General features: G+C 38.8%; 2 protein-coding genes across 2 annotated transcripts in view; one reads left to right on the forward strand and one right to left on the reverse strand.

Annotated features, from left to right (window-relative positions):
• Positions 1-2,612, forward strand: part of LOC103531448 (5-hydroxytryptamine receptor 5A) — a 7,430-nt gene extending 4,818 nt beyond the window's left edge. The window contains exon 2 of the mRNA XM_008497092.2: positions 2,280-2,612. Coding sequence (XP_008495314.1) covers positions 2,280-2,612 — 333 coding nt within the window. The remainder of the gene's footprint in view (positions 1-2,279) is intronic.
• Positions 2,613-9,693: 7,081 nt separating this feature from the next.
• Positions 9,694-50,099, reverse strand: CCDC93 (coiled-coil domain containing 93). The gene is made up of 23 exons (XM_030454191.1): positions 49,985-50,099; positions 48,740-48,853; positions 47,013-47,107; positions 44,404-44,515; positions 39,977-40,075; positions 38,815-38,871; positions 35,802-35,902; positions 34,415-34,454; positions 32,936-33,028; positions 32,440-32,490; positions 31,417-31,503; positions 28,788-28,904; positions 25,226-25,288; positions 24,954-25,027; positions 24,297-24,378; positions 24,010-24,081; positions 23,593-23,664; positions 23,224-23,332; positions 19,659-19,741; positions 15,963-16,000; positions 14,586-14,670; positions 12,096-12,209; positions 9,694-10,868 (listed from the first exon to the last, which is right to left on the reverse strand). Exons 1-23 carry the CDS (start codon positions 50,024-50,026, stop codon positions 10,815-10,817), a joined length of 1,854 nt encoding a protein of 617 aa, XP_030310051.1. The 5' UTR covers positions 50,027-50,099; the 3' UTR covers positions 9,694-10,814.
• Between the last annotated feature and the right edge of the window lie 21,990 nt (positions 50,100-72,089).

Below are 72,089 nucleotides of genomic sequence, written 5' to 3' on the forward strand. Positions count from 1 at the left end.
CTGGAAAGGAAGACAGGGCTGAGTATGAGAAAGTGATGCTCAGGGAAAGCTGAGCTTCCAAACAGCTTCCAAGGTTTAAGTGCCCCTAAATGTCCTGTTGAAGGCACAGGCTGAAGAACCTTGGGATACCTAGGTAACATTTTTAAGAACATTTTGTGTATTCTTTTCAAAGGATTTTTAAATGGAAAATTGAAACAAAATGCCTCCAGTCTGCCAGGGGTATTTACACAGTTTACTTCATGGAAGGTTCCATGAGGTATCCCATTATTTTTCCTAAAGCAGCAGACTGCTATTTGTACGTTTATTATTAGTAGTATTATTACAACATTATTCAGAAGACCCAGGCAAAACTAGTAAAAAAATAACTAAAAATCCCAGTTATGATAACAGAAAAAGGAGAAATTATGTAGATACAAAGACAACTGCTGTCCTATAATTTCCAAAAAATACCATGATCTATTTCTACTTGCTGTTTAGTATTCAGAGGACTGATGTAACAACCAGTGAAATTTGTGGAAACTCCTCTGATTTCAGTAGGAGCTTGACCAGGCTGTAAATGTGTGATTCATTAGGGAAAATGCTTGAGGACTGTGGTATCTTCTATCAAAATAAATAACTTTTTTTCACACGATATAAAAATTAAATAATAAAAGAGCCACTATTATTAACTTCTGCAGCTCAGTCACAAGCTTTCTAAAACCTGAAATACCATAAAAGAAAAAAGGCTGTAATTGGATGATGGCACACTGCAAGCTCAATCTTTTGAGTAAGAGTTGAAGGTTCAGTATAATACCAAACTATGCCCCATGCTAGTGACAGAGCCCTTTGTATGGCTCTCCCTAAGAGACTTATTTCTGTAGCTATTCCTCAGGGCTATGGCACAATCTTTCAGGGTTGCTTGTCACAAATTTGTCCTCATGTCACACATTCATCCCTTTTTGCAGAGTGTGATGAAGGATGTGTAGAGCAAGTCCTTCTGCAGACAAATAGTGTGATCTTGCTATGGGAGGAGTGTCCCATTTTAATTGTCAAGACAGATGTGATTTTCATTTTCCTCCCTTATTTGCCTGTGTGCCTAATCTGCTGCTCTTACATTCTGCAGCCACATCTCATGTCTGAGGGTGAAGACAGGACAATCCATCTTGAAGAGTGATTGTCTGGCCATTGCCTCTGCTTCCCTCATATTAAATAGCAGCCCTCCATCTATTATAAAGGTTGCACACAGGTGCCACGCACACGTGGGAAATGTACCTCCTTTAACGAGCCATCTCTGGAGTGATGTTAAAGCCTTGCAGTGCCTGTGAGTTATCACTTAGGCAAATTTTAGAGCCTGAGGTTCCATCCTTAAGCTGTTTATTTTATTGCACTGTCTTCATAACTGTAGTGCCTAGAAGACTTTTAAACTCGCAGCTACTTTCATCTTCAGATTAAGACCACAAGGGACTATATATTCATAGTTAGACTCTAAACATATTAATAATTTGTGTCCATAGCCTCTTTGCCAGAGTCTTGCTGCCACCTGGAGCTCTGTGCTGTACTCACTGCACAGATCACTGTCTGGCTCTTGGCAAGAGAGAAGGAGGCAATGAGCACTGTCAGCAGCCTGGAGGAGCTGATCTTTTCCCCTCTCTTGTGTAACTTCTGGTGAAGTCAAAGTTTGAACTGAATGCTAATTGAAAAGGTGTTTTGCTGGCTGTAGAGTGCTTTTTGGGAGAATACCAAGTAGGTCTGTAGGAGACCAAATAGAGCAGGATAGGGGTTTGAGCTTTGCATCCAGGCAGCTAGGCTGAAGAAATCAGCTCTACCTTGTAGTCAGTGGGTCCCTCCCTCTTACCTGGGAGAAATGACCCAAAGGGCCTGCAATGGAATTAAATAAAATTATAGCTCAGGCCCAAGAACCCCTAAAGGTCATGAAGCAGTGCAGGAGGGCCTGGTTTAGGGATAAGCAGAAGGAATGTGGCTTTATTATCCTTCCTCAACAACCTGATTTCCCACTGAAGACCAAGGCATCCAATAAAATAAACAGAAAAAGAATGCCCTCCACTCACATGGCATCAGTTGCTCTTTATTTAGCTTTGTTTGTCAGTCATACTCAGCAGCTTTTCCAATGTAAGCCTGGTAATTTTATCACACTGAGGCATTTTCTTTCTCTTAGCATGGAAGGAATGGAGTTGGGGCCTTTTGTGGTAGGTGCCCAGATGTTGTGCTGCTATTTAAAAGTAATACTTCACTCAAACAAATTGTCTTGGTTAAGAATCCATGTTTGCTTTTGTTTTGAGGTGAAGGAAGCTTCGCATGAGTCACAGATGGTGTTTACAGCTCGTCATGCAGCTATCACTTTCCAGACAGATGGAGAAACATGGAGAGAACAGAAAGAGAAAAAGGCAGCTCTGATGGTTGGCATCTTAATTGGAGTTTTTGTACTGTGCTGGATCCCTTTCTTCATCACAGAATTAATAAGCCCCCTCTGTTCCTGCAACATCCCACCCGTCTGGAAAAGCATCTTTCTCTGGCTTGGCTACTCCAATTCTTTCTTTAATCCTCTCATTTATACAGCATTTAACAAAAATTACAACAATGCCTTCAAGAACCTTTTTGTAAAGCAGAGATAAAAGGGGACACAGAGATGATCCCTTTATTGCAGAACACAGAGATTTCTTGAGGGACACATGCCTGCAATACCTACAGTGTTCATCCATGAGAGCTATTCAAGGGGATTTAGGAACAATGAAAAAGGAGATAGAAGATGTTTGGATATAAACCTACTGACAGTTCACAGTTCCCCCTTGAAAAAAACATATATGCTACTCCAGGGTTTGGCAAAGAAGATAGAAGCAGTGAACACTTCCCATCTGCTCTGTGAATCAACGTGTGGAGGTCCTCAAGCAAAGCACTCTATGTGTCTAACACCGTGTCCTGTCAGATCTGAGTGGCCTGAGTGCATCTGAACATGCAGAGGTGCCATTCTGGAGCTCTCTTATCATTACTGAAGGCACTGCTGGGAACTGCTAATTGAGCAATACTGAAATGTTTGTAATATGGGCAGGATGCTGGCTTTGTTTTTGAAATTTATTTGGAAGGAAATAAAAATGTTGTATTTAATCAGTTGGACTGATGTGAAATTAAAATTACAAATGCAGCTCAAGAACAAGCCCTAGTGTGACTGAAGGGCTGTGTGTTCTCTAGCAAGCAGCAGTCTTTGATGAGAGTCTTGGTGAAATACAGGTCAGTTAGGTCCTGTGGGGTTAAGTAAAATTTTAAAGTGTAAATTTATTCAGAGATACTGGGAATGTGCTTGCACCTGCTTGCACAGGAGGAAGATCTGTCTCAGAGTTTTCACCTGAATGGTACCCTTTCACCCCACAGGGCTCAGACTCTGCCTGTTTTCTGAAAGCCAGGTGAGCTCAAGACAGGCACCTGACACCACCAAGTTCAGGGGGCTGCATGCATTGTTATCTTGTGCTACTGTGAAAGTAAACATGTAGTTGTGTTACGAACACCAAACAGTAGCCAAACACCAGGTGTGCTGGCAGCAACATGTGGCTGCTTGTCAGGGGTAGGTGAGTATCTGTCTGGGTTCCTTGCATGACAGATGTTATGCCCATCACCCTACCTGACTGCAGTCCACAATTTATCAGCTGATGTCAACTTCCTTCTACTGTAAGAAAGGTATTGATGCCATCAAGGTGAGTCCAGAAACTCCAAAGTGACTCAAGCCTTAAATTACTTCTCCAAGATCTAACAAACACCCCTGTCCCAACAGTATAGACAAATGAATTAAAATACAACTATTTCCATGCATACTGCCCATTCTCTCTTTGTATTTACTCCTGTAGGAGGTTTTACTTTGTCCCCTTCCCTCAAGTGAGATGCTGACAGCAGCTCTGAATATTTCTGATGTTGCAGGTTTACACTGATAGAGTCCCCACACCCTCACCCATCTCTGAAAGCTTCTTTGGGCACTGGAAGGGAAATGCTGTAGGTCTGACTGAGCTGGGCAACATCACAACTGCTTTTGAAGCTCAGGTTTAACCTTTTATGTTGCCTTTCTCTGCCAATTTTGTTGCCTTGTAGCCTAAGGAAACCTTTGATTCAAAGTGCAACCTCAGGCAAACACCACAAAGCTGCACAGTGCCTAAAAGTCACGAATTTCAGCTCCTGCAATACTCCACCCCTGGCATTTTGACCTCACTGCAGTGCATCACACTCAGCCTCATCACTGACACTTACCAAGCTAACAGGTATTACAGTAACAGAAGTGCTGACCACACAGCTCCTACCAAAGTCGTGGTACCCTGGCAGCCTCACAGGCAGTGGTGACAAGGTGTATTTCTGTCACCTGGGGACTGACGTACAGAACACAGAGGTATTATCAAGCAGCTGGTGTATTCTGAAAAAAAAAATAAAAAACCAAACCAAACCACACCGCAGCCTTTAGCTGTTAAACTTTATAGCAGAATTTACTGTAGTATAGATTAAAATGATTCATGTACCCAGTGATGTCAGTCTGAGCTTAATGTCAGGTGTATGAGCAACTCTGGTGGAGCCACGTTCCAGCTCCATTCTAAATAAGCAATTCACACAGTTGCTGTGGAGGCACAAACCCCTCCAGGTCCTGAAGGAACTGCCTGCCCTCAGCACACCAGGGGAGAGGTACTACATCTAAGACAGTAACTGCACTAAAAAAAAAAAAAAACAAACCACCTTAAATCTAAGCAGAGGTGGAGGGAGAAATGAAGAGGTCACCTTCAGGTGGTTGTTAAAAATCTCCTGTATTTAGCAACTCCTGCAAGTTTCCAAAAAACATGCTCCAGCCAAATTTTTGTGCCTGTAAGACACACCATGACTATCATGCAGCTGTAACAGCAGCCCTACTGATCACATTTTGGGGTATGTTTTCCCATGGCTTAGCATCTGGAACTTGAGGAAACACAATAAATCCAGCAGTGCAGTGCAGGGCAGCAGGTGACTGCACCAGTCCCATGGCAGCAAAGGCTGCAGATGCAGCAGGGCTCCTGTCAGTGAGCTTGAGACGTGGTGGCACAGCTCCTGATGAAGCTCTCCACCTCCTCAAAGATGAATTTAGCTTCCTTAGGAAGTGAATCTGAGTCTCTGCAATTTTACTGTGAGAAATTCTCAAGACAAGGATTGGTGCTCTGCCCACCCAAGCATCTGTGACAGCAGTGAATTGCTGCAGGATGCTTTGGAGCAGCCTGCCTTGGTACAACAAGAGGCAAACTGAAGGAAGCAGAGCTCCCATTTCACTGCAGCTCTGTATGAAACCAGCTTCCCACGCTGGATCTCTGCATGCCTGTGCTCAGAGGAGCAGCAGCACCTACTCAGGATTTAAAGTCCTGGATCTGAATCATTCAGCATCTGAGTTTAGCGTGGGGGGAAAGCGTTATCCAGGGTTATGCCTATCCTGCCAGATGCTGCTTCCTGCTTAAAGCCAGAACCAGCCTGACCATCCCCTGGCCCTCTGCACAGCCCTGCACCCATGGAGCTGTGTGCCAAAGCCAGGGACTTGGTGCAAAGGGAGTGTAACTGTTGGATAATCAACCTTGATTAAAAAAAAAGAACTTGGAAGGGTTGATAATTTTCTCCCTCCCTTGGTACTTTATTTCTGTGATTAATTACTCTCATTATTAAAACTTGCAACTTTATTTTAATTGAAAAAAGAGGCACGAGTAAAATCAAGCATGCAGGAATTCCTCTTTCTTGGCATCCCAAGACTGAAAGCTTAAATCTTGTGCTACTGCTGTGTTGTTGCCCATGGCTTCAAGACAGACCAAAGAAAATATGGAAAATACAGTTCCCATGTGAACAAAGGTAAATTCCACAGTATTGGGAATATCCAAGTAGAAAAAATAAATACCAGCTATTCTAAAAAAATCCCACAAACATTATTTGGCAGCACTTAGATGTATGATCATTTATTTCCCCAAATACAAGTTGCCAGTTTGGAGTACCCCCATCACCTCTGCTTGTACACAATCAAATACAAGTTTTATTTCTTGATACTGAAACTGCTCCTATAAAACACCACTGGGGACCCACTGCTCAGCAGGGAGGCATTGCTGTATCCTGCAGCAAGATTCCAAGAACCCTGCAGCTATAATGAAATTAAGGCCTGAGTTTGTTGTGCTGTTGAGGTCAGCACAATCTGTGGATTCCAAAGAGCTCTGGAAGATGAATGCAAACAGAACACACTAGGGAATTGCTATGCTCCTCTCAAGCTACGAAACCCACATCCATGCTACAGCTTCCCCAACAAAAGCTCTTCAGCAATTTACTATCAGACCCAGGAGCTGATCTTTTAACCATAGTTCAGCCTCCACTTCTGAATAGCTGTTTCACATGAGAATTTCCAAGCAATTCCTACACAAAGATTGATGAAAGGAGAAATGAAGGGTTTGGCCCAGAGAATGTGTGTTCACAGGCTCCTCCCAGCAGCAATTCATAAAGAAATCTATAGCACAGTTACCAAGACACCAGGTATCAGGAGATGCTGCTGGGTGCCAAGTGGCCACCAATCCTGTCTGAAGAGCTGGGTGACGAGGAAGCTCTCGCCTTGAGCTCCAGAGCTGGAGCAGCTCTGATGGCAGCTGAGTTGGCAGAGGCAGCATCTGTGGCTGGGTAGACACTGCAAGAATAAACAGGCTTGTCTTGAATATTTTTAGATAAAATACTATCCTAAGAATATGTCACCCACCACCCAAATGAGTAAGATCTGTATATCACCTTATACATGTGCCCTACTTACACACCTCATTTAGCAAAGCTGGTGCTGAGGGGGTGGGTTGGGTGCACCAGCAGAGCACAGACCTCATCTGTTTTGTGAGAGTATCAGCAAAGTGTGACCTAAAAGAAATAATAATAATAGTCCTTTCGTTCATGCAACTAGTTTTGTTTCCAAATAAGTTTCAGCAATGTTTTGCTGTCTCCTGTGTGGCTGGATACATCTGTACCACAGCATCTCTGGAGACTAAAAGAGTGCAACAGGCTCCTTTGTCACACAGAAAAATGCCTTTTCATGCCATGCATTTCCTGTCCCCAAATACTGCTATACACATCAAATAAAAACATGTTCAGGAATCTGCACACTGAGATCATACTGCGGGAAGCAGATTTTTCATGAAATAAAGATGAAGAAGGGAATAAATCTTAAAAGTAAATACTGCTGACATTTTAGCTTGCCTTTCAAGATTTTTTTTTATTCAAATCAATAGTGACTCAGGGCAGTACTGCATTCATTTTCATGTACTGTTACAAAAAGATTGTCTGGATTTTGTCATGCTTGGATTAGGTGTGTCACTGATTACACCCCCAAGAGATATTTTACAAGTGCACTTGTGGAACTGCACATAAAGCTGTTGTGGTTGTAAGGTAAATGTATGCCTTGAATTCAGAGACTGTCTCAGCTTCTGAAACAAAGAGCAGACTTAGTTTGCAGCAGTTAATTCATCAGCATATCAAAATAATTAAACCAAAATAATTAAATCTATTGAAATGCAAATTAAGGCTCTGAGCAAGCTCTATAAAAGGAAAAAAGAAAAGGGGTTTTGCTACAAGTACCCTTATTTTACAAGCTTGGTAACTCCAAATGAATTCAGGGGGAGATTGTTCTCTTTAAACAGTCAAAGACCTCAAGCCATATTCAGTTAAAATGCTGAGAAACTTCAGCTTTTCCTTTGCAACCAGATGATATAGAGAATTAAGACAGATTCTGCTTACTACAGGTTTGTACAGTCTCTTGCACACATTCATCTACACACTCAAAATTTTGTGCCTTAGCTGCACAGCTCCAATAAAACTATGGGCATTGAAAATACTTCTAATTGTGCAGATCAAAAAACTAATGTAATCATTTTATGCCAAAATACCTTAAATCTCAAGAGACATGCTACACATTGAAGCTTACTGACTTAAAGGAAAACCACTTCAAAGCACTACCCTCCCTTCTTTGAAAACTCCACTTAGAAGTTTCTTCTTGGCACTGCCCTTCATTTTGACACAGAGCTGTCATCATTTCACTGGAAACCAAAATTAACTCAGTTGTTTCGGGTCAGCAGGATTGTCATGTTTATATTTTAAAAACATCTTCGATAACGTTCCCAAAAATCACCTTCCCACGAGTAGCCCCAGCATGATGTGTACTTGCTCCCCCACACTAAATCTGACAGCTTGATCTGATGGTTAAGCTTGACAGTCACCATCTTATCTGGGAGGAGGAATCAGGCTGCCTGGTGGTCCAAGTGTTTCTTTTGTGATTCATCCCAGGCTATGAGAAGAAATGGCATCCACAACATACACATCATATGCAGAAAGCAAGGAATGGCAACTGTGACTTGTCCATACCTCTCCAGCTTCTTTCACACTGAGATCTGAAAGCAAAGATAGTGCTTAAATGCCCCAGATGCCAATCTTCTACAGTAAGACATTGACACAGTGAGTCAATCGCAGTAAGTTGTGAGCTGGACTTTATTTTCCATGAGGAATAACAGGATCTTCATAAACCCCAGACTTGCATCTTAGCCAAAATCACTAGCATCTAGCCAGAGCAGTGGATTCAATGTTTTTATATTTCATGGTGAAGTTTCCAGGTTACTGTATCTGTAACAGGTAAGTGCAAGTTGAATGTTACACTGAACAAATAATCACATCACTTATTGTACATATAAGTTCATTACTGGCCCTACCAATGAAATTCTGCTTGAAACTAAAGCAATTTTGATGAAAATCATAAAACTCAAAGTGAAATGTTCATTCAAGTTTTTTTTTTTTTAGAAGTGCATAGTATGCAAATACAAAGCTTAAATTCACAAATGGGTTATCTCAATGCTAAAGTTAAAATATTTAATTTATGAATTAGAAAGAGAATTACTAATTTTGTAGAGGGCAAAGTCTGAAGACACAGATGATGTCTCCTAATATCAAAGCTGACTATGCAAAGTCTGCAAGGAGCACTCAATGCAATTTTCCTCATTTGAAATAACTCTGAATGTAATTTTGTATTCATTATGTCACTCGCTCTAGGAAGGCAGACTTTGAATGCCTACAAGAGGAGCAGCCTGTACATGTTAATTCAGTAACTAGTGGGGGGAGTAAGTGCCAGCTGGCTCAGTAAAATGACTTTCTTTCTTTGTAGTGAAGGAACAGGAAAAGGGTTTCAGGTTGTCACAAAAACACAGAAGACACATCACATTGAATCTAGTCTGTCACATTTCTGGTAGTTCACTGCATTTTACCTAGGCAGGAGGTTAACAGACTCCTTACACAAGGCTTAACAAATGCCTACTTTCCTCCATTTTCACTGCTACAGAGTTTGCATAAATGCACATGCTAATACCAAACCTTTCCTTGTGTTCAAAACCAGTAGAATTGGGTTCTGCAGTCTGATGAACTTGCACTGTCTCCAATGAGAAATCTGCATTTTAAGCAGGTGCCTGTGGGAGATAAATCCAACCCTCCACGGGCCTTCTTTGCATGTACCAGGTTTGATCATTTGTGCAAATACCAGAAAACCAAGGTTACCAAAAGCAGGAAAACAAAATGCTACTGATTGCTATGTGACACATGAAAACATCCTTATGAGTGAATACTGGCACAATTAATCTTTTCATGCCCTCACAATTCAAATTAAGGCTTCAAAAATTTAAGTATCACCTTAAAAACATAATAGCAGAAGGTCAATGGATTCCAAACATTCTTTATTTTATATCCAGTGCCACAGAAAGCAATTGAACAGCACTGTCATCAGGGCTACTGGAAAAAAAATAATGTGTTTTTTGTTCTCCCCAGGGTGTGATTTACATTAAGAATTCAGTCCAAAATCCTGTTAAGTACAAAAAGCAACTGTTTAAATTATAAAATCCTGTATACACAGATAGAAAAATGCTTCAGAAAGTGTTCCACAAAGTTCCTAAACTTTCAAGGGAAAATCTTCAGCAGGGTAAATAGGTTCTTGTCTTCCAAGTTGAGCATCAGTTCACTTGAGCAGAATGTCTGAATCTTTTATCTTCTTATAATACAGGTGACATAGACTTTGCTTTCCATCCCAGTCAGGGATAACATGAAGGCCCTAGTGATTAAGGTTTGTTTTTTCTTGGAGCTATTAATTTAACAAGCACACTGCCTATATATAAAAATGAAACTTCAAAGAAATTTATACAACATCTAGACTTTATAAAAATATAAATCTGTAATTTTACACCAGGGATTATCCAAGGTAAGTTTATGTCTTAACCATCAGAAATTAATTTCTCTCCTTTGGGTTCCTATCTATGGCTAGAGTGTAAATTAAAATAAAGTGATGTTATTAGCTGGTGAAGAAAGTTTCCAGAATCTCATGTTGTGAGTTTGTTTGGCCAAAATTAACCAACCACTGTATTGCACAGTGCTCATCTTGTGGTACTTGACATATTACACAGTACATATCTCTTATTCTAGAATATTGACCTAATTAAATGCTAACCCCCCAAAACAAACAAACAAACAAAACCTAAACAAAAAAACCCCAACATTGTAATGTAGAAAAACCCCCCAAATAAATAAAATTAGACAATATTTCTATTTCACTGTACTGTGTTAACTCTTTACTGTGTAGTGGAGGCAATAATGAATAATACAGCCATGTGATGAAGGAATGTAAAACTGAATACATACTGGAAAAAAAAAAGGCTTTTACAGATGAGTGTATATATTTTATATATATATATATCTATATATATCTACATTACAGTTTTAACTGTCACCTCACAAAAGAGATTCAATGGACTGAACAATCATCTGTGAACTTCACCAGCTGGAATTCTTCAGGAAGAGGCAGCTTTCAGCTTGGACAGCAGCATTTCATTCCTACGGCATTCCTGGTAACAGAAAGCAAACACAAAGTGGTGGTTGCTCTTAATTCCACCAGTTATAATCTTCCCACCTGCAAAATTAAACCCTTTATTTTGAAATATCTCCAAAATCCAAAGTAGTCTGGAGTGAGTGATGAGCTGAAGGTAATTCTGAATCATCAATCATGTTATTCCTGTGGAAATATTCATTAAACTATGACATTTAAGCCCAAAGGCATGCTGCTTGACCACTCCTTTAGAGTTATTACAAGAACTTACAGAAAATCTACATTCTTATAGACTGAATAAATCTGATTACTTCTAGGTGATCTGGAACTTCACAGGGCTTTTTACAAAAAAAGTCAGTGTTCAGGGAACAACTCTATAAGAACACAACACCTGATTTCAACACCACAACAACCATAGCTTCAATTGCAAGATTAAGTAGAAGTTCCCTCACAAGGCAATGTAACACAAATTGCTTATTTATGCTTCCACCAAAAAAAACCAAAAAACCAACCCCCCCCCCCAAAAAAAACCCCCAAAAAACACAACCCAAAAAAACCCCCAAAACAAACCAACCAAAAAACCACCATGAAACTTATGCAGCTGGGACATAAAATCATGCATGTCAGAAAAGCTGAACAGTTTCAAAGCACATTGTCCAAAATAGAAAGGAACTGTCCTGAAACAAAGCAGGACAAATTACACAAAGATGTTTTTCCTCAAACATCTGAAGCCAAATGTCAATTTTGCCTGGCAGCACTACTTTGTCATTCATTGTCATGGAGACAATAACTAACAAAGGCACATTATAATAAAAAGCTTGGGAGAGGCTAAAGCAATGAAGTGTTAAGCAGTGCTTTCACAGTGGTTAGGAAACAAGGCTGGTTCCTAGAGGTATTTGTAACTACTAAGACTCTGGATTCCCCCTCTTATTCACACCTCTCTCTCCTCCCAACCTTACTGCTCCTAGATCTTCAAGAGATTCCATCTGGAAACCTAAATATTCAGCTTGTTTTGTAACAAATTAGTGCTTTCCTTGTAACATGGAGGTAGTGCTAGTCTATCAGTGAAGAAAAACATTTCCAGATTCAAATACAGAGTCCAAAATCATATGCCTCATCAAGAGGCATCATGAATGTGATGTAATAAACATAATATTAGAAATTTTTGTGCATTTTATTGATGCATAAGTCAGGCCAAAATGGCTTACTAAACACCTGCCAGTTTAATTAGCAAAAATGTTCTTACCTCTTTAAATTCTTTCACTGTTTTAAAGTAAAGCCTCTGTTTCTCTAGGAGCTCTAAGTATTCATCATTCAACTGGTCTCGTCGCATTTTGTTTTCTTGCTTCTTCTTTTCCATCTGTTAGAGCAGAAGGTTAAGAGATTACACACTGTCTGAGGGACACACACAAACTTCTGTAAGGGAACAGTTCTCTAAAATAGACAGTTGTAAACTTTGGACTACAATAGACCATGGGAGACAGATGCTTCCTAAGTGATATCTCTTGTGCTTTAAATGCAATGAACACTTAGGCTCTTAAAAAGAACATTAAAAACCTCTTGCTGAAGTCTCATCACCAGTGGCACTATAGGGAGTACTGAGAATGAAATTGAGGCTCAAAGCTCTGCTACCCAGGAATCTTACCTCAACCTTACCTACAAACCTAGCTCAATGATGGCACATTTAAATTTATTAACAAAAAAAGAAAAGTTTTTGAGGCCACAGAGAGATACTGATTTGGTTGATTTTGTTACATTTAACAAACAGGGAGACATCTCTGCATTCCTGTGCAACGCTGTACTTGCTCAGGACCCACACACAGAAGTTCTCTTTTCTTTTCATGACAAAGTTGTGACAAACATAACTTCAGTTCCTAAATGTGAAGGCAATTGGCTCTTACTGTAGAAAGACTGCCTTCCTCTCAGAGGTGGTTCTAATAAAGTTCTTCCATCACACCACCACAGACAAATTTGCTGCTAGTCTAGAGAGCAAATTTTTCTGTTCTCTGTTTGGTACTGGGGCACAACCATACTATAAAAGTCCTGTTGTACTCCTCTCCCCCCAGATTATTTTTGCCTGCTCTCCTAAATTTGGACAGGGGAAAAATGCAGTCCCAAGAACTGCAAGACAACCAGGTCATTCCAAAGCAGCAGATCCTGCTGCATTTCTAGACTTATGTCAACACCGATCCTTCTGAGTTCCAACAGAAATGAGCAGACCTCAAACTCTCCCTGACTACAAACACTACTAACAAGATATGTCTCCTTTACAGAATCAAAGAGAGTCTCTCCTAACATAACTTGTTTTTCAAACCAGTAGTTTTTTTTAAAGTTATGCACAAGGAAGAAAAAACATCAAAGGTGTTAATGCAGAAAAAAGCATTACCACATGTATCCAATTCCTTTAGGATGAGACTAAACCCAGCATTGCTAAAACATCTAAGAACTAGCTACTTGTCAAGAGATAAGGCCCTATTTATCCTCTGATATCCTTTTATCCTACAGAGAGATGATTTACCCTTAGATACACTGATGCCTTTATGGACGACCATGACAAATCTCTCAACATGCTCCTCTCAGTAGAAACTTGCTTACTCTGTCCTCAGAAAGCCTCATCAGTATCTGCTCTCACAGAAATGCTTGCTTGCAAGTTACTCACTCTCACTGACAAGCATGTCTGACTTCTCCTTAGGCCTCTTCTGCAATGCAGTTACAATATGATGGGCTTCCAAAACTGAAATTTCTCTTCAGGGATAAACTATAAGGTCTTCAGAGCTGTACAAAACCCAGTTAAAGTGGATGTACTTTAAGAGTGAATGGTGAAACTGTGGGTGCTGTGAGCACTTCTGATGCACTGCAGAGGAATAGGCAAGACTGAACCATCACAGGGATGAATAACCCTTAGAGCATACAGCTAGCCTGTCTGTTGAAAAAGTCATCCAACAGACATTTCCTAGGCAAAGAATAAAAAAAGCCTTCCCTTTTGCTGCAGAGCTCTTCCCCAAGGAACCATATGAGCTGTTAAAACTTTCTTAACATCCATTTGTTGTCTGTATTCTCACCAGTATTAGGAAATCAATCAAATTATTATCTACTCTATCATGAGCAATATTTTTGTTTTCTCTCAACTGAGAGAAACTGAATTCCAATTAAACTCAAATAAAGAACAGCTATAAACCACTAGCAAGAAGTTTCTGGCTCCATATGGAAAATAATCTCAGAGTCCCTTTATGGGACTTGTGAAAATATTAATATGTTTTCATTTGAAAATAAAAGAGTGAAACAATTCAATAGCTGCAAGTTAGCAGCTGCTTTATCAGGAAGTACTTAAGCCTATCCACCATATGCAAATTTGCCTGTGGAGAGCTTCACTTGGAGCTGCTGTTGGACTTAATGCTAGCATTGCCTCAAGCCCACTTAACACAAGCCCACTGAGGCTGTGCTTTTACAAAAGAGCCCCAAGTGTTACCAGAAACAGTTTTATCTTCTCTGAATGGCCACTGGGGCTCTGCTCACCCACAAAGCCCTTTCATTTGCTATGTGGACACAACACACTCATCAGCAACGGAGTCTTTTCTATATCAGGTTAAAAACATCAATAATAAACTAATACTTGTTAGTTGCCTGCTTAATTTGCACCTCACAGAATGGATTTCTCAGTGCACACTTATTGGCCAAGAGGCTTTTCTGAAGTATTTGTTAGGTTCTAGCAAAGAAAGTGAGAAGAGTGTGTAACCTTCATTCGATTCTGTTTAATGCCTTCTACAATCTGCTCCATTTGCCTTAAGAACTGCTCACGAGACCCAGAAGATTCCATGGCTCTGAAAAGACAGACAGATAACAACTGAGAAGGATATGGGACAGCTTGTCTCATCTATAGTTGTCTAGCATATTACCTGTGACCAAGAATCTCCCTGCTTAGTGTTCTGTGTAAAAATTCATCTTTTGAATCACTGATTTCAGGAACAGAGACTACAGAACTCATCACAAGGGTTCTCATGGTCAGTTCACATCTGTCCCTTTCTTTCATCTGTTATACAGAACTAAATTGCTATTAACTAACCAAAAGCACAAACTTCAGAAAAGCAGCTGTTGCAAATATTAAGAAGGCAAGTAGAGGACTAGGAGATGAGTTAATATTCTAAAAGATAAATTAATTCCCTAATAGCCAACATCCAGAAGTCATTTTAAACTTATAGCTCATCTTAAATAGATTAAGAAATATAATCCAAAGAAAATAAGGTCTTCCCCACCCAACAAAAATCCCAATCCAGTTGTCCATTACACCATTTGTTTCTACTTACTGGACAGAATCAAAAGGATCTCATCACTGAGCAAAAACCTACATATAATCCCTGCTGCACAAGAAAACATCTGAACTACTTAATTCCTGGTTTAGGTTGTAATTTAAAGTTTTGGATGTCACAAAAAAATCCAAACAAAACACATTAAAATAATAAATTAAAACTTCTGGCCTGAAATGGAAGACATATGTCTAGAAGTAAGTAAAGAGAGTGAATTACTCTTAAAAAAATAAAAATATTGTAATTTTACAACAGCATTACAAAAAGATACAGTAGGAAGAATTACTTAAATCTATTAAGCTATATTGAACTGCACTGCTATGACAAAAATTTATACTGGACATTTTTTTTTTAAGCAAAACAACCCAAAAAAACAAAACAAAAAGCCAGCTACATTACAGACTGATATTTGACCTCAAACTTCCAAGGGATGTACAATTTTATCTAAAGACTTCATATTTCACTAGTACTATTAAATAGAGTTTGTCTATCATAAATATGTCCAAAATATATCCTGGTCTAATGCTTTGTACATAATGTAATACCCACAGCTACACAAAATGGTGAAAAACATTTAAATTAATGCCAGGAAAAGTATGACTGAATGATTTTTTTCCACAACTGCAGCTGAAAAGCCAGATTAAAAACATGTTTGCTACAGAAGTCAGGTAATTCCACAGTCTTTTACTCTCCAAATATTGGCTTAAGCATAATTAAACTCTTACAAAACAGTTTAAGTTCATAAAAAATTCCAATAAATTTTTAGACTCTGTCTCTCAATTATCAAGAGAAAAATGACCATTACTTACTGCTGAAAGTTGTCATGAATAGAATTCAATAAGTTAACCTGTGAATCAGGAAAGAAGAAAAAAACTTAGCACCTAAGCAGAGCATTGCACCAGAAAAAAGAAAAAAAATTTCCAATGACATGGAATGGCATTTGACATTTGTGGCTTCTTTTATAAGACACTTATTGCAGTGAATTGAGACAGAAATAGAAATTTCTAACAGCATCAAAGGAAAATTTCCTTGCTCTCTGGTAACGTCCCCCAACTGATTAAACTATATACTGAATGTTTTCTTTGTAATCACCATTGATGTTTTTTTTTTTTTCCTTTCTACTTACTGCTATGGCCACTAGAATTTACCAAGAAGCAATTAATGAGATTATTTCTCTTTGGACAAACACTTGAAAGTGTTCTGCACTAAACAAAGCTATGTATTGCCAAGAGAATCACTTGCTTCACTGCTATGGAAAGCTGAACTGATCTTTAAAACCTTTCATCTAAATGAGACAGCAGTAAGCACAGGCATGGCACACCCTGCAGTTATTCCTAATCTTACTATGAAAAACCTCACTATGAAAAAATTCAGATCCTGAATAGGCTTCAAAGTTGCTAATATGCTTAAGAATTCCTGTTACTTAAGGGAAAGAAATTACTGCATGACTCATCAATATTTGCCAAGTCCACCTCTCTCCCTCAATGTATTTCCCATCAGCATGTGCTTAAGAATGTAATTACAGTTTACATTACAAAACATTTAAGTCATGGAAGTAATACTTCACAACCACTGCACAGTAAGAATGCTGGTATGTAACACTGCAAACAGGAAAATCAGTGTTTAAACCCCCAAAAGTCAAAGACATAATGAAAAAATGAGCTTAAAAGTATTTTAAAAAAAATCAGTGTTTCACCAAATGTAATTAAAATAATAATTAGATTCACAAAACCCTTTCCTGACAGAACTATGACCTTTGTAGCCAAAATTCCACTGTATAACAATTCCTGGTATTACTATTTTAAAGCAATTAAGCTCAGCATATATAATGAAAGGGTTGGTTTTGCTGGAAGGGAAAAAATAAAAATTAAAAAAAAAGAGAAAAAAATTGCAAGAAAATGCACAAATGTATTCCAGAAATCTTTGAGGTTCAGATGCCAGAGGCATCTTTTGTACTTTACTAGACAATGTTTACTTGCTGAAACCTTGGTTCTAATATTAAAAGCAACACATGGAAATCTCATATTATACATTTAACAACGACCGCATCAAAAGCCATTCAGACCTCTCTCTCTTGTGATTGACAGCAAGCTAAGAGAAACCCTTGATCAATTTATTTGCCTTTTGAAATTATATCCATGTAAGTGAAGCTTGAAATTGAAAAAAGAAAACCACCAAAAAAACCCTAACCCAACCAAAACCCCCAAAGAGGCACTGAATTATACTGGCAACAGTACTCTCAATTTATACAACAATGAAACACATCTGCTCTGTATTCTGTCACCTGGTTTTTATGTGTTCATTTCAAAAACAATCTCTATATGCTTTTTAAATTCACAGAGTTGCCCACAAAAGAAAACAAAAGTGTATTAAATCCTAACCTAAGGGAGAACTTAAAGCAATGTGAATTCTATAGCTGCTGCTTAAGGCAGCATTTCAAATCTGGTATATTATAAAACAACAGGTTGCAGATAACATGCTAGGAATACATTTCAACATTTCAAATAAAATGAAAGCAATGAAAGACCACAGACACAAAAAACATGTGATAATCTTCTTACAGACTTAGGGAAGGCATTTGCCAGGACCTCTGGGCAGCCATTATACTCAACACCCATTCTTGCCCTGGGATGCAAGTTGGACAGGCAGGGTTCCTGAATGTTCAGTAGGTAACTGATACTCTGTGGTGTTACTGCAGGTTTTTGATACTAGAAAAACTTTCTAGGAAAATTCTTAGTGGGATTTTCAGGAGATGAAAAGGTAACTGACACCACTAATTCCAAAGTAATTCATCTGAGGATCTTTGGGACCATCAGGTAGAGTGAGTTTTAGAAACAGCATTTTCTCATGCGAAACTGAAATCTCTCCCAGAAATTAGGTATTTCTAGGGGACATGACAATCACCACTGCAGGTTATTGGTAAGATCCTGAATTGTACTGACCATTGACCTAACTCAAAATACAGGTATGCACATGAGAAAAAAAGCTGTGAGGCTCAATTCAACACAGAACTTGAGATGGTTTTACATTTACTGATTTGCACATGTAAAATCACCTGGTCAGTAGAAGTTTCTTTCATATTTACTGTCATGCAGCTTGAATTCTGACATTAATTGAGCAGTACAAAGCTTTTCTGAAACAGAAGGGGTCAGATCTACTCTGCCACTGCAGTCATGCCTTCAAGGATTTGGACCAGGACAAACTGGGGAAAGTTTTTAGCACGGTAGAATGACAACAGTACATAGGGAAGTAAGGAAACTCAGACTTCTGTGTTAACAAAAGGAAAAAGATTTCATTTCTGAGAATATCTGTAGGTTCTGCACAGAAGCAGAATGTCAGGGAGATTTCCAGCAGACTCCCATGGAGCACTATTCAAGGCTATCAGTACCAAAGCAAGTAAACCACACCCTGTTACTAGAGAACTAAATAGAAGAATCAGGAAGGGATGAAGTTATTTTTTCCCCTCCACAATCAATGTGCTCTTGGACATGCCTAATATGATTCTAGCCTGAAGGGCCAAAGTTTCTCCTGCTCTCCAACTAAAGACTATTAAAGACTTATTCTGTATTTAAACATATTCCTTCAATTGGGTTGTATCAAGCTGTGGTCAGGATCACATGCCCCTAGAAAAGCTACACAAACTACTGACTTTTCTGAATTGAAAATCTGAAAACTATCTAGCACATGGATCAAAGCAGCTGCTTGAGGGGAGGAAATGGCTGCTCACCATCTTCAAAAGCAGGAGATAGTGCCTTTATACAGTCAGAGATTTCACTGCTGCTTGTCTCAAAAATTAAGCAATTATATCTAACTAATGCAAAACTATCTGTTCTTATTTTATTAGAATAAACAGAGAAGCATGAAGCAGCAAAGCATGCATTTTTAAAATACTGTCATCATTTTCATCAAGCCTTGATTGCTCCTATTTCTCCATCTTTGCTCAAGTCACATGCTTGCCATGGTAAAAAACAAGAAAATGGAAATCACCCAATTAAGTCAGACCAAAGAAAGAGCTGAAGCTCTACAGAATAGGGAGCGGGGGAAAGGGGACAAAATAAGTAGCTTTAATGAAACTACACTTCTGGCCCTGATCCAGTAAAATTACCAGCAACTTCCGTGTAGGCAGGCTCAGACCCTGAGAACTAACTTTGGAATTTGCTCTCCAAAGTTAAACACTGTTGCACTGGTTCATAATAAAAGACATCAAGCAAAAAAAGAGTAAGAGGGTAATATGGTTCTGTGATACCCAGGCAGAGATATTTGCTAATCAAATGTTGGTCATGTTTTGTGAACATAGTAATTTTAAACATGCTGCTGTAACAATTCTTGTGCAACACAGACCTCAACATTACAAATACTCTTATGAATCAGTTGTTTCCATTTTTACTCTAAAAGACTGATAACTCTGCTCTGACATGACTGAATATAGTAAATACCAAGTAAAAAAAACCCACTATCTCCTTCTCAGCAGACTGAATATTTATAAAACAATAATCTTTTCTTACCTCCTTTTCCAAATATACTTTCTTATCATCCAGTGTATTATAAAGAGTAAAGAACTGCTTTGTTTCTTTGTGAGTTGCTGAGACTGCAAACAAAAAGGGTAGAATAATAAAAGAGCATGAGATTAAATGGAATCTGTAAAAAAATACTATGTAGGCTTTATATAAAGCACTTTCCACCATCAATAATGGAATGCACCATTGAAAATATTCTGGAAGAATACTCCCAGTGCATGTAAATCTCCAGCAGGTTTTGCAGCTATCAGATTTTATGACACCAACACAGCTCAGTGTTTAAATTAAGCCTCAACTGCTGACAGTCCTTAATGCAAACACGTTGGTACTATCAGCAGTGCTTCCTCACCACTCTGTTCATCCTTCATTCATAAGCTTTACCTTTATATCCTAACTGCTGTGCTGCTAACAGCTGCCCTCCCACAGCTTTCTCATGCTGGCAGGGAGGCACAGGCTGGGCAGGGACAGGAAATGGGTAATTTGATGGGACTGCATGGGAAGAAGTGCATTATACCATATATTTAAAGCTACAAATGTGCAAGATGCCCAAGACAGGTCTTCATTGTTTTAAAGCTCAGTCACAGGTTGGTGGGGAAGGTAGGGCTCAGACATGCATTCCCTTTGGGCCTGCAAGATGATGGCTGCTACTCAAATCTGCTGGAGTGTGCATTTAATTCTCGAGGTCTTCAATGATGAAGGAAACCTAAGATACATGTGATTCACAAGGAAAGAGTTCAATGGAGCTGGGCAGCTGGCAAAAATTACAATGGTTAATATATTAGGCACTGTGTTGAATCCTGAACCTGCAAAAAACATGCATAGGTTAAAATAGATCAAATGATTTGATAATGAAAATTATTCCAGAGGACATGAGTAAGATTAAGTCAAGTCCTGCTCATTACATTAGAGGCTAACAAGTTGCCACCTTTAAAAATAAACAACCTTTAGTGAACTGATGGACTGGCCTAAGCTTTTGAAGAGCACCATTTACAGACAGCGTGACCTCCCTCCCACACCACAGTCTCATTAAACACCCAGAGTTTTAAAGAAAGTCCAACTTTTGATTTCTAGAATTCTGTTCTCCAGCTGAAGCCCAAGAGCAACCCAAAGCTCCAAGCTGAATGCTTTAATGACAGACATCCAGCAGTGGCTGTCCTGCAGCAGATGTTCAGGACCAGAGGGCTTTCTCACTGCTGCAGTATGGCTGTGACATGTTCTGCACATGCCGAGTGCTGGGAGGCTGAAAGCACTGAGGAATTCAGGAAAGCCTGAGATAGGTTGACAAATCAGTAAAAGCTCTTCAGCATGTTCCACAAAGGTTTTCCAGATGCTGAAGTCAAGCTGCTTCTTGAAAAACTGCATGAATATGAGGATCACCAACGGGCTTATTTCAGGTGTTCATTCTTAGTTGGGTTTTTTGCAGGACTTGCTGCTGCCAAATGGAAGACACCAGGCTCTTCCCAAAACATTTCCTCCCTGCAGCTCTTCCCTTTCTTGAAGCAGTTCTAGTAGTCACAGATCTTTTATGAGTGGATTCCACATACCAGCAGAGAGAGAAAACTTTTCAGGATTTCCACTGGGTTAGAAAGTTGTACCAGCTCACAGAGTCTTACAGGCATACACCAGAGCCCATGTGAGGTAACACAGACAAAGCAAGAAGAGGAAGAAGCAGCAGCCAATTTGCTCACTGATTCTCTTGAAACCAGAGCTTCAAGTTTTCAAGGGGAGAGGGTTCTGTTATGTCAAAAATAAAGAAGGGAATATTGGAACTTGAAAGCATTTTAGTACAGAACCAGTGAGGCTGGATGGCATCACTGAAGACTCTGCTGTCCAACATACCTTGGATCAACTTCAAAGAAAAAGGTTTTGGCAAATCTGCAGATCACTTGAATGTGACTAAATTAAAAGCCTCTAAAAAAATACCACAACTCACAGGAAGACTGGATGAAGTTTTCAGCTCAGAAACATAGCTTGTATAGTGCAAGTTCCTGGCCACGACTTACCAGTGTGCTACCCAAGTTACTACACATATCATAGAACCATAGAATCACAGAATTGGCTGGGTTGGAAGGGACCTCAGAGATCATCAAGTCCAACCCTTGAACCACCGTTGCAGTTGCTAGACCATGGCACTGAGTGCCACATCCAGTCTCTTTTTAAATATCTCCAGGGATGGAGAATCCACTACTTCCCAGGGCAGCCCATTCCAATGCTTGATCACTCTCTCCGTAAAGAAATTCTTTCTAATATCTAACCTAAACTTCCCCTGACACAACTTAAGACCATGCCCTCTTGTCTTGTTATCTTGTCTTGTTGTCTTGTCTTGTTATTTTGTACTATAGGAAATAAAGCCACATAAAGTTCAACGCATCTTAAAACTACATCCAAAGCTGGACAAGTTTTTGACTTAAACCTTTCTGTACTTCATATGAAGCCCTCATCCTCCAAGCAGGTCGATGTTCTGACCACAGATTATTTGTCTGAGTTCACTTAGAAATGACAGAGGAAATCTGTAGAAAATTTAAAAGACAACACAGTTGTCTTTATAGCTGGACTTGATGAAATGAACAGCTTGGCACATAAGAAGCAAAGCAGGGAGAAGGAAGTCCTGGACTTGTACTCACAAAGAAAGTACATCTATTCCAGGCCCCGAGTTGGACAAAATACACGGAAGATACCACACAGCTGTGTCACTAGAGCTGTGACACTTAACAGAGCAAGGGATTTGAATCAGTTAGGTAACAATTTTAGAATTGCTCATCCTCAAGAGCTTGGTTCACACACATATTTAGTAAATGCAGAAAATCTTTAAAACATTTGCTAGCTCTTCTTGGTAGATACTCATTTTAGCTTATTCGAATACACAAGTTAATTAAACATACACCAGGAATTATACCAACCTGTTACCAACTCAATGAAACAACTTTGGAATTTTAATTCAATTTGCATGCTTCCTACCATCCACATACAGCAAATGTGTACCTGTCCAAAAAGCCAACCAAGCAGATTTACCCATTTTACAGCTTCTTATCATAAAAAAAAAGTTAAGACAATTTGTACTCTGATCCTACCAAGATACTGTGGGATATTTATAATAAAAAATGAAAGAAAACAATCCCTAGAATTAATTGCCTTTACTTCGTAGCTCTCAATATTGTTTGGTTCAGAATCAGATCTCTCATGTCAAGGAAAAAAATCTAACGTTAGGAGCAAACAATTAAACACAATTCAAATTTACAGCAACCCCATTTATAAACTTAATTAAGGACCTTCTAAACACACTGGTCATTAACCTTAATAGCTGAAGTTGATGCAGACAAAATTGTCTCCAGAGATCTTGTGCATCAAGCTGCATCCTCAGTAAAAGTCTTATAGTTAGAATTAAAGCCTTGAAAATAAGGTGTATGTAGGTAGTACAGCCTGAATACCAAAAGACCCTTATGACACCACAAAATTAGCAAGTGCTGCTGTTACATGCCATATGCTTAAAATGCAGTTGCCCTCCTGCTAGGGCTTTAGCCTTCAGCAGGATGTCCCTGCTTGATATACATACCCTGACTGTAAAGTTCAATAAATCTCTTCTGATACTGTGTTAGCTCAGCTCGGCTGGGTACTTCATCAATCTTGCGTTGTAAAATGGCTATTTCTCTGTTTCTTCGTGCCTGAATAGAAAGTTAGGAAGGGAGAAAACAAAGCCTCTTCTTGTTCTCTTCTTAAAATGGATAAAGCCCCCCCCAAAGCAGCATTTTGTTACTGAACAATTAATTAAAAAAAAAAAAAAAGCACACTGGCTGAGGCTCCATTTTTTTTGTAATTGATTTGTGGCAGAAAAACTTTAAGAGCAACAAAAAGATGTATTAGAATTACAAGATAAGAAAACATCAGTAATTTTTTACCAGTAAATACCCAAAGAGTTACTCACCAGTAACAGCCGGATCTTTTGAAGTTTATCTTTCTCAGATTTATACTGCTGTTCTATAATCTTATTTGGCTCCTAGAATTGAGAACCCAAAACAGTTTTGTATTACAGTAGCAAAATTGTGAAGACTGCCTTTTGTTTTCTGTGGTTTTCTATTTTCTGTTTAGTGGCTCCTGCAATAACACCACCTTTTGCTGTTACTTTTTTCAACAGTGATTCATGATCTGCATTAAAAATTTAACATCTTTTAATGTTAACAGTTGCAGTTGACTAGCTTTTTTTTTTACAGTCTATTGTGTGCAGAAATTTTCAGATTGCAACAGATACTTCTATGCTTATCAGAACATGTCAGAAACCAGAAGGGCCTAAACCAACACTTGGAAACAAATACTGACAATAAAAACAGACATTTGCTATTACCTGTTCCTCCCCATTTTCCACTGCCTCAGCTCTCATATTCTCAATACTTTGTTGAAGTCTCTCCATTTCTTCCTTTAAAACAAAAAGAGTTTGTTGCTTTTAGCTGTGACCTATCCTCTGAACAGGGGATAGCAGGATGCTTGACAGCACACACCTCTCTATCATCATTTAGAAGCTGACTACACTCTGTGTGCTCAGAGATTCACCACATAAGGATAAATCAAGAAGAAATATATTGTTTATTTACCAAGTTTTAATGCATCCTTTTATAAGAAACTAAAACTTACCCTACAATGTGCTTTGAACTCTTGCTCCTGGCTTTTTAGGTTTTCATTCATGGCCACCAGTGCCCGCAGGCTCTGTAATACGCTAAATTTGAAGATCCAGTAAACCACATTAGACCTTTAGTTTCCAATTTAAACATATGGAGAACTAAAAGATATTAGAATAAGCTTAAATTCTAAAGAAGTTTTTCAATAAATCTGTGTCAATTAAAAAAAAGCAAGTATCACCACTGATATGTTAAGCTCAAGATAAAGCCTAGTATTACACTGAGTATTTTGAAAATTTTTCTATTTTCTGACCTCATTATTGTGAAAGTTTCATTCATGTGAGATGAAGGCTTCAAATAAAACAAAATCAGGAAGGCTCATCTAGTGGTATCTAGGGATTTCTGCTTTAAACACCTACAATTCTTTTCAATTACAGACTGACACTTTCCATTCTGACTGAATACCATGTTTTTATATATAAAAAATATATCTAAAATTTTATAAACACTAGAAAATACCATATTTTCCTGTCCTTGGAAGGGAAGCTGGAGAGTTCTTTGATTTTAAGATTTTAGTTATTTTTTTAGATTGACAAAACAAGAAACATTGAATGATTCATTTTAAACCCCACTATTTTTCAGAATTTCAAAGGTCACAAAGAAAGAAACTTACCTAGAATCTGCTTGGGACTCTATTGTTTCTAAGGCTGCCAATTTCTTGTCCAGCTTTTCACTATAACTCTTAACCTAAGGGTTACAAATTAATAATAAAGTGAAATACACTTCCACACACAGAATCATTCCTGGTACTCAGCTTTCCCACACCATGGGATCAGAGAGGTAGCTGCCAAACAGCTTCACAGTTTAACACAACTCTCCACACAACAAACTTCTCAAAAATGATTCAGGCAGAATCAGTGCAGAGAAAAACCACAAGAAGATTACCTCAGTTAAACGCTTTTTTGCTTCGGTACATTTTGCCTGCAGATCAGCACATTGAGCTTGCAGCTGTAATGACAGAGAAAAAAGAGAATTTGATTCTATAATCATGCTAACTACACCTGTAATTGAGAACAGCAATATCTGAGCTGTTAATAGTAGTTGTCTGTTAAACAATAGGCCAGCCATCACAAAGACTGTTTGGTTATCTACTCTGAGAGCATCTGATTGCAAAAATTCTGGCTCCATGTTTGACAACTGCTTTTCCCACCTGACCTCCTATATGCATTATGTCCCAGAACAAAGTGTAGCTTTTACAAACTGGATGCCAACAGAATAGTAACTTACTGGGCAGAATCTCTGCTAAACTGGTTAGTTATTTTGCCTGGTTATAGTAGCCTAGTTTCATTTTTTTCCTACCCCAATTAAGTTAGGGTGATTCAAGGCTTGCCTAGAAGTGCCATGGCACCACACCATAGTCATATCCTTGTCCTCTCACTACACACTTGTGCAAAAAGTCCTACTCCAGCTGTCTTGTATGCCCAGAAGCCAATTCACAGAAGCTATTGTTGGAAGAATTTCCTTCTTTATAGTCCTTATGATTTAAGGTAGCATTGTAACTAGTAACAACAAAAATGGGACAGGAGTTACAGAAGTGGAGCAAGTTTGGCTTTCTGCTCCACTTCTTTTCCCGTTGGTTTGGTTTCCTGTCCACAACATGAGGCTATGACTCAACATTCCACCCATTCTTCTCCACAGCCAAATTTTTTAAAAAGAAAGCTTTTTAATTGTTGGGGGTTTTGTTTGTTGTTTATTTGGGGGTTTTTTCCCCCCAATTTTCACCATTAATTAACCAACAGACTGAATTCTAACTAGTTGAAAAAGATTATAATTAAACACTGCAGTCCAAATGTAATGAAAATTGACATTAAGGTTGAAGAACTCTTTGTTATGAGAACTTTTGCCAAAACTTACTGCAGTATTGAAGCCAAAACTGCACATTTTTTACACGAGGGGTCTTGACTGTCAATGACTGCAAGAGCTGGTTTTGGCAAGTGGCAAAAAAACCAAAAAACAGCCAGGGAATCTTTACTTTATTAAAGTGATAAAAGGATTATATTTGGCTTATTGCTGTCAATACATTTTTTTTCAGATAATAACATAGCAGAGACACCATGACATGCTGCAACTAAGCAACACAACCACAATAGGGCTCTGAACTGTTAAAATGGGAAAGTGCATAGCAACAGATTTAGAAAACATTTAAGCTTTCCAGTGGATTATGAATTTTGTTTGGCATTTAAGAGCAGATCTTTAATGAAGTAAGGATTCTGCCAACTTGGTGTGGTTTACTATTATGTTTCTTTTCCACTCCAAACTGTTTTCTTCTTCTCATCAGTACATGGAAAGCAGCAAATACATTCATCCTTATGCCAGGGAAACTGCTAAAGCAAATTACTTGCAACAGTCATGAAAATGTAAACCATATATCCATTTACAGGCATAATCTCTATTACTAATTCAGCAGCCACACTATGTTACAACTCCACAGAATCTAAGAGCCATCTGCTCCAGAAAAAAAAATACTGGTGAACACTTCAGTCATTGAGAATGAAATCCATACAGATACTGGTGGATCCTTTCTGCATTCCAGATCCTAACAGCACAACACAGAAGAGCTGCAAAAGCCACCCACAACTGCTAAGCTCATTTACCAGCCTCTCTGACTCTCCTGCTCAGCTGGGCAAGACAGATCAAGGGCACAGCATGGCTGTTGAACTGTGCTAGTGTACATTTTCATTTTCTGAAAGCTGAGCCACCAGTTTCCTAGTGCCACTCTGACCACACAATTGCACCTGGGTTGTCCTTCCCAAGATGAAGCTTGAGCTATCTGTCTCCAAGAACATGAACTGTTCTCATAATGCAAGGGCTGTGGGACAGTGTTATAGTACACAGACACTTTCAGACTGAGCAGGCATCCAGTGTATGCCTATCATAATATCATATCAAAGTATAACACTTTCTAGTATTTCACTCCAGAATGGAGAGGAATTGTGAAAAGCATCTGTTTAAGAACACCACCACTTGTCCAGCATGTTCCAAAGGAAATGCATTCTAACATTTGCCAACTAAAACACTGCCACACTTCATCCAACTCAAGTTTTTCCTGTGCAAAATTATGAAGAACTGGTATAGGTTCTTCTTTAAGATTTTTAATAAAGCTGGAAAAAAAGAAGAGGTAAAGAAAAGGATAGGCAATTAGCCTTTCCATTTTTTTGTGCATATTTTATTTCTATAGCTTTATTTAAACTTAGTATTACTTGAATGTGAGTCAGAGACTTCAAAAAATGGTTCACAGCATATGCTTTACTGAAAAGAGATTTAAGTTTTGAAGACATAAATTACATTTAAATAAAAGACTTTGAACTCTTAGGCACTAAACAACAAAAAAAGTAAAATCCAGTGAGTATCCAAGCATGAATGTTTAACATCTAGTACTCTCATAGTTATACCATTATAGGAAAAACTTTCAAAACTACCATTCTTTCACCTCTGTTCATAAGACTGGTAAATCACTGCTAAATAAAATGTGCCATACAGACACCTATCTCTCAAAGTCAATGTACCCCCAAAATTTAATAGGTAAAACCAGTTAAGAAAAAAGTTGTTAACATGTTACTGATATCAGCAGAGCAAAGCAAAACAGATGAAGGTTTCTGGAGCAGTGCTGTACTTTGGACAGAGTATCACCCAGTCATCAGCAACCATTCTTCCTCAAGTACTACTTGGTTTTTGGCAAGCTTTTCCAATTACTGACTCTCCTGTAATATGTTTTCATCTGATTCTGCAAGATAAAGATGGCATGGTGCTGATTACAGCAATATACATAATTGAGAGCAACATTTCATTAATGGTATAGCTTTTTCACTTATACTTTTGTGGATTTAAATGGCAGTACCATAAGTGGGTTGAAATACAGGAATGGTGGATGTTAGTGTTATAGATATGAACAGAGCATAAGTTATAACTTCAAGAGCTTCTTCCCCCTAAGAATACAAGTGAAGGTGTGAACCAATCAGTGATTGTGCAAAAACATCCCCTACAAACAAACAAGGAAGCAAAAAACCCACACTATAGTCAGAGACAAGCTGGCTTACATGGAAGGGCAGGAATTGATTTAAAAAAAAAAGAAACAAAACTATTTGTAGCACATTTTAGAGTAACTATCTAAATTGTTTCTTGAAACTGTGAAAAAAGTCTGTTCAACATTCCTGCCTACAACTCAAATGGAGACACTGTTTTACTCAGAGACACACAAAAAAAGAAAAGTGTGTTTTGATTAGCTAACCCCCTCCTCACAGACAGGGCTATACAATTTTTAATACAAACCCAACTGCGTTGCCTTAATAATAGATGTGCAAGCATGACATTCAGAGATGCTGAAATGAATGTTCAGCATGACAAATTGCTGGTACATAAGATAGTTTGCAAATCTTTTTGGGATGGAAAACACTTTGTGATCAACCACATTTATCAATGTTTTCTTTATTACACACACAATACTTACCTCCTCAAGGATTTTGGTTTTATGCAAAATCTGCTTATTCAGAGATGCCATCTTCCTTCTGTGTTGCTGGGCAGCTCCAAGCCTCTCTGGTCGCTCCTCAGCAGAAAGCTCAGATTGCTGCAATCAACAGTGACAACATCCAGTTGGACCTCATGCCATCACTTTTTGCTTCTTTAGCAGCCCAAAAAAAGCCAAAGTGGGACACACCTGCTCTACTCCTCAAGAAGAACTGTGCCCCACTACCCCACAGAATGAGTTAACTAATTTATCTCACAGCAAGGTAAGTAAGCAGCTGAACAACTGAATTATATCCCAAAGGTAACAGGTAAAGTGGGCTAAAAATAAAGTCAGGTGCTCTGGAATGGGTGGATTACAGCACACAAGAAGAAATAGTTTTTTCCATCAGCATTACAGTTAAACCTGGCAGAGTTCTAAAATTGAAAAAAATCAAACATGCTAAAAAACACCTTAAAGCTGTGTTATTTACTGAGCCTGTTGTATCAGAGATGGCCCATAACCAAATAAGTAGATTCAGAACCTTAAGAAGCTCTGAACAAGTGTGTATTTAGGTTCTGAAATACTGGCTTGGACACATGACAATGACATGCTCACTGTGTTAAATACATTCACCACTCTAGCCAGTTTTTTATGCGTGCACTATGGACACGAGTCTTTGAAAAGTACTCTATCCAGCATGCATTACTCAGAAAGTGTCTCATAAATACATAAATGAAGACAACAATCTGTATCCAGTCTCCTGTTGTCTCTAGATGGTGAAAGGAAAGTTGTCAGAAACATTCTTTACCAGTAATAATTCTGTAGAAGAAATTGTATGTTTGCAGTAGACAAAGAATGATTAAAAACCACTGATAGCTTGATGCTTACATTATTATTTGCCTAAACATTATTTGCACCTTTTGAAAGTCCTCACTTTATACTGATACTCATGTGTTTTGTTAATTAGCTTCATGCAGATTTCTTTTTCTAGTTAATCCATTTTCCAGTATTTCATGAGAAAAGCAGTTAATTTTTGAGTATTTCAGGTGCTACTTTGCAGAATCTGTCAAAGGCTTCAATACTAAGTGCTTTCTGAATATTTACCAGAAGTTGACAACCACTACACTCTATAATCAGCAAAAATGTTACAAGAAATGTAAAACACTGCTAACTCATATTTGCTCCTGGTATTCATTCTAGGTGTACACATAAGCAGGTGTTCATTAACAGCTTAATTTTAAATGAAAATAAGAGGCAAAACCTGTCTTCCTCTCCTCTATTTTCTGTGCTATTCATATTGAAGAGCAGTTTAATATTTTCTTATACTTTTACACCCACAGCAATAAAAGACCAACTGAGACTTGTTAACCCAACAATTTACATGCTTTCTTTGCATTTGTTACAAAAGGAAAAATGCCTCTAAGCAACACCTGCAACACTGAACTATTCAACAATTATACACTGATTTACTCACTCCTCTCATAATTTACCTAAATCACATTCCCTTATCATGTCATGCATTCTAAGACCCTCCTACTCACCATACAATTAACCTAATGTGAATAATATGCAGACTATATATAGTTATAAGGGGTTAAAATTATCAGAACTGTAACCATACATTGCTGATGCTTCAATAAACTGTTTGATAACATCCTTAATTCTCTTCTCTTGGTGCATGCATGCATACACAGAATTTTTTTTGTCACATCCAATAGATTTGAGAGGCAATATATTTTTGGTTTGACTTAAATCAGTTCTTACTTTGCAGAGTATTAATCATTGTTCTACTATAATAGTCAAGGTCTGTCTGCCTTCTCTCAGAATAGAAGAAATGTAACATTGAAATATGACCCTTGGGCTTCTGCTCTTCCTATCCTTTATAATAAAGAAAGGCCAAGAATTTGCTATAGATGCTGTTGAGTTATAGGGTTTATCTCCCAAATGGGAAAGCTCCATACCTCATATATGTCAACAAAAAGGAAGAAATATGAGAAGACTACTAGACAAATAAGAGCGACCTATAACTCATATCTGGCAGTGATGTATTGTATGTATTAATTGCTTGAAGCGATAGATTTTCTTTTCACATTACTGTGGAAACAATCACAGCTGAACACAATAAATGAAGCTAATATGCACGTTTAATTGCTTTGAGTTCTAAAAGCAAAAAAGGTTTGGTTTAGATGATACTAGATTCAGAAGTAGAAATCCAGGCAATGACTTAGAACTGGAGCCTGGTGCAAATAAGATCCCAGTATCTGGAGTAGAGTAGGCCCAGACTTTTCTCTAAGCAGAAATATTCCTCTGTGGACCTGTGCTTAACAATGAACATTTCAACTTTAAGGAGTTCAGGCCTCTAGTAATTTGAACACATATCAACTCAGGCCCTTCTATAGTCATGAAAATGGTTAAGCAGGTATTTAAACCCAAACTACTCATGAATGCAATTCATTAACATGAACTATCACACCAAAAACTTGTGAATGCTTTAAAACACTTCCATCAATCCTGACTGTGCTGCAGCATATGTGAAACAGTGTTGTTTCAAGAGAACTGTGGCAATTAATTTGGAAGCCTTAACAAACATCAAAAAAAGACTTGGTAAAACTTAGTCAGGGAATAGAATTACCTTTTCAGCATATTCTGACACTATTTGCTTGATCTCATCTGACTGGAGTCCAACAATCTGGCCAACTGTGCTTGCTGTCAATCTGCCCTGCAATTGTATCAAGAAAAAAATTCAGTTTTGGAAATGCCTGTGCTTTTTACATGGTAATTTCTTACTTAAAACCTTTTAGCCTATTTGAATTCAGATTTTCAAAAACTTACTTCTAATTGTATTCTGAATACCAAATTTTGCATGCACAATAGTAAAACTCATTATTAGACCACATTTTGAGCTGAACTATAATAATGCAGATTTCTGGAATGAACCTTACGAAGTGGATGCAGGTACAAAAACAACCTTCAAGAACTGAATTATACACTGGATATTAGTAGAAAGTAAGTCAATGAACTTTATAGCTACACTAATTACTACATTTTCTTCTGTGACTTCAACAGCAATAGAAACAATGTTTAACAACAGAATTTCTTCCCAGTTTTCTCACTGAGCAATCAATGTGTTAGGATTTTCAAAATTACATCAGCCTACCAGTTCCACTGTATAATTAACTACAACCAATTAAAAAAAAAAACAAACAACAAAATACATATCCACTATTTTCAGTGTCTTAGCCTTATGCCATTCTTTATTTATCAGTGCTTTGAAAACACTTTGAAACACCTATAAATTTTCCTCCACTCTGCCCAGTAAAATGATGAGTCCTCTGGATATTTTCAGAAGATGAATAAAGCAAGGTCATACTGCTTCTTATGTAGCTGCACTGTGATGTCTTTCCCCTTAAATTCTCCTTGTAGAAACTATTTGAAAGAAGCATGCATTTTATAATTTCAAGGCAAATGATTAAGTAATCAGCTTTGTAAAAATTTCTGTCTTCCTAATTCAACCACCTTCTCTTGCACTCCCTTAAGGAAAAGTTAAAAGTATGCATTCCCAGACTTCATACTCACCATTTGCCCAAGTTTAGGAGTAACTGTCATAATCAACCATAATTTAAAGCAAGCTGGATCAGTTTTGCATGCTGCTTACCTCTTCTGTTGCCATTGCAGCCATTCCTGTCATCAGAGTTTTAATGCGAAGCTAGGGCAAAACATGAGGAATTACACAAAAGCATTTATCTTTCATTATTTAACATCTGCCTAACGACAGGGACACATATACAGTATCATAACGTGTATTCTAGTATATGTAATGGGATTGTAACTCTATGGAAGTAAAAGAAGAGGTAGCTGAAATTACCATATTTAAGTAGCAGTAGACATTAACTCAGAGTACTCAGCTCCCAGTGTCAACCAAAAATGGACCTTGAAAAATGTTTGGATTCCAAACAAAAGTTGTGGTTTTTTTGCTATTAAACATTAACAAATATTTAATTTTGCCTATCAATTTCAGGTCCTATAATTTGCTATGGAAAACAACTGCCACTTCAGCTGAGCATGGAAATTTTCTTTCTTGCAGAGAATGCCTGGGCAGTGACAACTGGTGCCTTCCCCCCAAGGTAGCAACATCCATGCACATGGCACACCTCTTCAGCAGCCTGAAGGTCATCTTCATCAGAAGGTTCAGCTTTTCCTGATGAAGCAAGCCCTGGAGGTAGTGCAATTTTTTTATCTTCAGCCTTTTAAAGAAAAATTAAGAAAGTGACCATATTTAGCTATGGTAATCTAAAGTGTTAAGAAAGGCAACAAGGAGAAAACTGGAATGTAGCTGTTCTCTTCTTATGAATAAATGTTAGCTACTGGGATGTCCTCACAGTCCAGTTCATTCCTACTGAGGTGTAACCCTCACTGACTTCCTAGGTATTCCAGCTGTTCAAGACAGTGTCTCTGTAAGGCTATGGACTCATCTGGCACAAAGATCCTTTATTCCACAGCCTGTAAAGGACTACCAACCTCACAGGACCACTGGCTACCCCAGAATATGTCAGCTATATAGAAGAAAGCAGAATTTTTTTATAATTATTATAATTGGTTTAAATACAGGTATAACAAACATACAAAGTATACAATTGCCTAGTTCAGTAAGAAGAATTTTTACTACACTAGTGAGAACTGGTGAGAGACAGACTTAACTTCTAGGCCACTCTTTGTACCACTACTCCAACTATTTAATTTTCTACTTCTGCCTTACTGGAGACTGAGTTCCCACAAAAAACATAATGATGGTCTCATACACATTATTCCAAAATCAATAACATTTTTTAAGAAACAAAATGATTTCTACAAATGTGACTGCAGCCTGGAAATCACTTTACAGGGAAAAAAGGTATGGCTAGATTTGGAAGCATCTACATTTATAAAATTGAAATGCTGAAATACTGAATTTCCATGCAGAATTCCAAGATAACAAAGAAGGGCAGCTTTAACATATTCAGTGCATTGCTGGGGCCATGACATGCTTAATACATTTCTTCATTATCTCTGCCTATAATAAAAACTTGTAGCCAAAGTAGTATCTGAAATAATAAAACTTCAAATACTCTGGCAAGGACATTTTATGATTCCATAATCACCCGAAGCACAGCAAGGATGCTGCTTTTTCAAGAGGCCCTGTGATTTATTTATGGTACAGTATCATGTTTCTCTGTCACAGTAACAAACCTGTTATTTAATAAATGCCTACAAAATGTATTGCCAAGCTGAATGGTTCTTTAAGAAAAGGAAAAAAACTTTAATGATCATATCATGGAGCACTTAGTTAAAAGATACACATTAAAAAAGACAAGATTTGCTCATTACCTCACGTTAGAAAACAAACCACCCAAACCCCTTTCCTTCTAAGCAAAATATGTTTGAAAAATGTGACCTTTGAGACAGTGATCAATTGCATCTTGCATGACATGCAGATTTTAATTCCACTTAGCCCTTTTTAAGAGGTTGTAGAAACAGAAGTGATAGCTGTTTATTCATTTGTATTCCCTTAAGATCTTACAGTAACCAAGACTACAACAAAAGCAATGCAATTCTTCCCACAACATGAATAGTTAAAAGAAGTATATTTTTACCTGCTCTGTTTTCCCTGCTTGTCTGCTAAATCCGTATCTCCTAGAAGAATAGCAAGATGAAAGAAGTAAAATTTTGGTTACAATTTCAACAGTAAATTAAATTTCTGCCAGTTTTTAACAGAAGAAATGCACTACAAAGTGAACCACATAACAAAAGAGTTAACAGGTTCAGGTTAGTTTTGGAATGCTTCAAATGAACTAAATAAACAGGTACTATTCAGCATACTTACAGAATAGTTTCAGTTCCATCTACTCCTTCCATTATGATCCACAAAACTAGACTCTTTCTAAAGCACTGGCACGTAAAGCTCATGAAAGGGAAAAGCAGGGGTCTTTTCCATTTGGAAGTTAATCCTCAGCTACAAACTATATACTTCTGAATTTTGGAAAGGCCTCAGGAAATTGTCAGTGCAACTCTACTCTCCAAAACACATTCAGGGTTGGATGCTTTAATGAACCTTCAATTTCTTTTAAAATATATACTTAAATAAAATTGCTTCTATTTTTTGAGGGAGAGGAAAAAATGACATTTGAGTTATGCTCCTAATTTGGAAGTGTTATTTGAAAAAAAACACAACAAACAAACAGGTAAAAAAGAATTTTAGATATGAGCAGGCAATCATCTTCAGTATTACAAAGCAGTAAACCCAGCAGGTACACAGATATGAAAAGTAGTGATATTCCTGGCTTACTAACTTAAGAGCTGCAACTATTTAGTTCCCTAACTACTGCAAATACAGGACTATTAACAAGGCTATGATAGCTAAAAGTTAAGGCATCCTTGGGAGCAGCTTCAATTTTTGTCACTAGTTCTCTATTTATTCTGATACTTAGAGGTAAATTCAGTCATATTTTACTACAGCATAACAAGTTTTAAAGAATTCCCCAATATTAAGTTCTCCCTGCATTTTAAAGCTTAGCAGTCTATAAAACATGGCAAAGCACTAGCCTCCCACAAAATACATGCATAAAGTTGTATAACTATAAAAGCATTTGTAATTGGTATTGCCATTGCTTGTTTATCTGTTCTCACTTCTTGTAGGAGCACAATTTTATTTTCACACAAATAATTGCATCCAAATAAAGAACTGCACCAGAACAGCAGTAGCAAAAACTTAATCATCAGTTACATCAGAGAAGCCAGATGCCTCCCAGGCTTAGCATTTCACATCTGTTACAGAAACTCACTCTGTACATTTTTGAAAACTAAATGATAATATGAAAAAATGTGGCAATGAAAGCCCTTAGCTAAAACACATAATGCAGCTGTGTGGGGAAAGATGCTCACTTGCCATATTACCTCCACAATCCAAATTTTATATGGAATGCTTTCAAACACATGCAATACAAAGCCCCACAGAGAATGAAATGAAATGAAGCCTTTCACCTGCCATATTCCAGAAGTGTAGCATGAACCTTTGACTCCTCATCTACCAGTTCTCCAGCTCCCTTCTGGCGTTTATATTTTCTCTGGGGTTTGTAAACCTCCTGTAAGACAGAGAATGAATCCAGAGCTCATAAAAGGCTTTTCTAAAAGAAATGAAGAAACATTATCTAGTGATATATACCACTTCTTGCTTTCCAACTGCATCTCCTTATCCAAATAAACATCCCACACTTTTTTTTTTTTAAAACATGATAAAATCTTACTGAATTTACTTCTAAACAATGTGGTATAAGACCTGTCTTTCCAGGTTTAAAAAATAGATAAATTTAAGTGGGTATTTAACAACAAAGAATTTTTGCAACTCTCCCCTGTCACATTTGCAAGCAGAGTCAAAAATAGTACAATCAACATCTATTTTTTATAAGCCATACACTTCAGGTGATAATGCCAGAAATGTTATCTTCTTTGCAACTTCATTTTATTTTAATAACTTAGATAGGAAAATGATCAAAGGTTACAATGGAATTAAAGCAAATTTCATTAAAATTTAAGGAACAGAAAATATCTTAAAATTGTCTCATGCTTTCCCCATTTGATCCTATACCTGGACAACAGCCCATCAAATAAAACAACAGTTGATACAAGTACTTTTTTTACTGCTAGAGCTACTTAAAATTTTAAAAATTCAAGCAGACACAGCTGTTTGAGCACTATAAATCTGGCCTATATTAAAGTACCTTTATTCCTTCCTACTTCCATAGAGATCAATTATGCCACTATAAAAGTCTACATAACATTAGAATATTTATTCTACCTCCAGCACAAACAAACTAAAACCCAACCTAAGCCAAACTATTATTTTCATTAAACCCTCTACTCTCCCTAAATTAGAAATAGAAACCAAGATAACATTTACTTTGAAACTATTTTTACTGGATTTTTAAGTAAAAGATCAGGGTGCAGTGAATCTGTAACATAATATTTCTGTTGCTGGAACAAATATTTTGAAGGTAATTGAAGTCTGGCATTTAGTGCTATACTACTAGCAAGGATATGGAAAAAACTAAGAACATGTGCTGAAGATATTTTTGTTTCTCCAATTGATATTTTTGAAAAGTGTTCGCACCCCAATCAGTTATATTTTCTCTTCCCCTGCTGAAATGGAACTCCAGACCTTATAACAGCAGAGAAAAACTTCATCACCAGATAATCAACATCTAGGAGGAGCACTGGTCTCTTCTGGTCTGTTTTACATTCAGATCTTTTAAATCCTTTTAGGGCCAGGCTCAGAATGCTTAGAACAAATGCATCACAAAAACAAAAGTGGAAACCAAAACTTGGGCTTTCCATATATTCCATATACTTCTCTTAACTTCAGAAAATCCTACTCCTATGGGACAAAAGATTCAATGCAACAAGTTTCAAAGATTCTAGAAGAAAACTAAGAAAGATTACATTTTGCTTGATCTGACTTTTTATACAAGACAAACTATTATTTTCAACAAGCAATTCCTGCACTGTAACATTGCCAAGACAGCTTTCAATCTTTTTAAAGATATGTAATCCCAAAGTAGAGATTTCAAAGAAGTGAAAATAAGACAATATTTTTTGGCAAGCTTCTGAATTTGTCAGTTACCCTTTGCAATTTTTACTTCATTTCTAATCTCAATGCCTGTCTTGTTTCCAGGTATTAAACCCTGTTACATTTTTGCCTGTGACACAAAAAAGGTTTTTATGATCAAAAATCTCCCACAAACTGTATTTTCACACCTACAGAAAAGCAATGCAAGTCATGAAAGTAATTACACCTTTTATGGTGGCATTCAGTATTATACCTGTGCTGTGTAAAGTGCAGGCATCATGCCATAAACATTAGTCTTGGCATCAGGTAATTGAGTAGTTGGACAAAACCATAGTAAAATAATCTCAATTCACCTTTCAGTGGCAGTAGTTCTTATTCCAGTAACCATTACTGTTATTTAATATTCCTTTTTCTAGCCTTTAGGCCTGGTGGTAACCATAAATCTCATTGTATGGTCCCCTTGAGAAGAGCAGGGCAGGTCCTCAGACCAAGGTTATAATAATAAATTCCAACAACAGACTAATCTTTCCCACTTGCTGGTCCTACCTTAGGAAAGTGGATTTCTCTTCCAATTCCAACACATAATGACTTAAAGGTGACCTGCTAAAGAGCCTCCAACTAAGCACAATGACAGGCTGGGAGGAAAAAGGATTGAGAACAGCCCTGAGGACAAGGACTTGGGGGTGTTGGTTGATGAGAAGCTCAACATGATCTGGCAATGTGTAATGACATCCCAGAAAGCCTCCTGGGCTTCATCAAAAGAAGGATGGCCAGGAGGTCAAGGGAGGCAACTCTCTCCCTCTAGATCTGAAAGGGCTACAGGAAAGCTGGAGAGAACCAAGGCCATGAAGTGATAGGACAAAGCAAAATGGCTTTGAACTGTCAGAGCAGATGTAGGTTAGATATTAGGAAGAAATTCTTTATTCTGAGGATGGTGAGAAACCTGGAAGAAGTTTCCAAGAGAAACTGTTGAAGCCCCATCCCTGGAAGTGTTTAAAGACTGGATGGGACTTTGTCCTAGTAGGAGGTGTCCCTGCCCATGCAGGGGGGCTGGAGCTAGATGATCTTTGAGGTCCCTTCCAACCCAAATCATTCTGTGATTCTATGCTAATAGCCATCTTTCTCCTTCTTACAGTTCTGAAAATTCACTTTATGTTCTTCTCAACTGCCTTAAGGCCTTACAAGAACTACTGAATTAAACTTGAAAAAAATATTTCCAAAGCAGTGTGTACTTACATTGCTAATTAGAAGAAGAAAAAAAGACAAGTTGTGAAACAATTGCTTGCACTGGAAACCTGTTCTAAGAATGAAGCTTGAATTGGGGACCTTCTCAAGAGAAAACCCAGGAGTGGCTGCATTAAATAGAATTAACATCCACCATTTCATTACTAAAAAGCACTAGCTTCTCAATAAAAGATTTAACATACTTACAAAGATATCAGTAACAGTTTTGATAACCTTCTCTTTTCTTTGCATAAATTCATTATCCTGCAACACAATAACAGAGATTTAAAAAAAACAAACAAGAAAGGAGATGAAATATAAAGGGTTGCAAAAAGAGTTTAGCAACCAAAGCAATCAAATAGTTTCTAGCTGAGCTCTCAAAGTATTTGGTAAAATATAAGTTAGTAACAGTATTTCCTGTAACACAGAGAAGTATTTTACTTCTCTCACCAGTTAGCTAGGCAGGTCTCCCAGTACTAGGGATCGTTACCTTTGATGTTGTTACTGAATTCAATACAAAACTTGGGTTCTTGGTTTTAAATATGGAATTAGCATGGGTTATGCATGGAAAAACTTGATGGCTCTGCACTATAAGCACAAATCCAGGCTCATTTCAGCCCTCCTCGTACACCAAGGAAGCTTCTTACCATTACAGCAGAATAGGAAGAAAAGATCACAACACTGTTCTAAGTATGTAACTTTAAAGTGAGCAGCATTTGACTGGTATTGGAAGAAGAGGAATATGATCAAGATATCTCAGTGCAAAATAAGCACTAAACTTGTAGATAAAACTGCACCTCTCACACCTCTAGCAATTGTATGTTAGAGACAAATGTATTTCCTTTCAGTGCAACCTGCCTGTCTCTGTCTTTCCTCAGGTTCAGTTTTTGAATAAAGGCTGACTTTGAGTAAGAGTTGGAGCATACTAAAAGAAAAACCAAATTTTAGAGCATTAACAGTGTATCAATTCTCATCTAGCTAGATCAGCTTCTCCAAAGCATACCAGGTGTTTTCTGAACACATTACAGACATTGTAGGTGCATTCAGATGGTAAGCCTGGATCCACTATGCAGAGCTTCTATATTCACTCCAGAAGTGAGCTATCTGGCAAGCCTGGCTGACAGAGAAGTACCCAATACTGCAGAAAAACTAAGAAAACTATTAAATAAAAGTTAACCAGTATCTATGAACTCCCTATCATAATGTTTTAATTTTTTTTGCTCAGATGAATTTGTGTCTGGATTCCTCTAGGACTGATTAACAAAATGACAACAAAGGCAACTTTAATATAGTGTGCCAATTTCAGAGCTTTGAAGCTAGGAGTACATCTGACACAGTCTAAAAGAAACAAGAACTGGCTTGATTTTACCTCTGGTAGCCTATGAGTTTTTTGAAACTGTGATATAGAGTAAGAACGGATGTAGTCTCCCATTTCTTCCCTTGTTTCTATTGCACGTTTCACCAGCCACTGAAAAGAAAAAAAGTTTGTGTCAGTGGAAAGGGGAAAAATAACAGCAACTAACACCAAACTACTGAAGAATTATTTTTAATACATGTAAAAAGGTAAAAGCACATTTTAAGCATCCAAAAAGGAACATTCATTTGTAAACATGGTAACTCAGGGACCTACCCTATTAGCTATTTCATAAACTTCATGGTTGCTCTTCTATGTACTAAAAGGCTCAGTAGATCAATCAGACAATGCATAAGTTATGAAACCACATGGCTTTCTTATAATCAAAATTCTACATATAAAAATCTAAATATTCTTCATCCTGATGAACTACACTGAACCATACAAACTTATATGAGGAAAAAAAATATGAAAAAAAATATGAGGAGAGGCTGAGGGAGCTGGGGCTGTTCAGCCTGAAGAAGAGGAGGCTCAGGGGAAACCTCATCACTCTCTACAACTCCCTGAAAGGAGGTTGGAGCCAGGTGGGGGTTGGTCTCTTTTCCCAGACGACTTTCAACAAGAGAAGAGGGCACGGTCTTAAGTTGTGCCAGGGGAAGTTTAGGTTTGATATTAGAAAGAATTTCTTCACCAAGAGAGTGATCAGACATTGGAATGGGCTGCCCAGGGAAGTAGTGGATTCTCCTTCCCTCGAGATATCTAAAAAGAGACTGGATGTGGCACTCAGTGCCATGGACTGGTAACTGCAGCAGTAGTGGATCAAGGGTTGGACTTGGTGATCTCTGAGGTCCCTTCCAACCCAGCCAATTCTATGATACTATGATTCAGTGAGCCATACTGTTCACACTACAGTTGGATCCAACAGATCAAACTACCTTTATAAACTTATGGAACAGAGCCTGGCATCCAAAAAACCCCACTTTTCTGACCATTATTTGTCTATTTCAAAATTATTGCATGATTGTGTTGCATGATTTCTCCTTTACTTAGCTTGGACTGCAAATTCTCATATACTGAATTGCTTTTACATTCTATTTCTTACAGGAAGCATGGAAAGAAAATTCTATTACATATTTCAACTGTTAGAAGTTCTTACTTTGACAAATTAATTTATAAACATAAACACATGAAATCTTCACAAGCATAAGCAAACTCATAAGAATTTTGCCAAACGAATTTCTGTAATCCAAATATTTGTATATTCAGTAAAATAATTCCAAAAAGGAAAAAGAGCATCATGTGTAGAAGAGACATGGATGTATGCCACTTTAAATATTATTCTTTGAGCTTGCCTCTTAAAAAAGAAAAAAATACACTCATCCCCTCCAAACTCTAATGTCCTATCCCAAAAATCTGAGCTGCATAGACTCTAACCCTCTAGCAGAAGAAACCTACTACTTAAGCTAAAAATGCATTTATATTTTACCACACTAACTAGTTCTATTATCTATAGTATTATGATATGTTAGACTTTAATAACAGTACATTACTACTATACAGGTTTTGCTTTTTCGTTTCATTTACATCATGGAACAGTCAGCACACCCACCAGATCAAAAGCTCATCTGTACCACCCTGCACAACATACATTCTATTCTAGGTTCAAAAAACCTCAAAAGTCAACTGTGCTCTAAAAGCTGTCTTTCTACTGAGCAGGCCTACTGAATAAATAATAAACCTCTCTGTTCTGGGAAGTATTGGATTTACAGCACATGTACAAAAATGTGATTGTACTCTGCAAGCACACAGGTTCTTCCCTCTCTATTCCAAAGAAGTCCTTGGGAGCATACTTTAAAATAAACTGAATTTTATAGAGTCTGTGGACTATGGTATAATGACCCTACAAAGCAAGCTTCAGCTTTTTACAGAACACAAGTCCATCAGTCTGAGTGGGAGGAGATGAGGCTGGAGCTCTGCTGAACTTGAAGCAATTAGAAGTTGGACAGAAAATGTTCTGGGCTCTTAGAGCCTGGGCCCAACACTGAACCTATCATGTATCATTAGTCCATTATTATTGGTCTACTTGGAACACAAACTCATCAACCTTAGCTGCATTCCAGGTAGGTTATATGAATTTCTATCAGATTTTCCTACTATAGATCCCTCAGTACTTTTAAGAACTATGGCTCCACTGTAAAAAGATACAACTTCAAGCCTATGAAGTTTTCAAGAACCACATGCCCATGAAAGAAAATAAAAAGACATATTCTGGCATTTATAAGACCACACAAAAAGCCACAAGAGATTGAAGCACATTTTAAATAATGTTGGAGAAGATAAATCTTGTGGGGTGTTGACAGACTGAGGTCACATAAGAGATCAGACGATACTTGGGATCCAAGTTGAATCAGCAAGAGTTTTCTGTGCTACAGCCATGAACCCCCAGAAAGTGAGGGGAAGATGATGACAACATGAGATGACAATGCAGACTATTAATTACAAAGCACATCTCAACACAAGATTATGCACATACTTTTCTCTGGGAACATAAGCAGAATTTAGTAGGAAGAAAAGCAGCAGTTCTGCCCACTGGAACTTTTGCCTTTTAATTTTATTTTTTTTTTAAATAATCTGTTACAGCCTATGGCAGTGAGACAACTCATATAATTGTCTCCTATAAAGATGCATTCCTCTAAATGCCTCCCATTAAGTTCGTGAGAGTATCTTGTACAGTGCAAGAACTATTAGGAACCAAAGCCAGATGGAGGAGGAGAGAGCTTCTGTATTATCTGGGGACTGATTACAGCTGCCAAGTTAAAACTTGAATTTCATGGGGCATTGTGTAAATTACTATTATCAAATACACAATTCCTACATTCTGTGGTGCAGGTTCAGTTTAGTAAAGCTCTTGCATGGTCTTTTTCAGAACACAGCATACTGGTGACACCAACAGAAGTTTTCTTGAAAGCTTATCTTAATTAGGACAAAATGAGGAACCTACAGTACGTGAGGCAGGCTGAACTTCACAGGGGCCCAACAGAATGCCACAATTTCTAAAAAATTTCCTCAAAATGCAGGAAATTACACTCATCAAGTAGGACTTCTGCACCAAGTATGGATTAAATACATCACCCACTGGCCAGTTACTCATACTGAGAATCAGCGCTCTCAGAGAAAGCTGGAAGCTCTTCCTCTCTGCTTAATGTTTCACCTTTCCAGATATAATATCCCACCAAATCAGGATCTTTTGGATAAAGCTGCTTAGAGAGAAGAATACCTAGCACTGTAGTTTTTAAGGCAGGAGTAATAGTTAACATTCCCTCTTTAGGAGAAGAATTATTTTTCCTGTGGAAGAAGTCTTGTATTTGATAAATGCCAACATTCATTACTATCATCAAGTGAGCTAGGCAAGAAATTAACTTGGGATTTTTTGGTTTGTTTTGCTAGTGAAATACAAATTTAGAAGTAAAAATTCCCATTAACAACATACAAACTTTCCACTTCAGGCAGAACCAGCACTGTCTTCAAAGCTGTGTAACAGTAGCACATACCACACAACTTCTTGTGGGAAGTGGTGTGGTTTTCCTTGGAGCTCCCTACTAGATGATAACAAGGGAAAGATGACAGGAAGCTTTCCCCACTTCTTACAAATTGGTATTCAGATTAAACTTCAGCTTATTTGCTTATTTCTTTGACAGGCAGGAGGTAAGGAGCTATTTAATGAAAAAGCAGCTTGCTTAACAATCTTTGTTTGCCCTATTTATCACAGATACATTTCTGTGTGCAGATGAAAGTAAAATAAAAAAACGACAACGACATACCAGGGATTCTCAAGAGATCACATGGAACAGGAACACATCACGTGTTAGCCTGAACCTTGATGAAATGGAGAACTATGAGCATGCACATGGTCAGTTTGTGCAGCTCAGCAAATTCACAGTAATATGGTAACAAGTCAGAGCACTTTAATTTTCCACCCTTACACATTTTAAGTGATAGGAGTGTAGGATGAATTGTGCTTAAATAAACAGCTTCAACTGGCTTTTGCCTTATTCATATCCTTTTGATTGAGTGACTATCTGCATAAGTTATTCCATAAGCTTAAACACAGACTTTAAGATATTCTATTTCCTAGTGTGTCAAAAGCTTAAACTTTAGTTTCTTTAAGCAGATAAATTCTACAAAAAGCAAAATCTGGCTCCATTTCGAAGAATTTTAAAAGTTTGTTTTGTGTTTTTCTTAAATGCAGATCAAACAACACTTAAGAATTCTACCACACATAATATCACTCAATTCTTTAAAAACATTCATTTAAATTACTGCTCTGTGGTTATTCATTCTGTAGTTAAAGAGCAAAACAACAACACAGACTTTATTTTAAACTTTTTTGCAAGTTCTATGGTCATTTTCAGCAAAGTATCAACACATCACAAAATAATTACCTGAACAACAGGAAATATATGAATGAAATCCAGTCCTTGGATCTGATGTGGTTCCAAGCGATGAGGACACTTCATTTTTGGTAATACTGACACAATTTTTTCAGTTAAGGCACTATTATAAAACAACAAAAACAGGTGTGTTTATAAACTACAACATTCTTTTGGAAATTACAATTTATTTTAGCAAACACAGTTAGTAGTTAGGTTCCCTCTAGTGGCTTCTATTGCATGCAGCTGGGAAAAGCAATCACACTTTGATTTACAAAACAGATTTTATATAGATTATTAGCCTGTGAGGAGGTAAATAAACTCCTCTTGCAGGTTCCTAGCTTTTGATTTAATTTACAGTACTGCACACAAAATTTAAGATCTACATGTCTGGTCAGATGAAATGCCCATATACCTACAAACACCTTTGCATATTATAGTATATGCACACATATAGTGTAGAAACACCAGCTTTAAGAACTGTTACAATAAGGAAAAGATATGCACTAAGAGGAAATCCAGAATCAAATGTGAGCACTTAAAATTTGTTTAGCAAAACTCCTAAAATGTATCTTGATGATACTTCTGAAACTGTGAATTTAAATTTATATCATGCCTAAAAGCTTAACACCCAGTATACTTCATGTGAGTAAAACTGAATTTGCTGTCAACAATCATTTTCTACAGCTCAGGTAAGAGTTGTTAAAGTGGCAGGATTACCACAAAGGATCCACCAACAAGAACACCATCCTGTTTCCACTGAATCCCTTCTTTTAGGGCAAAGTAATTTTTTACTGCCAGTGCTGTCAAGCACATTTTTTTAATCAGGTGTCAGCACCAAGGATGAACATTATACCAGGAAAATGCAAACTATCTTTCCATGAAGGAAAATAATTAAGTGGTCCTGCACTGATGTCAGTGATATTCAGTACTGCCCAAAGGGACAACTGATATTCTGGAAAAACAGAAGGGGAGCAAGAGCTATAAGACAGAGACCAAAGTCTGGGAACAGAGCTTGAAAAGTCAAGACTTTTAAAGTAAAAACTTGTTGTGATTCTTATAATTTCCCCTACAGCACTATATTACTACTCTACATCATGAAAACAGCAGCATCTCCCAGCACAACCCAACCAAACACAAGGTTGCTTTTTATAAAAAAGTTATTTATCAGATAGGTGCAAAATCCTCTCCTCATCTATGTTTTCATAGATTTCAGTTCTGCAATTAAATAACAGGATGCTATCAAAGTGTTTTCATACTAACACTGAGAAAACACAACTGTATTTTCCTTATCTTGAGAACAGCACAGAAGCACTGAGCCACCACCAATACAAACACTGCATGTACACAAAAACAATCTATGCTTGTGTGACTCTTTACACTTTATATTTACAAACAAATCATTGTTGTCATTTTCGGAGAGAAGCCTGCTTGTTTGGCCAATTCTGTATCCAGTCAGCTGGAAAGGTAACAGAACATTTTCAGAAGAATTTAACTATTTTTATTCTTAATATGCCAATTGCAAAGACTATCACCACAATCTTAATTCCTAATCTCTGCTTAATTCTGTGCACTTCACAATGCTTTATATAATTAGTTATGATCATCTAGGCATATCCACACTTAATGGCAGCAACCACAAATTTCTATTTTTACATGTGTTATAGTCCTGCTGATGCTAAATGGATTCCAGAAAATAACACAAAAAGAAGTTCTCAGCTACACTGAGAAAACATGTCTGTTCATCTGTCACTTGACAGTTTATTCTTTCTTCCTGTACATTTTAATTATGGCTGTTTTATGTCAGAAATGCATAAAGAAATGCATTTCCTTTCCCAGAATAAACAATTTTACAAGCCCCCTAATACAAGAGTTAGCTGGCTTATGAGAAAACTCCACAAATAAAAAAATGAAGCTAATCAAAATGGTCTTATTGGGTCACTATGAAGAAGGAATTCCTTCTCTTCAGTATGGGACAGGTAACTGTTTCAGCAACAGTACCATACTTCAAATTCTATTTGCTAATGCCTACAATTAAGCCCAGAACCATGAAGAATTGAAGGTTATTTACACAGCAAAACTCCAGACCTACAGAACTCAAGGAAGGACTTTTAATATTGCATTCCAGTTTCCAGCAGCGTGGTCTCCTTCTGCCCTTTGTTTTGGCCTCTGCATCACCCTTTTGTGCCAGCACAAGCATCTGTGCAGCTGCACAGAGAACTGGATCCAGGAACTGATTTGTGTTAAAATTATTTTCTCTCTCGTTTTCTTTTTTTGGTAGGATTTAACCTGGAATGGTTCCCAAGCCAGTTCAATGTAGGTCCACACAAATGCTTTCACTGCTTAGCAAGGATATAAGAGCACACCAGCCCAGAGTGGAATAGCAAGGAACTTGTTTGGAATCAGCTTCTTTGTGGTTTTAAGAGTTTGTGGAACTAAGCCTGCAAAACCCAGAAACCAGTGCAATGTTTTGCAAATGTGTGGTCCTGAAAAGCAGGAAACCAGGATTACAAATCCTTTTCATAAACAAACAAATATTGGGTAGCTTCCCCTCACCCCAGCCACTTACTCTTTTAAGAAGGAAAAAAAAACACATCACAGTTGCCATTTAATCAACTTACATTTTTTGACCAATAGTAGAGTTTTCCTGAAACAATAAATCCACATCAATATCAAAGCTGCAAGTAGTGATACACCACGTCATGCCACCTACCACCTATCAAGGGAGCAACAGCATGGTTAGTTCCATTGTAATGTGAAGAAGTAAAACCAAATAGAACTTAGAGGTTTTATTTTAGAAACCACAGCTTTGCATTTTCTCTATCCTCAGCATTATTCCTATTTAGACTTTAATACTTTTAGACAACATTTACATCAATCAGCTCTACATACAATACACATACAGAAGAAAGAAAAAAAAAGAGCAGTAAGTCACACTCTAAATTCCTCTCAGCTTTGTAGATGTGTTTTTAAACAGCTCTTGGATTAAAAAAGCCCCAAACCAATACATAAAACACAACAGTATGTTAAATGCCATGATCTTTAAGAAGCAACAGTATCAAAATTTTAACAAGGATTATAATTTCTGTGAATACAGAAATATATTTACTTTTATATACACTTTTGCTACTATTATTCTTTGCATGTTGATATATGCAACACTAAGTGGCAGAGGCACAGCATCAGCCTAGCAATGGAAATCACTATCTCTGGAAAAATCTTTATTTCAAGGCCTTATTCCTACCAATACTTAGACATTTTAAATGCCTGAGCTGTTTCATCAATTTTACAGAAATTAAATATATAAAGACAATGTTGCATAAACATATGGAAGATAACCTAAACCCACACAAATAACAGAAAAAAGGGATTAAAATGGGGAATAATTTACAAGAATCACACAGCAAACTAGGGTATGCTACACAAGGTTTTCTAACACATTACTTCTCTGACATTCCTCTCTGAAACAATTAACCAGTATCCCTTTTATACTAGCAGCTAGATCATTCCCAGTAATAATGCTCATTTTTTTAAAGGATGGGCACTGTCATAAGATGGTAACTTTGCAATTATGTTTAGGCAAGTATAAACCTGATGCATCAATTTCTGCACATAAATGCAGCAATACTACATCCTAAGGCAGTCTCCCTGAAACCAGCTCATGTCTGTGTGCACAATCTCCTGAGCAGCTAAAGGTCAGTAATGCCCAGCAATCTGAAGAAACTAAAATTGCTATGACCAAAGAAACGGCAGAAAACAGAAGAGCCCAATTCAAGACTGCCATAGTTTTCTGTTTTCAAACCTTGGTTCAGGAATTTCTCACACAGTCAGCACTAAAAACAATACAGAAGTCTTTTTTCAACCTGAACTTTGCTCACTGTCAGTATCACTTACTTCCTGCCTGGGACAATGAAAGGTTAACAGACAAGACATTATAAAAGATATGTTAAAACAGCCCCAAAATAATCTCACTAGGCTAAATCTTTCAGTCTCACACAAAGCCTCTCATAACAAGTACTTTCTCATTTCTCATTAATGAATACTTCTTTTCAAAATTACCATGCTACCACCACATATCATGTCCCTCAGGCTATTCTAATTGCAGTTGAAAGCAGGATGAAATTCCCCATACATGACTCTAACTCAGGCCCTTGCTGCACAAAATTGTTTTGAAAAACTGAGGAGGTCCTATCTATCAGAACTGGGTCGTTTGCAGATTTATTTACATAAGAAAGCCTCACGTGCTACAAGTGTCTTAAGTCACCTAGAACTGTTCAATTAATCAGCAAACAAAACGTAATCCTCATACACTTAAAAAAAGCTTTTAAAAAAATTGCAATGGTCTCACCTTGTCAAAGGGTGATAACCCCTTGATTCTTGCTCGAAAATACCCAGCAGCTACCAAGAGTTCCAAAATTTCAGTCAACTTGACATTTTGTTCCTCATCTTCTCTTGTTTCAACCTGACAAACAACACAGTATTAATTCAGCATTTCTCTTATTCTCTTTCCTTCCTCAAATGAACATTTTCCAAACTTTATCTTAGAATATATCATCACCATTTAAGGGAGAAACTCTTGATTTCCATTAGCAACTTGGCTGTTAATTTGAAAGACATTGAAGAAACAAGCAATGGATTCACCATCACATTTTTTTACCAGTTAAATACTTTAACCTGCTTTTGCTGCTCAAACTCCTAGTCAACTGCTTTCCTCCAGCTAGACTGCTCCTACTGCCATAGGAGTTAATTTATGCTCAATTTCTCACTTCTTCTTTTACAATTTCAGGGTTCACACCACCATGCACCTCATCGTTAATACTTTTAACAACCTTTTTACAGAAATAGGAGGAATTCGTGTGGAATTCCATTCTTTGGGTAATGCAATTTTAAGCACAGCAACAAAAAGTAAACTCCGATGGGCAGCCCGGAGAGTTCAGCACTGGAAACCCACCACACCACAGCACCCTTTTAAGAGCACTGTGGTGGCCGTGTGACAGGGTGAAAGGTTACACACGATTTACTAGAGGCACAGAGCACCTCAGGCCGGACAGGGAGCTAGCAGCGCTCCAGCTCTTCCCCTCAGCTGCTCCAAGGGACTCACCCACACACCCGCCCCACCGCCCTCTTCCCCCAAATCTTCTCCACAGCCTCCTCCCCATCTCCTCCGTTTTCCCTCCCACGGAAACTCAGCCTCACAAGCAGAGGGGACAGCGGAACCTAAGGGTGCACATAAGTTGACCCGGACAGGCGCTGCCTGCAGCCCCGCAGGCCTCCCGCCGGAGCAGGGCAGCGGGGCCCGGCTCCCCTCGCCCTACGGCCGCCACCTCACCCACCCGGGGGCCGCGGGCGGCGGAGGGCGTGGGGCCGTGCCCGCTGCACAGCACCGACCCCCGGGCTCCCTCCCGTCTCGGCCCCGGAGCGGTGCCGGGGGTGGGTTAGCGTCCCAGCCCGCGGAGAGGCGAGGAGCGGAAGGAGCAGGCAGGGAGCCCCGGGAAGCCAATGCCGCGGGGCCGGCGTAACAGCGGGCGGCCGCACCTCGCAGCGCCGCTCTGCCCGGGATGGGAAGGGGTGAGGGAGAACGCCGCTACCGTACCTCCTGGGGGGCCTGGTACTCCTGTCCCCGGGGGACGACCATCGCCCTCCCGTCTCCAGCACTCAGCGCCCCAGCCGCTCAGCCTGTCACGTCCGCTCCTCCCGCCGCAACGCCCGGGCGAAGGGGTGTTCCCAGCCGGCGGCTGCCGGGTTCCCCCGCCCCCGCTCAATGGTTCGCTCCCACCCTCCTAGCGTTCAGGCGCATGCGGGCCGTGCCATTCACGGACGAAGGGGTGCGGGGAAAGGAGGGCGGGGGCTGAGCGGCTCCCGGGCGCCTCATGTGACTGCATGGAGCGCAATCGCCGGAGCGCAGCCCCGCCCCGCCCGCCCGCCCGCCCGCCCGTTCCCGGGGCGGTGACCAGGGTACTCCGGGGTCCCGCACGCCGAGTGTCGCGGCTGTGAGGAGGTGGTGAGGCGGGGATGAGGAGGTGGTGAGGCGGGGATGAGGAGGTGATGAGGCGATGAGGCGGCGGTGTCCCCTCAGAGCCCGCCCGCTCCCTGCCGCACCCGCTGATCCGGGGCACTGCCACTTTGTTTTACTGGCGGTCGCCCTTCTCTCTTTTTCTCTCTTTTTCTCTCTTTTTCTCTCTTTTTTCCTCTTTTTTCCTCTTTTTTCTCTCTCTCTCTCTCTTTTTTTTTTTTTTTTTTTTTTTTTTTTTTCTCTTTAGAAGGGGACCCGAGGCCTCTCACCAGCACGGAGGACAGTTTACTGGGCAGTCCATGACCTGAGAGATGTCTCCCCACAGGGCACTGAGACTCCTCATTCGGTGACCTGACCACTGAGGGGCATTTACAAGTATTTCTCCTGTCCTACACATGGGTCCCATTTACAAGTGTTTCTTCTGTCCTACACACAGGTCCCACGCTCAGGAACCTTAGTCTCAGGGCGCATCCCTGTTGAGGAGGTGTCCATGCTGAAGGCTGTCCTCCCACCCCAGGTTAGCCAGCACCAGGCAGGTCCCATGATGTGAAGGGTGCAGGGCCAGGGGCTGGAAAGCTGCACCCAGACACTGGTCTGGTTGGTCACTAACACCCTGCTCTGCCTCCACCACACCTCGGGCTCACGAATAAAATGGCACAAGGATTTACTGGGTGATAATAACCTGGTAGCAAACTAATCCCCAGGTTGGAGGCAAGGTAGCCTTACTTGTTGATGCCATCTTCTGAAATACCTGACAGTGGTCTCTTTTCAAATCTACCTCAGGTGTTCAGTTTCCAGGCTCTTTGTCATGCAGAGAGCATTATGAAAATTAAACTGTGTTAGGTAGGCTGCAACTAGAGATGTCTGAGGAAGATGAAGCAACAAGAAAAGCCACGCAAGAGCATCGTCTCCATCTTTTGGAGGACAGCAGAACATACACAAGACAGTCCACACCGACTGCTGCACTGACAGAGGGATCAAAACAAAAATAATAAAAGCAAAAATATGCCAGACAGGCTCAGGCCACATACTGGTGTAACCACAGCCCACATCATAATTAGAGTTGCAGAAAACTCTATGCAGCCCCAGAGGCTAACACGCTCACCAGACTGCTACAGGCTTTCTGCTTTTTGTCTGCCATCTCCACGCAGAGAATTGTACAGCTCTAATTTGATTGTCAGTGAGAGGAAGATTGAAGCAAGCAAACAAACAAAAAACAAAGATAAGAAGAAGGGTTGAAACAGGAATGTTAGGAAGGGGTGTATGTGACCTACAGGGGCAGTGGCTAGCACAAGAAACATCTAATAGGAAAAAATCCTCCTGAGCTATGATATGGTCATAGAATTCCTTTTCAAATAAGTTAAAGGAAAAATAAACCAAGGGCAGCATAAAACAGGGGCTGAAGTAGTAACAGAAATAGTAACTAGAAAACTGTTTCTTTGGCTTTTCAAAGCAGAGAAAAGGAGAGGGGGGCAACAGGGCCAATAACTCCTATGGACTTTAAAATACATGCCACCCAGAATCACAAAGCTGATTGCAATGATATACTTACAGAAATGTAATAGGTTATTTAATTTGCTTTATGCCTATGAAACCACAAGAACTGGAAACATTTTCCTCTTTACAGTGAAGGCCAGAATTTTCCTTCCCCTGGCATATGGTTAGGAAAAGAAAAGGCAAGAAAATACATAAATGTATCTCTGTTGTCATTACAACTCATCTTTGATGACTTGAACCTCTGTAAAATACCCCACAAAAGCATTGCTTCCCAATATCTGACTGTGATGCAAATTCACCCAGGTATCCAGACAGAGCTGTTGTTCCCTATGACATTTAGATAATCAATCATCTAAATATCAATTAGGTTTTTTAAAAGTCCCAAGAGGGCTACTTCTAAAAAAGAAAAATCTCCCATACCTTAGACTTTTAGGTTTTGTAATTGCAAATTTCCAGCAGGTTCAGCTTTAGTCTTTGTTTTCCCTTTCTCTGCTCTATTTTGATCTGTAAATGTAAAGCAAGATCTGGCTCTTGGTGCAGCTGCTTTGTACAATTGTCTTGATTTCTCAGTTTCATTCATCTTGATCCCATGAAGCTGAGCTAAAGAGGTTCCTCTATTTTTGTAACCACATGATTTGTTTCACTGTTCATCCTGGATTTCTGACATCAGACTTGGTCACCACTGAAAATATAACAGTAGGTTTCACAGTATCTTTTAGCATTTTTTTTGTTTGTAACAGGAATAAAAAGGTGGAGTTATAATAGCAATAGTGATGGACTCACTCATTGCTGAGCAGGTATAATTTTCCCATGCTCCTATGATGAGTAGGTCTAAAAGACATATTTATTTCCATAAATTCTGTATGATAGGTAAAATAAAGATAAAATAAGTGTAAATCCCTGTGTAATGGTCCTTTTGTTTGGTTACAACATTCTTTCGTGTGTACCATAAGATGAAGTGTCATGATCAGATCTTGGAGTAAGTGGAGAGAGTCCCAGTGACTTCAATAATGCCATGAGTGCATCTTCTGAGTTGTATTCCTAATTTTAGGAAGCTCTGAAGCCAGCTGTAGGGGGGTTTGGTCACATCACTCGAAGACTGTTGTCAGAACATTCAAGTAAATACTCTTTTTGGATACTTTGGTTTTTGAGAAATTTTTTAAGAGTCTTCATTTTCAGAAAGTGCTTACTCTGCCCTTTTTTAAATTCTGAGGAGTTTCTTAGTTTCTGCATGGGTACATACTGCAAAGTCCAGGCAAGGAAAGGCCCAGAATGCTCTGACACAGAGTAATCACTGCAGGGAAGTTTTCTCAGGACAGTGCTGTTACCCATCTCTTCTGAAAGTCTCCAAGCATCTGTAGTTGTGACATTCAAGAGAAATTGACCTACAAGAGGATGAAGTGGGGTTTTCTGACTCACATATCATCCACGGGACAACTAATTAATTAAGTCAGAGTAATTGAGTTTTCACCTAGGAAGGTAAAAAGAATTAAAGGACAATTGCACTGTGTGTTATGCAGTTCTTGATTTGGGCCAGGGTAATACACTTCAGATCAGAGCTGTGTCTGTGATGCTAGCATTGGGAAGAAATGTTTTGTTTCAATTTTATATTTAGACTGAGCAAATCTGATCTGGAATTGTTTGAATACAAAGAGCCTTACAACATTCTTATAAAGGTAAAACCTATCCAAAGAGAATTATGCTTTAAGATTGCCTTCTGGCTTGGAACAAGTCCTTACAAAGGGGTGGAAAGGCATTTTTAGGCAAAATATATGGATTTATACTTTACTTTCTAAGTGTCATAATAGTATGGCATGTCCTTCACTTAAAGTATCTGTAAGAATGAACAGAGTTAAGATCTCTGATTGAGTCAGATAATCTGAAACAGGAAACAGACTTCTCACAGTTACACCTCACTCCCAAGAGAAAGACAATCTAAGGAGGAATTTCTATGACTTTTCTTCCATACCAATTTTTGTCTCAGAGAATTGAAAAGGCAGAGAAATAGCAAGAAGAGTAAGAGAAAAGGGATGTCATGGTAGAAGAGAAAGGGCAAGATATAAGGCAAGCAGCTGAAGTGTAACCTTGGACAGAGCTGAGCAGAAAGGAAAATGGGCTGAAAAGTTAGTGGAAAGTGATGTGAAATGCTGATCAAAGACATTCCCAATTATCTGATTCCCAATTTACTCAAGTAATCAGGACTTTGCCTTTTCTGTGAATTACAAACACAGCAACAATTATTTCACTTGCCTTTTAAATAATCTACAGCCTTTTTTGATGACAAAATCTGGATGAAAAAGTTAGCATTTATAAATCATTGAAGCATAGAATGGTTTGGATTGGAAGGGACCTTAAGGATCATTCTCCATCTTCTTCTTTTTATACTGTCTCATTATGACACTAATAACACACCTTTAAGATATCCAGGACTACTTAAAATCTTTACAATGCAGCTTCCTTGCAGTAGAAATTAACTTTATACTGCCTGGGTAGACAAGTTCAACTCAATTTAGACATACATATCTATTCTGGTGAAATGGTCCCATAGGACAATGTTTTGTAGGAATTTTAGCCTGACAGTAACTTAGCACTCAGTGAAAAGCAAACATTGGTACCATTCAGACTTTCCCTCCATCTTCTGACTGCTTCTAAGTCATGAGTTCTGGCATAATCCAAAACAGTCATAAGAACAATATATATTTTAGAGGATCAAAGCTTGCTTGGACCAAGACAAACATTTTGACAAATGGAGGAAGAGCACCATCTGGTGACACCAGGCACATCACTGTGTTCTGCTGCCTGTATTTTGGAAAGCCTGTCTTGATGTGTTTTAATGGTTTAATCTGTTATTCAATTATGCATGAAGAGTAAAGGAGTCAACTTCCTGAAAAAAAACTGCTCTGTCAGTGACCCTGTCTCTACTGTCCCTTAAATCACTGAGAAGTTCTTGCAATTTGAATCAAATAATTTCTGAATTGTTCTGAACCATTTTTAGGAGGCTTTAGAGCAATTTTTACAGGCATCATGAAATGCAGCCCCAAGTTTTATTGCACTGGACAGTTCAAGGCTTTTCCATGTGTGATCCAAGTATTTTCTCACAGTGTCCAAGAAAATTGGCTTAGCTGCCCTTGCAAAGATTTTACTTTCCACGGGAGCAATATTAAGAAAATATGAATTACCTTTTGCCATTCTAGCTTTTCAAAGGAATGGAAAGGGGATGGATATCAACTTGACTACTATTTGCAAATCATAGCTAACTTCAGCACAAATTCAATCTGAATACACTAACAAATAAACGTGATTTTTATGATTAGATTCTTTCTCCCAATGGTGATGACACCCATTTCATTAAAGTTCAAAAACAAATTAATGTGAGTTTAATTAGAAATTAATAAAAGCAGGTAATAATAAATTTAGAAAACATTTTCTGGCACTTTAGTCTAAAAGTAAAAAAGAATTAGTTTTTTCTGAAGCTGTGGCTTGTGTAGAAAAACTCTCACATTTCAAAAGCTGTGCAAAAGCTCAGGAAACCTTGCCAAAAATTAGCCAGAACTCAAGAATATGGGAACTGTGGAAGTTTTTATCTGCTACATGGGACTCAAGTATGTAATTCATGAAAAACATGGCCACATAATTACCAAGTTTTTTTTAAATTTATATATAAACGTGATCCACATATTGATTGAATCTTTCATTAATAAGATAGTATAGCCTTACACTGTCTCCAAAGTGTAAAGTTAAACATCAGAATGTCACCTAGCACAGTCTGCAGAGAGCATGTGATGCTTATCCTGAAAGAAAGTGCTGTGCCCTGTTTCCTCCCACCATGTCACAGCAGAGGGATGACAAATCTCTAGCTTCTGATCCCATCTGAAAGTGTTCAGCTTCTTTCAGTGTTGAACACACTGTAGCAGAACATCCACCTGGGGAGTATACTGGTTTGTGCAGTGAGGAACGTGGAGAAAGATTGCAGTAGATGAGTTGGGGAAAAATCACTCACACGAAACTGTAAAATAGAAATCAGGTCTATTATTACCCAAAAGAATGAGGGAGGGAAAAGTTATATTTCCAAAAGCTTTAGCTTACACAAAACTTCTAAGTTTCTTGGAGGGCGAGAAGTCAAACACAGAAAACAAGAGAGGCCCAAGGAGTCCAGCTCAGTTGTTAAAAACCACCTAGCAGTGCAACATTCACAGTAAAGGTTCATCAAATTCAGGTCTTTCTGCTGCTTGAAAGACCCTGTCTCATGCAGAGACATTAAGCATTCAGTCCTCTTCAATTTTTGGTCCTCTCTGCTGGCAAGAGCAGCAGATGTCCATTGTGGCCAGAAATGCGTGGAGTGTTTACAGCTGAGAGTCAACCTCACTGGGGGTTCCTGTTTTGTAACCAAACATCTTCAGTACACCCTTGCCAAAGATTTAATGTTCACATACCAGAAAAGGAAGATTCCTCTTTGGCAGATTTCTGTGTTCCAGACAAAATTATTCCTTTTCTGTGTGCCACAGAGTGATATTATTGTCACTGTCGTGGGCATCTAATGTCAGTCATGTGGCAACTTAGTTTGAAAACAGCCATGGACACATGTTATGTCTTTGTCCTGCATATCCTGCTTAATTGCAGTCAAACAGGTAGTATCAGCTATCAGTGCTACCTGGCTTTTGTTTTTACAAGTGCTATTGCAAAGGAATCAACTGACTTGAGCTTGGATCTCTCTGAAGTTGTTTTGCTGCTAATTAAAGGATGAGTTATTTAAAAAAAGCCCACCTTTTGGGTTTGGCATCATCAGAGTTACTAAACAATGAACATTAAAAATTTGTCCTTCATAAATAATGTAATCAACTTAAATCAGATTATTTAATATATCTAAGTAATATATAAATATGAAAAGTTTTCTATCTGTTTTTTGTGGGGTTTTTTTTGGCTTTTGAGCCCTTTGAGAGGTTTTTTCCCCAGCAACCAAAAAATAAAGAAAGCCTTTCTTGTTTGTTTCTTAATTAAAACACTTTGACCTAATCTCTTGATTCCAGGAGAAGGGCTGTAAACAAACACTGAATATTGCAACCCTCATTATAAAAAAAATAGGGAGAATTGGCAAAGCCTTCTTGCACAGCTTCACATCATTTATGCAGGGCCACTTAGAATTGATTTACCTCTAATATTAGCATTTTTCTTATCAGTCAATTCAAAAGCAGCAGTTTGGCTGACCCCAGTGACTGTTGGACTTTTTAAATAGTTCTTGGCTAATGAGGTCTTTTTGTTGTAGAATTCTCCTAGCAATCTCTCCACTGTCTCCAGTAATTCATATCCTGGCTGGAAGTAGTATCTTCGGAGTTATACTGCATATCCCCAAAATATGCCCTCTTATCAGTGACTATGCCTTCTAGAAACTGAAGATAGAAAAGAATGCTTTGTAACTTCCATGACTTTTGAGATCAGGAAAAAACTTCCAGTAGGTACACCTGGGCTATGCCACAGGCTGCTTTGTCCAGAATGGATATTAAAATCAGAGCTTGTTCACAAAACAAGAATTAAAAGCTCCAGCAAGAGCTGCTTCCCATCGCTGCTGTCCTATTTCTTGGGATCTGAATTACTTTTGCTTAGTATAAGAAGCAGGTGTGCAACCTGGGAATATATAACCACTTCCATCTTACCCTTTCTTGGCCCTGCTCTTGAAACTTACAGGTACTCCTTGAGCACCATACTCCTGGCTGGGACCTGCAACTGCACAGACATGTTGCTTCCCTTAGTCAGATTTATTTATTCATTTTTTTGCAACTAAAATGCTGTCCTATAAAACCATCTATTTTCTGCAGATGGACCCAGCAGAAATTACTTCCTTGCAATTTGGGAAGCCTAGGGCTGGTGGGAAGCTGAGCAGTGAGCACTGAGCAATGCTGTAATTTGGCAGCTCAACATAATTCATGTGGAGCAAATATGACCCAATCCAGTAACTGCTTCTAGGAGGTAATGCAGATGGCTCTTTAATTCAGAGACTGTAACTTCCACAGAGAGAATAATTAACCTTTTACCTTGCCTATTGTTAGACACTTCTCTGTCATCATCTCTTCTGGCTAGACTCTTTCTTGGCTCCCTTTCTACTGCAGATTCAAAGACAAGTCTGGTGGTATATTCTGTATTCTTTTTTTTGTCAGTCTGCGCTTTCCTATCTGGCTGCCTTACAGTCAGTCCTTCTGCTATACCTCTCCCTTTGTGTAGCATAAAATATCTTGCATTTTTTTATTTAGAAAGCAGGATGAAATGAACTGCATATGCTGTATCCGAACATCCCATTGGGATAGATCTGCCTTTATTTCTGGAGGTATATATGAAGTGAAGCAGTGTGCTTTGCAATTGCTAGGAGAAAACAGGTCTGTGGTGACCTGTGAGAAAACCCAAGCCTGCTTTCTGTAGGACAAAGTGAACCAGGAGGTCCAAAGTCCTTGCATGCCATGTGGCATGAGAAGCACCAGAAGCACCCATGCACTTGCCAGCAGAGGCAGAATTTTGAATGATGAGCTAATTCTGAAGAGGTTCTGATATGCTTAAGTTCTGCCTGCATAGATGCTGGGTGCTTGTCTTAAAGAGTGGAGGTTCAAATAGGAGAAGTCAAAGGAAAGAAGAAATGAATGGTGAAAGAGTTAGAACAATTATTTTAAACTTTATGGAGAAATAAAGCACAAAGAAAAAAAACCACAAATTTCTGGCCTTTGACCTTGTTCAGCTCTAGACTAAATTCTGTCCAAAGTGTTTTTCTTAACTCTGTCATTTTAGGAGCACTGTGTACTCACACAGAGGTTTCTCAGGGGTTCTGTTCATGAATATGACTGTTAATATATTCTGCCCACTAAAACACACACTGGTGCTGACAAGTAACCCAAAGCTGGATAATACTTTTTTATGCAAATCTGGTTGCCCCGAGGGATATTGTTCCACTTGGAAACTGGCATGCTGGTGTTCCATTCTGATGCTTTTTCACTTAATTCCATATAAAATTCACTCCATTTATAAGGCAAAATAAGATTTTCCTAACTGCTAGGTTTGTACTTAACAGCGTATCTGAAAATCAAGTTACATTTTTCATCCATAGACTTCATAACTTAGATTTGATAGCAACAGATATTGTGAGATCAAGACTCAAGTTAATTTTTTCTTGCTGCAGCATAAAGGGAGACAGACTGTATCTTGCTTTTTCTACAAGGATATTGATTATCCAGCCTGCTAGTAATTAAAAAAAATAAATCAGAAAAGCAAGGAGACTAAGTTTTGCTATGGGGAAAGAGTTAATATTAGAGTAGTAACCTGCTTCTGAAAAAAGCCCATCCCTGACACTGCAGAGTAAACATATTATTTGTAATAAATGTATATAACTGTGTAATATCATCATTTACTTTTCAAGGACATTAGACTGACTTTCTAAACAATCTTTAGGTAGATCTTCAAACATATCTTTAGCTTGCATAGTCATTTTACTGACAGCCCCAGCCAGAGCCTACTGAGTTCAAAGTAAAGTTTTCTGTTGCTTTATTTTGAATGAGGCCAAAGAATTAAGTCATTGAGTCAAAGCTGGCTAAATATGCATAGGAAGTAATAGAAAATGCCATATGCTTACAGGTTTCCCATCTATAACTGCACTCAACAGTGACAGAATATTTTCCATTTTCACATCTTTTCCATAATCAAACACTTTTTCTATTTTTTTTTTTTATTTTGCATGTAGCCCTGTTGGTCAGGTTTGGTTTTGTTTTTTGGTGTTTTTTTTTCTGGATGCAACCCGTTGTCCATACTGTGTGTACTTCTATTTGCTAAATACTGTGAAAATGCCAACATTGAGTAATTAGACTGGAAGGAACTCCCTGACATACTGAGTGACATGAGCTGATGATCCATCTGGTCCAGTCCTTCCTGCCTAATAACCTGCTAGTGCTTCCACTGCACAGAATGAGAGATGTTATAATTACTGATTACTTTTCAAGCTGTTCTTCCAGATACTTTTAAGCTAGCTGGAAAAGGTGGCATTTTTTCAGGATCTGTCTGGGAGGAACATAGGACTCTAGTGGGTAAAGGAACACGAGGAAGGCTTTTTCTCTGGAAAAAAAGTGGGATGAGGATGAAGAAGGGGAAACTTGCACAGAGAATGGTGGCATTACTGAGGGTGGTCTTGCTGAAGTCTTCACAAGATGTGACAGTGATAAAAACACTCCCTGGAGTGGGGTATAAGCACGTGAAGGAGGGCATCAAGCAGCAGCCACCAAGAAGCAAGGCTTGCTTTTGATTTAATCAGTGACCATTTTAACTCTTAATTTAATAGGAACACAGCATCCTCTGGTTTGTTATAAGAAACCCTGGAAATGGTAGAGGCAGCATGGCCTTTCAGGGGACACAATCCTTAGGGACAAACACTCCCCTGCCTGCCCTCTGCAGCACATTAAAACGTGTAAGACATAGGAGTGTTTACTGCAATACTTGTGCACATCACAGAGATTTCCTGGGTCTGCGGTACAGGTTCCCTCCCTTAGCAGCAGATGGCAGTGGAGTTAAACAAATGAGTGGAAATAAATCGAGAAAAAAGTGTTTTGCCTGCTGGATGGTGTTTCTGCAGAGATCTGATAGAGCTCTGTGCATATTCAGACAGTGCAAGGTTCATTTCCAGAGCACAGATGACCCGTGGGACATTCAGGAAAGCAGCAGAAAATATTAATTAATTCATAATTGCTTGTAATCCAACTCATGTTTATTTTGTTTGTGATGGTTTTGGTCATAGAAACAGTAGAAGAGATAGAATGAGGGTGAATCTCAGTGTCAAGTGAGTAAACTTTTATTTTTTATTATGTATCTTGTGCTACATCTGAAAGAATTAAGAGATATCACCATGGGTTGCTTTAAAACTTTTATGGTGCCTTTTTTTTTTTTTTAACCTCAAAAAAGCTGTGAGAAAGGGTTAAGAAGGTCTCAGTTCAAAGCCAGAAGAACAAGGGGTCTGAAAGTAAATTTTTACAGCCCTGACTCACACTTTAATTTAATCTCAGTTCAGATGGAAGGATGGGAGAGGGCGATGTTTGTTTTCCAATTTCCAGCAGACAAATGATGGAGATGTCAATAGCTACTCAGTTGCAACTTTTAAGTTTCTAGCTAAACTGAAGAGGGATGAAAAGGTACCAGGCATGTCTACTCAATGTCATTCATATCTTAGTTCCATAGCAGTATCAAGAAAGAAACATGCTTGTAGGGTCTGTGATTTCCAGTCAGTTGCTTGACCATCAAATACTGCATCTATATCCATTATTTACTGCTCAGTGCTTGTTCCACCTGAGGACACCCAGCACAACTCTCCCTCCATCACATCCCAGGGTAATTACTGTATGATTATGCAAAGCACTCCAAGAGTGCCTTACATATGGCACTCGGGGCCAAAATCTTCATCTCAAAACCTGTTTGAGTTATTACCAAGCACTGACTGAAGTCCTTACCTATGAAGAGTGCTGATCATGTCAATACTATGATAGAAGAAGAAGAGGAACCTTTCTTGTCCCCCTTTTTTTGACCATTAATGCTCTGGAGCACAGACCTGGACTCTGCAGCCCTGTTCCCACTGAGACTGCTCCAAGACAAAACTGCTCTCAAGAGTTTGATTGCCCTTATCATAGCATGCATGAACTACATATTTTCTTTTCAAGCTCATATTTACATATACTATAGTCTAAATGTACTTTTAATGTGCCCATCTTATTAGAATTTTTGGTTAAAAAATGTGCATAACACCCCAGTAGACATATTCATAACAAACAAGGGTACAAGTTTGAACCACGTGTGAGGAAGCAGCTCCTCTGCATCTGTCAGTCAGTCCATACACAAAATACACAGAGCATCGATTCCTTTTTAGGTTATTTACTGTGATTTATGTTTCTGCCAATAAATCTAAAATACAGGTCAAAGAATATGTAGCTCAAGTAAATCCATAAATGTAGCAGAAAAGCTTCACTAACTACCTCAGATTGCCAAAGCTGAGGTAATTTCCTTCTTGTGAAAAATACTGAGGTCCATAAATTATTTTTATCATCTCTGGGGCAATGCAAACAGTTTCCAACAGATGTTGAAAGTATGATATGTCTTTTATTTTATATCAGAACACCACTTTTACACAGCTCTTAAAATATCAGGTCCAAGATTCTGCTTGTGCTTTAAGGCCCCAATTCAGCAACATGTTAAAACAGATTCTTCAGGTCCTGACATTAAACACGTGCCAAAGTGCTTTGTTGCATAGTCATAGATTGCTGAATTTGAGCCTAAAGGCTAAAACTTTTTACCATGAAATTCAAAATTTACCTTCCGTTTTCCTTAGAGGAAAACAAGGCATTTATTCAAACATAATATAAATACACATTTTAAAACATTTGAAAAGGCATTTCTTTCAAAGAGGACTGGCTTGTCCTTTGGAGATCACTGGGTAAGCAGGAGCTCTGCAGGGAAACCTTGGATAAAAGTTTATGTACCATTTTTGCAACAGTTGCACTACTGTTTAATTTTCCAGCATTATTTCCCTGAAGAAAACAAAAATACCTTGAACATTTAAAGCAGATAAGCATGAGAGGTGAACATCCTACAGAGAACTTTGGAGAAAACACCTCTGAATTAACTTACAGTACATTTGTTAAACATGAGTAGCTCTAATAATGACATTTCATTTAACAATGCCCTTTGTCTTTTCAGTTCATCAGTTACCTATTTCAGTAATGAACTGCAGTCATACCATTCTGATTTTCTCCTAATGTAAAGGCTGAGATCACTTCACTTGCAGTGGAGCGTGATGCTATTATTCTGTTTGTGGCTTAGGAAAAAAAGCTATAGAACCTATCACAGTTGTAACTGGCTAACAAATATTAAACTCTGTGATCATAGACATACCAATAATTGTGTTTAAATTTTAAATGGAACATGTGAAATAAAAATAAAATTATAAAAGAGAAAAGAAAAGAAAGAAATGGTTGAAAATGCTCAGCATATCTATTTCATGAGCAGAGCAGTAAGTTTTCAGCTGGGTAAAAAAATGACCCATGCATTAAATGTTATTTTAATTTTTTTATCAGCAGTCTGTGCATATAACTCAACAGCAACGTTTTCATTTAGGATGAATGATGCCAATTGTGAAAATAAAATGGAGTTGCCTGCACTGCTTAAGAAGGATTTTCTAAAGAACCAGAGGAAGTCAGATTAAGTGGGTAATATCCCACTTTGCACTATGTAAACACAAGACTGATAAAAAATATAATAGGTCTACTAGATATGATCCATAAGTCTTACCAGGGGTAATGGAGCCTACTTGCACTCATTTGCCTACCTCTTTTTGGGGTTTCTTCAATTGCAAAAGCTTTTTCATTGCCTTTCCAGCTGCGAGAGAGACAATTTAACCAGGCTGCTGTTTTCACTTTCCTATTCACCGTGATCCATTAAAAATGTTTTCAGAGCTCACCAAAAGCATTTAATTAGCAGACACTGGTATTCAGCACTTGATAATCTTTTCCCAACTGAACCAAATCTGTACAATTTCCAATAGATCTTTGGAAAGCTGCTTTTTTTTCTGTGTGCTGCATCTATAGATCTCTCTCAATTACCCACAGTAAATTTAGGCATTGTACAAGAGCAAATTTTACAGTCCATGAAGAGATGAAGTGAAATCTAGATGAAATTCATTGTGACAGATTCTCAGTTAGTGCCCTGATGTGTCTGTATTACAGAAGATAGACATTCTATTAGCATGGAAGCTCCCATAATGGACTGTGAATCATTTCAGGTAATAGAGATGCCAGCTGGAATGACTGAAAAGCACTATTGAATTCCATTAGAGCTCTTTGTTTTTAAATCAGTCATTTCTTTGTGAATATCCAACTATATACTTCTTGACCCCAGCTGAGAGTAATAATTGTGAACTAATATTACAAAACATTAATCTGAGTTACTGTTCAATTAATGTTTCTGCTCAAGGATTATTTTTATGCTGCAAATGTGAAGGAGACTGTGGCTTGTATAACAAATATATATTTGGACTTGAGCTGGTGCGGAATGCAATTTTCAGTTATATTTCTGTCTCCACTGTATTCAGTCTCATCTCATTAGCTATAAAAAGACTGGGTATTGGCTTTTCTTTTTCTGAAGTCATCCTACCAGAATAAAATAGCTATAATCAAAAAATCTATAAAGATAAACATTTTTATAAGGGATGCAACAAATAGTCTTCTTTCATTTAGGTGCTTGGTTAATTATCAGCAAAATAACTAACACCATATCCTGTTACCCAAACAGCCCCACCTTATCTATCAATCATGTGTGATTTATCAGACTTGATAATTGCTTGGATAATTAACACAGAATTTAGGTTTAGCCAGTGTGCTGAAGCCTCAGAAATGCCTGCATAATTGCCATTTGGGTAGTAGATGAAGTTATGAATAATTCTTTTTCACATAAACACGAAGGTTGGATTGCAGGCTGCACATACTTCCTCCCCCATTACCATTAATGCAGAGATCATGTCATACAAGTGCTGTGGCATTGTCACATGTTAACTGCATGTATATTGTTAAAGTAATTAGAATACATATTTATAAAAATAAGAGGAAAAATCTTCGCCTTTGTTTCTAAGTACTGACTGCTTCTTTCATGAGGAAGTACAGAAGGAAGATTGAAGGAAAATTAGTCTACTCAGTACAGTGGCAACCAGATTTGAATCTCTGTAATACTCACACATAAATCCTTTGGGAAGACTTTAAAGAGTAGGCTCTATATCTTCTGTCTACGATCATCTATTTTCACATCAGAATGAGCAACATTATCCTTATATGCTAGAGTATCCTAGTCTACAGCTTGAAAATGAGACTCTCCTTAATGTTGTAATGACAGGTGTAAGATTAACTTTGTTAGGTGTCTAGCCACTCATGCAAACTAAATTAAATTAATGGAACAAATTTCTCTCATAATTAAGATAAAAATTCATGTCAGCTGTAACCTTGCTGTACACTAATTATATACAAATGATTTATCATCTGCTTCGCCCAGAATATTAATCCTCAACTCATTGATAACTGCAGCCAGTGTTAAGAGATGAGAGTTGATTAACTATGACAGATTGGGCAACCACAGTACCAAGTGCCTGAACAGCCATTGAAACCAATAATATTCAAATTGCACTTCTTATTTAAAAATGCATTCCCATGGAAACAGATGCATGTTTAATGAGGGTTAAGGAGATTATTTCAATAACGGCTGATATTGGAACAGTGGGCAGAACTAATCAATAATAATTAAGTCCCTAGCCTGGTTAAGATATGGTTCTATAAAGCAGGTTATATACACATTAGTGATATACTAGTTTTGGCCATGTTACATGTAATGTCTTCATGCACTGCTGTTACTTATTTATTTTTCCTGCTGCAGGAGGTATTACATAGTTAACAGACATTAAAAAAACAATAATCTAGTTTTGGCTGCCTCCAGCTCCAATAAAAAGAAGAAGAAATGGATGCCACCAGCAGTTCTTTGAAAGTCCAAATGGAAACTCCTGTGATAATTACACTTTGGGAATTTTTTTTACAAAAATGTTTTGCCACCAAAAAAAAACCAAACAACAAAACCCAACAAAAACCACCAACCAAACCATCTCAAACAAGACCCAGCATCTTTTGAAGCATCATGTGTTAAACAGATCTCTCTATGGTCTCTTGGACTGTGACATTGTATTTTTACTTTAAGTGAAAATTATAAAAAGCAACTTGTAAAACCTTTAAGAAAAAGCTACTAGTCTTAGATTGTTAGTTAATAATATCTCCTTTAATGAATTAAAAAATATGCAAAATTCCAGACATGTTGAAGACTTACAGGTTTGGGCTTGGGATTTTTTTAGTACTAATTCTGTCTCCTCAGGACAGCTTTTTAATACTAATTGCTCACTGAGACTCTAAGAATCTTTGTCATAATCAAGAAAAACCCAGTCTTGTACCGAGGCATTAATAAGGCACAACCAGCAAGCTGGATGAGCTATGTAATGTTGCTGGGAATGAATTATTTTCTGGAAAAGTTGGTGTGCCTGGAGCCAAGTTATGCGTGGAAAGAAAAGTTAATTGCTAGTATAAAAACGAAGGCAATTATGAAGCTAAGACAGAGTGTGAACCCGCTGCTCACACTGGTGAGGTGGGATAAGCCACATGAAATGCTGCCCCTTTTTGAGTTTAGAGGTGTCCAGCCTGTGACCATACTGATGGCCAAGGGACCTGGAGAGAGGTTCCCAGAGGTCCCTCCCAGCCAGACACTGCAGGCACAGCTCAAGCTTTCCTTCTGCCCAGTGTGGTTCCATTCTGACATGAAGCAACAAAATCCAGGAACTTGGCTCCTATCTTTTGGCTGCTCAGGGACTGAACTTTAAGAGACCTGACCCTTCCCAGTCTGCTAATTCTTAATATGACAACAACTTGGAACCTGAATAGCTGATTTCACATAGGCTACACCTGGACTTTGTTTGAAATGCCACTTTGAGCCTTTTCTGGAGTTGGCATGTTGCTTAACACCCACTCAGCACCTGGCTGAACACAGGTTCTCCTCCATAGGTATCTCCAAAGCTTGGCTCAGGTGGCAATTTGAGCTCCTAAGCTGACTACACAGAGCCAGCTGCATGCCAGCCACTGCCAGGATGGAGAGGTGCAGGTTTGTCAGTGCTTTGTAGTGATACTTCAGGCTGGTGTCGAGCAGACAAACCAGAGTGCCCTTCAGAAATACCCAGTGTTACACACAGCCAGAGCTTTGGATATCCACAGAAAAAGAAGAACCAAACTACCAGAGCTCAGCCACCCCGACACTGGCAGTCTCAACATGTGGGCAGCAGATCAGGGGCTGCTTTCTACCTGCCAGTATAGACTTAGCCTCTCAAAACATACTTTAATCACCAGCCTAGGAAATCAATATTCTGTTTCATCATAAAGGTCCTTTTCAGTATCCAGTCCCATGAGTGACTTTCTTTTTTCTTTTTTTTTTTTAAACATTTGCTTGCTGTTCTTCAAAAGAAATTAAAGTTCCACTTAAATGAAAAAGAAAATATGAACTTTATGGGAAATTCAAACATATCTTTCTCTACATTTCTAGCTATTTCAGGTCTAATTGGCTTTGAATTTCTGAATGTAGATAATGAGAAGAATCATATCTATCTGGGATTGGAGAGAATATATGCAGAGCAAGTCAAGTACTTGATATCCAATTTAACTTGGAGTTGGATATCAACTTTAAATAAGCAAAAAAGCCATGAGATTTTTTTCATCATCTTATCCTTAGGGGATACATATCTGCTATAAATCTAATCCACTGTAGTACATCACTGTACAGCCCTCATCTCTCAACACCAGTGCTAAGGAATGAATACCTACAAGGCAGAGCACAGATGGAGTATCAGCACTGTAGGTCTGATGTGGCAACCAGACATTGCCCTCCACATTTCTCTCATGATTCAGTGGGTATGAAAGCTTTTGTGTTAACTGCCTTTCAGGTCTTTGGGATCACAACAGAGAAGAAAATATCAGTAGAAATATATAACAATGAAAGCATAAAAGAAGTTCTACATATAAAATGACTTTTCGGGGCAATCTTATATGTGGTATGACATGCAAACCTTTACCTACCCATGCCACATCTACTAAATAGGTGAGCTAAACTATGTCCAGCAAAGCAAGTAGCAGTCCCTGTCCATACCATGGTCCCATCCAACACTTTGGCCCTACTGCAAGTACTTCATGCATCTGCTCTGGTGGCTGTAGAATGTTGTAGCTGCCATTGCTGATATTGCTCTTTTTTTTCCTCCCTCCCTTTCTTCACATAAAGAAGTCCAAGCATGAAAATAGCATGAAACTACCCATCTTCTTAGAGCATTCAGGAGTTAATGGACCAGTTTCAGGGGAAATGCCAATGTGGAAAGCCATGGCAGTCTTCTTAGGAAAAGAAGTGAACTAAAAAGAAAGTAGCACTAGTTAAAGTAAAGGTTTGCAGTTGTTTACCACATTTCTAGCAGGAACTCAGCATGGACATTTGGCAGTGATGGTATCTAAACCCAGCTCCCCGGGAATGGCTAACTGGGTCCTATATTGATTAGTTCTACTTTGGCTACTGCTCAAGGTAGGAATTAGGAACACACTGGTAGCCCTCATTGGTACCACTTAGAAATATGGCTGATAGACCTGAATTTGCTTATACTGACACACAAAAGAATATACACAACCTTTGGTAGAGTTCCTCCAGTTTAACAGGCACAAGGAGAAGCAAATGCCAAAAATGGAGAGTGTTCTTGTCCTAAATCTCTTTTGCACAACGAATTAGTCTTACCTCAAACACCTTCTGCTCCCTCCGCTCAGAGGAAGAAGTGGGATTATGTGCTGCCATCTGACTTCCCCAGGAGGAACACTTCATCCCAGTGATCAGGCTCTGCAAACAAAATGCAATTATTTCAGAGGAGAGCACAGTGAGCCCCAGTTTTGCTGCTTCCACTTATTACCAAGGAGCATCAAACTGCCCAGCCATTTTCCTGCAGCCATCTTTAAAGAAGGCAATGATCTCAATGTGCTGCTAACCTAATGAGGGCTGTGTGTGACAGAGTCGTGGATACATTTTCTCACTAGCCTAATGAGGAAAGTGACAGACAGTGAAACAGTTCACACTTGAGTAATTTTCTAGTCATCAGCAACTGCAGTGTTCATGGTAGGAGAAGCCAGAGAAAGGACAGAGATATACAAAAAAAAGCACATTGGCTCCATTGGCCAGAATAAGTTATCACTAGGAGAGAGGTCTTGGGGCAAACTCCCTTAGGAAATTCAAACAAAAAGAGTCAATTTAAGGCATCTCTAGCAGTGCATTCAATTAAAATTAAATTTAAAAGGTAGGATCAGCTGCTGGACTGTTACGCCACCTGCCCAAAGGAAGAAAAAAATTAGAGATGTAACAAACCTTTACTCCTGATGCCTGCAAGCTGCTTGCAAATGACCAAATACTACTGGCTTCTCACAACTGTCTGTTCAGCACAAAGTCCAGTTCTCCTTCTTTGCCTTCCACCCTTAAAAAGGAGGAAACCAGCAGCAGGTAGCTCATTATCCATATCGACAGCAAGTGTATGAAAAATGCTGTCCTTCTTACATTTTTAACATACTGGCAACTTCTTTCAGTGAATTCATTATTTCTTAAGGGAATATTACTATTAGCCCTTTCGGTGAAGAAATTTTTCCTAGTATCCAATCTATACCTCCCCTAACACAACTTGAGGCTGGTTCTTTTTATTCCATCACTTGTTAGTTGGGGGAAGAGACTGACCACCCACCTTGTTACGCAACCTCCCCTCAGCTACTTGTAGAGAGTGAGGTCTCCCCTCAGCCTCCTTTTCTCCAGGATAAACAACCCCAGTTCCCTCAGCCACTCCTCATAAGAATCATCCTCCAGACCCTTCACCAGCTCTGTTGCCCTTTGGACATCCTCCAGCACCCCCACGTCCTTCTTGCAGTGAGGAGCCTAAACATGAATAGCCTTGTGGTTCACTATGGATCCTTCTGCCACACGTGGAAAGCACCCCATGGGTAGAGAGACAAGCCCTGCTAGCTTTCCTGTGCTGGAATCACTTCATGGAGAGCTATGGACATGCTTTGGAGGTGTGCATCAATTTGGGATGGCAGTGTTCATTCTGGCATTCCAGATCTGGTGCTGCCCTGCAGGCAGCAATGAATCTCCTCTGCTGCTTCAGCACAACTCTCCACAGCCTTCTTGAAGCTGCTCTGGGGGAACTGGATGGTATCCAAAATGCCTAAATTCTCCCCTGCTGCACCAGTCACAGCTGCAATGTGTCTTTGCTCTATGGGACTGGTAGGGCAAGTACATGGGCTAGAGGGTGGGTCAAAATACCTCCCAGTGACCACAGCAGCAAGAGATGAGCCCTTGTGCCATTAAATCCCACCCTGCAAGGGCAGCTTCTCATCCCCAGACAGAGCACATATCTCAGGCTCCTCTGCTGAGGACATGGCAGAGCTTTTGCCAGGTGTTAATTAGCTAATGCCTGCAGTCACTCCCTAAGTCATTTCTGCACCAGCTTTGCAGGCTGCTGGGGAAGTGAAGGACTTGCAGGAGTCCCCGGAGGCACAGACATAGTTGGCCAGGAACTGAACTCAAACTTCTGGGCTCTGGTCCTCAGCTCTGGCTGCTCCACTAAAATAGCATCCAAGCTCAGTAAGAGCCTGGATAAACTGTTGTTTTCTCTGATGTTTCTCCTTGTCTGTGTGAAAGCATTCCCTTTGCCTTGTGACAGAGGTGACTGGTTTTTGAGTCAAGTGCCTCTGCTCTCCCACATCTGCTGCTGCTTCCCTGCATGGCCTTAAACTCCTTGTACCACACCAGTCACATCAGAAGAACCCAAAACTGCTCCCAAGAGGTTGCTATGTCAGCACAGTGTTGGGCAGTGCTCATTTGTTCCTGGTGGCCTCCAGGCCCACATCCCTTGGTCTTTGTGCTCCACTGAGCTTCAGTCCACTTCTGGCCAGAGCCAGGCATCCCCTGACCACATCACACAGAGGATGCAGCCCCACACAACCTGTGCATACTCTGTTTTTCTTCTTTTTAGAAGCACAAAAGCATTCAAGCCATCTAAACCCACACAACCTGGGATGCACCTGCTTTCAAGTCACCTCCCAGAGGATGGCAGACACTGCTGTCATGGCACAACTGGGGCAGCCTTTGGGCTTCAGTTATAGCTGGAAATAAGCCAATAAACACTGGGGTTTTCTGAAAAGCACAAGGGAATTAGGTGCTTATATCCCTCTGACTTTAACTGAGGCTCAGCATTCAATTTCTTCAGGCTGTTTTTTTGGCAAAAAAAGGAAACTGGCTTTTATGGGCACAGCACAAACATTAAACTACTTTGAAGAACTCTCCATTTGGAACTGCTCATGTGCAATAAAACCAGCAGTGTTTTCCAGTATAAATAATCATTCATTTCTTGAAATCATAAATCATTCACCAGTTGAATTATTTGGGTGTCAGAGGATAAACTGCTAAATCTATATTTAGCATCTAACTCAAAGTCCTGCCTGATTTTCAGAAGTACTGCACAGTCTTCAGCTGGCAGAACTTGCACATCAAATCCCTCAGAAGAAAAGGCTTAAATCTGAATTTACATGCTTACATTTCCAAACTCCACCCATCACTTCAGGGTAATCTGCAAAGGAAGCTGAAAATGAGTTAAAAACTGTTGTGAGTCTCTTCAAAAATTATACAGTGAGAGGCATTCCAGCTGGAAATATGTTGATTTTTCAGAATTAATTTTTCATAAATGTCTCCCTTCTTGTGAAAATCTGTCTTTCTCATCACAGATCCCCTGGAATGTGATAGCTCTGGCCACGACAGCCATGCTCTGGATGGCAAGGAGCAAAGACCCTGTCCTGGGGGGGAAACCATCCAGTTGTGCCTGGCAGATGGAGCACGGGGACAGGAGGTAGCCCACGGTGTGGTGCTGCAACAAACCATGCACAGGGAGATGGGAGATGTCAGTACACTGTGTGATCCTCCCCATCAACAGACTGGATTTGACAAGCCTGTATACCAGTAATGCCCTGGTTACATCAATGCCCTGAACCACTCTGAGCATCTGCACAGAAGTTTGGCCCAGCCTAGAGAGGGTGCAGGATTTTCAGATGGGCCTCAGTGAAACTGTTCCATTCCCTGTGTACAGATGGACACACAGAACCTGCCAAAAAAATGTTCAGCCAACCAGGAAGTGTCAAGAGGATTTTATAGAGGAAAAAAGATTTGAAGAAACCCAGTGGCTAAGTCAATGTTCATTTTACTTTGTAGTTCACCTTAACTGATCCTGTGTGTGAGCCAAAAGCCTCAAGAAAAGAAATGTGTGTGAAAGACATAAAGCCATGAAATGGTGGGACAAATAGCTTCTCTTCCCCCAGTAAAATGAAACAGCAGCTACTTGTGGAAAGAATCCACGTGCCAAATCTGTAAATACGCTCTACCTCTTTTTATGTTGCTGCTATAATTAATGTAAGAACCTGTAAAATTCCTATCTGATACTTACACTTGTTACAGCAACACATTTAACTCCAGAGCTACATCTTTTAGCAGATTCTTTTGCTTCATTCAAATTACTAATCATTTAGATTCTCTCTGAAAGTCTTTCCTC

Source organism: Calypte anna, chromosome 7 (assembly GCF_003957555.1).
Source record: "Calypte anna isolate BGI_N300 chromosome 7, bCalAnn1_v1.p, whole genome shotgun sequence".
NCBI lineage: Eukaryota > Metazoa > Chordata > Aves > Apodiformes > Trochilidae > Calypte > Calypte anna.

Bases quoted from the DNA above. Each gene is read 5' to 3' on its own strand.
- CCDC93 (XM_030454191.1), bottom strand. From the start codon at position 50,026: ATGGTCGTCCCCCGGGGACAGGAGTACCAGGCCCCCCAGGAG. The intron at 32,491-32,935 runs GTGTGCCATGTG...GTTTTGCCCTAG, and splicing joins ACCTTCAGGCTGCTGAAGAG to CTTCGCATTAAAACTCTGAT. The intron at 24,379-24,953 runs GTAAGTTTCTTT...CTTCAAATTTAG, and splicing joins GAGTCCCAAGCAGATTCTAG to CGTATTACAGAGCCTGCGGG.